The following is a 72,089-nucleotide window of genomic DNA, read 5'->3' as shown; positions in this document are numbered from 1 at the left end:
AAGCTTTGTGCTGCTTCCTGCGTCCGAGGCGGCGTAGTTAGATCAGAGCGGCCGCGTGCCTTTAGAGGGGTCCGCTACAGCTGGCCCACGGCTCCCAGCAGGGTGCTCAGGTACACCCCCGACAGACAGGAATTGGGGGAGACCGTGCCATGGTGCTGACTCCGGGGGACAGGACGTGACAGCTCGCCGCCGTTGTTCCCGCGGCAACTCAGAGGTTCCCGCAAATGACTCGGAGACGCTTTGGCTCGACGATGTCCAGGAAATCACGTCAACTTGTTTGTGTTTTCTCACGCACTTCAACTGACACCTGGATCAACATCCCAGAGCATCATTCTGTCATTATTATTAGCGTCATATTGCTAACTGTGACTATTTTCTGCCACCCGCTGATCCCCACCTGTCTCTGCTCGCATGATGACAACACCTCTTTGCCATAGACTGGCCTAGTGAACTTCAGCCACATAAATAAGCAGTCGAGCGAGGTGATGTAAAGATGAATTCCGTATTCCAGGCACGGACAGGCTGAGGGAAGAATGTACCGCTCATGGTTATCCTGTAAATCCGCCCCATGCTGCGACAGACTGGCTGACCTCTCAGCTAGCAGCCTTCACAAAATGTCCGCTAGTTTTTTACACATTTTAAAAATTCAGTACGCTGTATCTGGGTGTTCTTTCTCCTCGATCCACCCTCCGCTCCCTGTCTCTTCTGTCCCACTCCTTTCGTGGGCTCTGAGAACTCGCGGCCTCGTCTTGGCCCTCAGATGTGAGGCTTTCCCTTCATTTCAGCTGACAGGCCACGCCCATCATTGCGGGTGCTGACAGGCCACGCCCCATCATTGCGGGTGCTGACAGGCCACGCCCCATCATTGCGGGTGCTGACAGGCCACGCCCCATCATTGCGGGTGCTGACAGGCCACGCCCCATCATTGCGGGTGCTGACAGGCCACGCCCCATCATTGCGGGTGCTGACAGGCCACGCCCCATCATTGCGGGTGCTGACAGGCCACGCCCCATCATTGCGGGTGCTGACAGGCCACGCCCCGTCATCTACCCGCCAACAGGTAAAGGTGCTCACTGCCGCAGCTACTGGCTGTCATGGAACACCACGACCACAATTCCCTCTAGGCAGAAATCATAATCTTTTCTTTCCAATCTGGCATCTCCTTTCTCGTTCTGTCCAATTGTCTATTTAAAAAAAACACAATTATCAGCAGACTGATTGATGTGGCATGTGGCTACCATCGCAGTAATCTTTCCGGCTGGATTATTCCTACATTAGCCACGGCCCCATTGGCTTGATGCTGTCCTGGAATTGAATGATTAGCTGTACCGGATTTGGTGAGTGCTGGAATGCAGCCAACATTTCCCGTTAAATATTTTAAGTCACACCACGTGTGTTAAATAATTTGCTTCCAGAAGGCTTCGATGGCTTTGATGTTCCAGCTTCTTGGTCAGTTTTTGACTGACCGGTCCTCAATCCAAGATGACCTAAGCATTCCATTTGAAATGGAGGCGCTTGCTTGAGTGAAGATTTTTTTTTTGAGGTTTATTTGGAGTTGATTTTTACAGTTGAAATTCGAGTAGCCGGCCTTTAGGTAAAGAATGCCAACAACACCAGTCATCCATGCATCTTCAGACCGTACTGGTGAGGGTTGCAATAAACCAACAGTATTTAGATATGCTATCAATGCTATCAAATACTATCAAATGCTATCAAAGCTATCGAATGCTATCAAATGCTATCAAATACTATCAAATGCTATCAAATACTATCAAATGCTATCAAATGCTATCAAATTCTATCAATGCTATCAAATGCTATCAAAATGCTATAAAATGCTATCGAATGCTATCAAATGCTATCGGTGCTATCAAATGCTATCAATGCTATCATGCTATCCAAGTTTTCTTGTGGGTTGCACTTTTAGTTTCCAGGGTACTCAGTGATTCAGGCAGAATTTAGAATCATTACGAATGAATGATCAACATGAATAACAGGAGACTTTCTATCAGTGTTCTCCTGCCTAGATCCTCAAGGCAGCAGCCCCAATATTGCTGTCGCTTGATTCTAACGGCAATTACGGAATCATATTCGAGCTCTGATGCCCAGCAGACATTGAATCTGAAATGTAAGTTTTTCCATATATTTCTGTCTTTGGGGTGTAATAAGATCTACTCCATATTATGACTATAGGGGATGATTCACAGGAGGATAATTAGACGAATATCAGTTTCACTCATCCAGCTCTGCATCTCAGACATTTGCGGCGGCTCCATTATGAAACGTCCAGGTGGTGACTTCAGGAGGAATCTTAACAGAGAGCCTCTGGAGGTGGTCGAGGTGAACCTTTCATTCGACCGTTGTAGACAGAGGATATCCAAGAATAACAACAAAGTGTGAGCATGGGGGGACCGGCAGTCGGGTCAGAACCTCCGCTAAGAGTTCGTGGATCTCCAGTCGCGGGGCCGACAAACACGGAGTCATAGAAGCAAGATGGGAGATGAAAGGGGGGGGGGGCGTTTCTGTACGCCGTGTCTGTTTGATTGTCTGACAGGTAGACAGACAGGGATTCTGCGTATCTCCCCCACGGACATTAGTGGATGCAGTGGGGAGGCCATGATGCGCAGACCTCAGCTACCATAAAGCAAACGCAGGAGGTGACCTGCCGCTTTTCTTAGCGGGAGCCGTTCATTAAAGCCCAGCGCATGCTGCACTCGTTAATCTCCGCTTTCTGTCTGTGCTCGAGGGGGAAAAAAAGGGAAAACTACACAGCGAACAATTAAGGTCGACCTAATGAGCTTTCATTGAGTCACTTGTTCCACAGTGAGATGTAGCCATCAGGAGGTGCGCTGCGTTCGCGGGAGATGGGGGGGGGGGCGCTCGTCTTTAATGTCCCTGAAAGATGGTTCTGATGAAACAATGGATGGAAATGATGTGGAGAAGAAAGACAACGGGATGTGCGGGGGGGGGGGGGGCAAGGCAGCCCCCGTGAGGACAGACCCCGGACAGCAGCAGAATCCACAGCTAACCCTGCAGGCGAGTGACGTCCCCGGTCCAGATGACCACGCCGCTCACCCCCCATCCTCCTCCTCACCAGGATTTCGAATAGTTCAATATGAGTGAAAACACTCACGGCTCTTCTGATGTGGCCTCCAATCTCTGATCCATCGTTTTAGTCGCATCGATGTCTGAAACGGCAAAAAAAATAAAAATTGAAAGAATTATGATATGCAGATCACAACCAAACCTGGGACAAAACCCAGGAAAACACCAGGACAGTCCCTCTCTTTCCTGTTGAGCGTGAGATCAGGCGAGCTCAGTAACTCTTTTCACATGTACTTATGAAGGCTTCCTATCCATTGATGTCTTTTAACTGGGCTGGTCAGATGGGGGCGCCCCCTGGTGGCCTTTGGGCCCTAGGCAGCTGATCAGTTTGATTATACCTTGGACAGGGGTGGGTAGTTCAGGTCCAGAAAGTAAAAGTCCAGACCAAGATTTTGTTTCAGCCAACCAATTGAATACTCTGACTGTGATACTCCGTACTCAACTGGTTGGTTAAAACAAAATCTTGGCCTGGACTTTTATTCTCTGGACCTGAACTGTACGCCTCCAGCCTTGGGCCGGTCCTGTTTCTAGCTACCCCCCTGCATGACCAAACACCAGTTACAAGGACCTCTCCAAGTGGCTGTTCCGGAATGAATCATAAAAATGAGTATTCCATTATGCTGAGTATTACCATTAAAAATTCAATACCCCACTGACTATCAGTATTCCCCTGCAGGCTGTTTTTATCCTGGCTGTCTGCTGGGCCTACAGACACCCAGCCAACTTACAGGGAGGCCATCCAGCCTGCTTTCTATTAATATGCAAACTTCCAAGATAAAGAAGATACCTTTGTGCTGCTGGATTGGGAGACGAGCAGTGAAATTCAATAATACCACCTTAAATATTTCATTTTCAGTTTTTTCAATTACGCGTGACGATAAAATGACGTTTCCAAAGAGCTGCTCGAGTTCTGCCTCGTGTCTAACCCTTTTTCTCGATAACCTGGCGAATTCAATTTCTGCGGCAAACACGTGTCGGATAGAGGCTGCAAGCGCTGGCTTCCGCCCAGTTTGAAAAAGCTATAAATCGAACGATGGAAAAACAGATTCAACGCTGTTCACAAGCATGTCTCACTCTACCACAAGCCTCATTGTTTGTTAAAACAAAACTTGTCTGTGCAAACAAAAGTCTCAGAATCACTGGGTTCAGGAGAGAGTCTTTTAATTCAATCATCTGCGGAAAATCATTTAATGGTCCTGGCAGAAACAGCCTGTTTCCTTCATGCGCTAATCGGTCTCTCACATCTTTTATGAGGAATGTCTGCCCATTTTTGTTATAACTGTTCCAGAATGTTCTTTTTGGGCTGACATGTCTAGCCTTGGACTAGATACCCATATTCAGCAGGGCGCGGTCATTCTCTGTAAAATATTTAAATGCGTGTCAGTATTTATGGTTCTCAGTGATGGTCAGTGGTCCTACTCCATAGGAAGAAGTTTCTCAGAACACTGACATGTTGTACGGTGTTATTTTTTGCTACATATAGGATTTTTTGTTGCGAGCAAAAATATCGATCTTGGAACGTTTGTCAAGATGAATCTAGGTCGTCTTTTGGAAACCTAACATGAGTGACGACATCCTGATCTGAGCACAAAGGCTGCTTCCTGGCTACCCTGCCCTGCATCCCATTACTATGCAGCTTGTTTTGTGTCAGACATCAGCCGCATCCAGGGAGGCCTGCGGATCCTTGGATCTGCTCCTGGGCTCCTTTTGGACATCCTGAACGGTTTATCTTGCTCCTCTGCAGGATCGTTTTGAAGGACATCCATATCTGAGTAAAGACACTGCGATCCTACATTCTCCCCATTTGTCTTGTACTGTAGTCATTAATGACAAAACATTTTCATTATAGTTTGATGAACGTGGATTTTTATAACCCCCCCAAGGTATTCTGGGATCTCCATAAACTGTGACATGGTGTATTATACTACTATAAATAAAGTTTTTTTTTAACTCAATTATATACATCACTTCCTCTAAGCGATGCAAAATAAAACAAGCTTTGATTGACAAGGGGTTAACTGTAATTATGAAGTAGATATATCTAGATGTTCAGTAACCTCAAAGCAGCCCTCAAAATAAGGCTGGAGCCAGCAGCGATGATGGGGACTGGCAGTGTGTGCGTTTGTGCCATCTTGCTGAGAATATCACATGGTAAGAGAATCATGTGATCTCCCACTGTGCACCTCACTGAATATGGTGAATGTTCTGCGCATCATCGTGAGCTGATCTGTCTCTGCTCAGACCTTCTGCTAGATCCTCACTAGGACCTGGGTCTTATAAAACATCACCCACCATCAAAGGGGTGGCCTAATGACAGAGGTGGTTCACTGATCGCGTGTTAGAGTTACGGTAATGATCTGCTTACACCAGTCCGCTTGACCGGAGGTTAACAGCTGGTTAATTTTCTCAGTGGAGCTGATCCGTTCCGATGCCCGTTCCACAGATTGTCTACAAGTCAGCATCGTAGCACGAGGCCTAAGCATGGCGATGCCTGGGGTGCCATGGAAACGGGTAAACCTGCACTAGTGATGAGGGCGGTGCTGGGATAGAGCCGTACAGAGAAAATATGAAATGGCTTGATTTGTTTTAAACTGATCTCAATAGTCGGTCTAAGGAAAAAAAAACACAATTATAGGATCATGTGACCCCTGCGGTCGGCGGCCTGTGCGGTTTATGGCTTGGTGAGCTGCTCCATTTGCACCCAGTAATGTTAAATCTCTCACTCTGCCCCCGATTCTCACACGGTCCAAAGGGGGGGGGGGGCAGAGGCATGTGCCGGAGCTCACTGGCAGGGACCCGGGGAGCCGCATTAAATGGGATTGGGAGTGAGGAGCAGGAGGATGAGTCATGGGCAACTCGAAAGGGTCTGGTGGGGGGGGGGGGGGTGGCGAAGGAGTGGGGAGGGCTGACAGTGGGGAGCGTCAGAAGGAGTGCCAGGCAGCTCAGACCAGCATCAAAGTCTCTCCTCCTCCCAGCTCTCACGGAACAGCGGGCAGAGAAGCGGAGCCGGGAGATCCTCCCTCTTCCCAGAATCGGGAGCCGCGGACCCATAAACACAATGATCCCTTTGAGTGGGAGTGTCTGCATGTAGAGTGGAGAGAAAAGAGGGTGGGGACCTTGGAAGTGGACAGCGAGGAGGGGAAGGAAGAGGCTAACCTGCGGGATGGATGCGTAATTTCCTGACCACTGCGAAGAGGGCCGGCCGGCTGCATGCCTGTCTGGCAGGCCGGTCCGCGCTGTCGGGTGCCTCCTCACGTCAGAAACAGGATGTGCGGTACTGTGCAAAATCCTAGGCATTCTGAGACAATGTTTAAAGATATTTATCTGCGCAGTAAGTGTACATTTGCTCAGAAAAAAACACTACACTATTTGAAAATGAACAGTAAGAATAAACGGTAGCATTTTACATTAACTGCACCTTCGTAAAACTTTTATAATGCATTCATAGAACATTCATAATGTCATGACCTGCGCGTCCCGTCCTCGTGTGTGCCACGCCCCCTGACCATCCACGTTTGCTCCCCCGATCGTGCCCAGCTGTCTATCAGTCTGTGTATTTAGTCCGCGTCTGAGTCCATATTCCCCAGATCCCTCATTGATGTTGTGTGTCGTGTTCCCTTGCCTGCCCTTCAATAAACCCTCGTATCCTGAATCCTCGCCTGCCTGCCTCCTTCCCTGGTTCACCCGTCTGCCACCGAACGTAACACATAAGCAGTATCTAATTATACGTTAATGTCGTAACATACCTTAGAGCTTTAATATACATTAATACCAAATAACAACCATTTTAATCATTTAATTATATATCGTTTGTTATTAATGAATGTTAAAGCTGTTAAGGTATGTTAGGTTGTTAAAGTATACAGTACTTACATGCTGCTTATGATATTATAGCTAAATCTTGTTGGATGGCTGGATGATCACCGATTCAGTTCCCAAACATCTCAGGGGCACCTCAGCCATTCCATGTATTTGCTAAATTTCACCACCAGCCCAATTAACTTGCTTAAATAATGAAATGTCACCAAGAACATGAGTATACTGGATGCTTGCTGCAAGTACTGAAGCGACTTCAGCAGAGGTTTTGAAATGACTAAACTGAACCACTTTGACAAGCATAAAATCATAGTTTTATGCGAATATGCGGATGTCACTAAGCAGCCAGGCAGTGCAGGAAGACTGGGATGCAAAAGAGAAGAGGATATTTATTAAGCAACGCAAGAGGAAGACTAAGACGACTGAAGTAACAAAGTAGCCGCAGACACCACTCACAGCAAAGACAGCACTGGTCTCAGCACACAACAAACTCTCAACTTGCCCTACGCCCTGTCATTGACAGAGGAAAGGCCCTACGCCCTGCTATAGACAGAGGAAAGGCTCTACGCCCTGTCATAGACAGAGGAAAGGCCCTACGCCCTGCTATAGACAGAGGAAAGGCTCTACGCCCTGTCATAGACAGAGGAAAGGCCCTACGCCCTGCTATAGACAGAGGAAATGCTCTACGCCCTGCCATAGACAGAGGAAATGCTCTACGCCCTGCCATAGACAGAGGAAATGCTCTACGCCCTGCCATAGACAGAGGAAAGGCCCTACGCCCTGCCATAGACAGAGGAAATGCTCTACGCCCTGCCATAGACAGAGGAAAGACAGGGGCAGGATAAGTGGTAATTATTACACACAATAGGGTAACACACCAGGCAACACGCTATAAGTAGGCCTGACAGAAGGTCATTAAAGCATCATTGTCTTTGACTGCCTAAGACTGCCGCACAGCACTGTATGTCATGCGGCTCTGATGCAGTGCTGGGACTCACCACACCCAGGGTGAGCACAGCAAATGCACTTACACTCTATTTCATGATCATAAACGTGCATAATGGAGGGGTTCAAATCCTGAGTGAGTTATTACCCATCCATCCATATTGTACCCGCGTATCCTGTAGCCTGTCCCAGGCAGCACTGGGCAGATGGCTGGGGTACGCCTTGGATGGGACGTGCAGTGTGCTCATGTACCTTTAGGTGTGTGAGTCTGTGCAGTGTACTGGAGTGGAATCCCATCCAAGGTGCCCTCCCACCTGGTGCCTCGTGTTTCCTGGGTTTGGCTCCAGGGGCCAAATCTCTGAATAAGCCGTTTGGGATGAATGGATGGAAAAAGCCAGTTATGTCCCATTAGGTGATGGAAGAAAAATCCAATTTCTTTTGATACAGTGCATTTCCCAACGAACCACAGTGACACTGCAGTTTAGGGAGGGGAAACCAAACTCAGCGTGGGGTCAAAGGTCAACTGATTACTCAATCGCCATGGGTATGCTAAGAATAAGCCTTATAAATGACCGTAAGGGGACAGTCAGACATACTCAATCACTGCCTGATTCCCACTAGTTGCTGAACTCCTAATTATTGACCATTCTGACAAATACCACAAACGGGGTCGTCTGCAGTGAGGCACTGTTCTGTCATTGATAGCAGACTGTCATCCCCAACGTGAGGTATACTTTTCATCCCGTAAATGTAATCGGTTTGGTTAATGGCTGCCCTGCCTCAGGGCTCCCAGCTGGATGGTCTCACCTGAGCCAGGGGTCAGCTGGTACAGTCTTGGAGCCGCGCTCTGGAATTCATTAGAATTAATAGCGGATTTTCACCTCAAAATGCAGGTAGAAGGACAGGCTGTATAATAGCATCAATAAAATGGCCTGGGAGCGAATGGTGCCCAGGTGGCCAATGAAGCTCCTTAGTGATCCTCTTTGCCTTTAGATCGGAATCCTCAGCCTTCTGAGTCCTCAGGAACCCTGAGACAGTCCATGTTTTTGCTACCGGGAGCTGGGGGTCCCCGAGGACCGGGCTGAGAAATACTGCTCTAAGATTCAGACCCATCTGTCAGAGAAAAGACCCCGCCCCCCTCCCAGCTCCAAAACCTCTTGCTGGATCTCTGAGATCCCAGGGGAGAACGGTGCTTTGCGCTCTGAGATTCAACGGCCTGGTAGGACGAGGAAAAGGGCCGTCAGGCTTGGCATGGGGTGGGGCTGAAGGTGTCACGCATCCTCAGAGGGGAGAGGCATGTGATGCGTCTAGCAAAGATCCTTCAGCCGTTGCAGATCTCACATGATATTGAAGGAATAAAGAGTTACATTCACCTAGGCAACAGGAACACTATCCTACCATGCCCCGGAAAACAGTGGAGATGTCATGTGACTAAGATGGCTCCCAATCCTCTGATGGTCCTTGGGATAGAATAGTTAAGGAGACTGAGGTGGGCGGCATCAGCGGTAACCGTGGCGGCGATGAGGTACTGCAGGCTGATTGGGGTATTAAAATAACTGCATAGACACCTTAAGAGACTCACCTGTAGAGGTGAGTCATCGTCATGGAAACCATGGGACTGGCACCAGAGTCCATTTCGCCGCCCTCCGGCTTCACGAGCCAGACCCCATCCTGGTCCACTTGCAAACCATTTGACTTTTGCTCCGGCTCCATTTACATCCCTGCATCATTGGACAGGGAGGACAGGGATGGGGGTGGGGTGCGGGACTGGGGGGCTGTCAGCCAGTCCCGGTGGCGATGCCGGGTGCGAATCCCGCGCTGAACTCACTGCCGAGCTCCGCTGTCAGAGTGAGATGTCATAATCTGGGTGGGAGGCATGACATCACAGCATGGCTTTCTGACTGAGCATCCATTTTAATCACAGCAAAGGTGCAGTGATGCAGGATTTATTCCAGGTTTGCAGTACGGAGGGGTTCAGGATGCATCATTTTAATTTAATACAGTTTATTTTTTTAAATCACAGTATCTGTCGTATTCCATATAAGCACATTATACATTAGTCAGACTGCATTGTCAGGCAAAAAAAACATTAAAAATACCTTGGCATGTATACTATGTTATGCTCCTCTTTGTGATGATAAACTCTGGGGTAGAGTGGGTTCAGTTACCTAAGCCATGTTTACTGCACACGCCGCACACTCCCCCCTGGCATCGACACATCACCCAGCACACTCATTTCTCTACACAAACATTCATCTTGTGGCTTATTTTTTCATTTCAGGGGGTAATGCAACAAAAGCCTGCTTATAATAAAAAAAAAAACAAACAATCAACATATCAAAGGAAAAACGATCAATTTGCATTAAACTAGTTAACAACTGAATAAATTATCAACGCTAACGAAGGCTGCTGGGGGAATACTTCACGAAAAAACAATAAACCACAATAAATCTGCACAATAGTTGCACGACAGCGTGATGGGCTGTCAAGACTCATTTGAGCTGTTGACTTCGCTATCATACACTGGCCTGTGGGTTACCCCCCCCCACCCCCTTAGAACGAGCTGGTTATCTCTGTCACACAGAACAATGGACTGCCGGCTGTGTTTCCCATCTGTGGGGCGGCCTCCTCTCGTACCACCTCTCTCATCTATCCCTGCGCCGATAGCAGGTCCCAGCTCTGTGACCCTCGACCTTGGGCCTCCGACCTTGGGGGTCCTGGGCCCTCGTGGGAAAAGTAACTTTCACAAAAAATGGTCTGAGGGCAGAAAGAAAAATGATTGGTTCAAGGAGATAATCAGATTGTAGGGGAGGTGGAGCCGAGCAACTAGAGGGAGCTGGACCAAGTCATCTGATTGGTTAATCTTGCCTCCTGTAGTTGCTTGGATCCACCTCCTCTACAGCCTGACTAGATATCTCTCTGAACCAATCGTTTTTCATTCGGCCCTCAGAAGATGTTTGTGTAAGTAAAACTCCCATGAGTATCTGGGGCAGCCTCAGAGCTCAGGCAGGAGCGGGTGTTTGTTAAACTGAGCTGGGAGAGCCGTGCCGCGGTGGCCAGGATCAGCGTCTTGACGCCGGGAGTCGTGAGTGACCCCAAGGCTCTCCATCCGCACCTGTTCTTCATCACGTACGGCAATTTCCATCAGCTGTCTGCCACTGTTAATCACTGGTTGATCATCTACACTGAACAGCTTGTATCAAATACCACTAATTAATTATCCTATTTTAGATGTTTGTATTTTTCTGAACGCCCTACGGTCAAATGTAGAGCACGTAAACAAACATGAAAAACAAGGAAAAGACGGAGTGAAATATCATTTGTGCGTCATTATTGTTAAATCCCAGAACTACGTGACTTTCTAAAAAATTAACACGAGATGAAAAACAGATTTTTGATAAAAATGCCGTGGCTACTCCCACAATGCACCTGGGGTGATGAGCGCCATAAGAACTTCAGCTAGACCAATCGCAGCAGAACTCCTCTGTGTAGCCAATGTGCTTCAAGTCAGCCGAGACCGAGAGAGGAGGTGGGGTATGCAGAGGCCAGAGTACAGAGGAATCTGAGTAGGTGGGGGATGATGCTTCACACGGCAGCGCTTGCAGAAGGTGAATGAGATAATGACCATTAGCGAAAAACATTTAGGTTCGAGACTCAAGAACAAAATATATTTATGATGTGAGACCTAAACGCAGAGGAGCAGTCGGCTTGCTGTCGCATCACACAGGAGCATAACCGCGCACTATTCATCCGCAGAGCTCAGCGCTGCTCAGGATAGTGAGAGCGTAGCTTCTTAGCAGATGCCTCTTCCCCAAAACACTGCTATTCCTATCTTTCTCTCTGCCGAGGGGGTGCCGTAGAGAGCCTAGTTAAGCTCTGGGGGGTGTAATATTCCAGGGAGAGGCCCCCTAGTGGTGTCCAGCCCTCTACGCCATGCGAGATGTGTGCCGGGGGACAACATCGCGTGTTTGGGGGCTTGTCTGGTTTCAGCTCCCGCTCGGATGGAGCAGCCTATGTGTCGCCTAGGCGGTGGGGGGGTTTTACAAATCCATCTCCCTGGGGGGCCGCGAGAAGGGAAAAGCAAAGACACGGCTTCCGGATCACACTAACGCTGCGGGGGGTTATAGGGGCCATCCAAGTTGTCCCTCACCAGGATCCATTGCACTCATCTGCTAGGGGAGGGGGTGCTTTCACTGTTTAAGAGACTAGGCTCCCCCCTAGGAAAAACCAGCTTCCAGTTCTAGACGTTTCCAGAAGCAGGCAGCTTGGACACATGGCACCGGGTGTAGGCGTGGGGAGCCGATTCAGTGACGAGCCCATCAGGCGGTCGCCGCGGGAGACGGACGGCTGCTTCCGTGATGCATGAGAAGGGAAGGTGGGTGACAGACAGCTCCGGGTCGCGGTTCTGAGAGACAGGTGGACTGATGAGCGGCAAAGACGGAGCAGGCTGAGATGCAGCCGTCAGGGCTGCAGGCCGTGCTTTGTGTGTGTGTGTGTGTGTGTGTGTGTGTGTGTGTGTGTTACAGGCGCTGGAAAAGCCTACCGTAAACAAACAGTGTCAACCCCAACATGAGCCCCAGGACATAAACACGCCAATCGCACACATCAAAGCCGCAATGTTTGTCACATGTCTCTGTAATTAAATGGGTGTGATAATGACCAAGGGCACTTACTTCTCTCTAACAAGCAATTAGGTCATTTTCTTCAAAATGCCCCGACTGCTCCATGATCCAACAGCGGTCGGGCCCTCTTGGAGATCACCGACCGCCCACACAGGTCTGAGCGCATCCGCGAGGTTCCGATTGTGAGGAAATGACGTCTCTCTTTCCACGCTGTCTGGAGCACATTCCACACCAGTCGCTGAAATACCTGCAGGTTAATTTTGGGTCAAACTCAGTCATTATTGTTCCATAATGGAGAGTTTAGAAACAGCAGAATGTAGACCTGCCCTGGATAGTAACAGCTCTGCGGCGGATTGAGGCTCCTGGGGCCCCTGGAATTGGCTGAACTGTGACATTTCTTGCCGCTTTAATGAACTGCCTGGTGAGACAGGGACCTAGTTGTCCGCGTTATATATTTCTCTAATAAAAGAGGCATGATAACGACAGAGCTCATTAGACGGGCAAATTGTTACACTGCGAAATGCACACAAACAGCACAGAGAAATCAGACCACTGCACCTCATCGGGGAGGGAGCGTTGGGAGGCGTGGCTTACTGCCGGCCTATCACGAGCGTCACGTCCTCATCTGAGCGGCCGAGAGCGGCCCGTGTTTACCGACCAACATCCATACAGCATGTTGACGCGGGCAATCTGAAGGACAGCGAGAACCGAACTAATTTGATGCATTGTTCTACTCCATCCATTTGTCTTGGAAGATTGGAATGAATATTTAATGTGTTTACCAAACCTGAGGGCTCTGATTCATCCCACTGACATGGAGCTGCAACAGACCCAGTGTTTAAAGACAAATATTCGGGCTGCACGCCACGCAGGTATCCCTATCAAAATGCCCCCCTATAAACAGCACAGAAACATGTGCTGTCCTGAGACTCGACCCCGTCAAGATGCCGTCGAATGGGAGACTCCCCTGGCTTCATCGTGATTCCCGCCGGTAATAATAATTGACTTTCTGTGTTTTTCCAGAAATGCTGCATTAAGTCTTTCAAACTCCAGACGGCGTCTGGATGAATGCCACGTTCTGTGGTCAATATTCCGCAGGATGTCCATAATCCTGTTTGACAAAATCCCGTACGAGGTTCCCACAACATGAACGGACTTCACTTACGGGTACTGTTTTTGGATCTATGATGCAATTATTTGTAGAAGGAATCCTGGAGTCCTGGTGTACAATTTAAGTTAGATTATGCTGTGTATGAATTCCGGTAATGAAACATAGATGGATGTGCATTCGGGACTCCAGGAGTGTCTTAATAATTCACAAATGAAAATTTGTCAGGTCGGACTCGGGAAGTCGCATCTCGCTTTCAGTGGCTTCCCGCCACGAACAAACAATAAAACCAGACGGGGAATTTCCTCAAAGGGATCGGATCCCAAATCGGAGGGAAAGTCCTTCAAAGGATTCAGATTTCAGGGCTGAGAGACGGGAGGTCAGTGCATTCAAGAACAATGCATCATCACCCGCGGAACGCATGAGAAGAACAGCAGTCTGCAGTTTGAGGATGGTTTAAAGCCTGTCTGTGGCTCAGCCACTTTTGGTAGTCACGGCGATGGGGGGGGGGGGGGAGGCGGAGATGACAGCCATGTTTATATTGCCTGAGGGAAGCATCATGCTGCTGATAACTGGAGACAGACGTGAGCAGGAACATTTACTGGTCATTTCATTCCATCGCTGGCGGAAATTGCCCCCCCAAGCAGTGAACTTACCTTGAAATGTCTGCTTTTCATGTAGCTGGATCCAAGCCAAGTACCTTCCTAGCAGCATGATCCTAACAGAAGGACCTGCAACCTTAACATCAAGAAGACTGTCCCTGTAGCACCTGAGCACCTGCAGACAGCCCCATATGTAGACTGGGGGGCCCTAATCACGTAATCAGCCCAGCTGGGGGGTACCAGCCAGAGACGTGTTCACCACGCCCTTGTGTATTGTTTCGATTGTCGTTCAGCGCTCGTGACGAGCTTCTCCTCATTCGTGTACTTCACTGTGCAGAACCTTGCAACAAAAGGGGGTAGTTTATGTTCTGTCCTTCAAGCTGAAAGCACATAGGATGGGCTCTTGTTCAAACATCTGCTGGGACAATTACCATGGCCAAGGGACTTTTGACACATCTAGATGGTAATTATAAACCATTTTCGTTTCATTAAAAGTAATCCAGAAAACTCTGGCCCGTGAGATGATCACACTGACCTGCCGGTGGTTTGGATGCGATGCTGAGAGAAGTTCAGCTCCTTAGAGACCCGGGATCACAACTCTGTTTACCAGTGAACAAAGGTGCCAGTTTTAATAGTACCCATCCACTGCCTGGCATTTGGACCAGCAGAGTGTAGCAACACATCTTAAGGTCTCTGAATCATGCTGTCATCCATGGTCCAAAAAGACGTACTTTAAAGAACTCTGCTTTTCAGCTCTCTGACTGTCCTGTGATTATACAGTGCCATCGCCCAAACCCACAGGGAATTATAGAATTGCTGCTAACTGAAGTTTCCCTGGTTGCAGATAACCTGCAGTTCTTAGAAGGTCTAATAGTTTTTCTGGGCAAAATAAATGGTTTATCTCCAAAGGCAGTGTTTCCCAGTCCTTGGGGATCCACTGCCAGTCCATGTTTTTGCTCCTTCCCAGCTACCAGTGGCAGGGAGGGAGCAAAAACATGGACTGCTCCTGGTCCCCGAGGACCAGATTGGGAAATGCTGTCCTTCGAGGTAGAGCTCTTTCTGGAACCGGTTGAAGTCTGACTGGTTACACATTCTTCTGACTGACAGGACCGCAGACAACACTTGGTAGGTCACCATTTCTGGTAAGACCCACATTCTGGGTGCCAGCTGTGAGTTAGGAAGAAGTACTTTCTCTTGGACTGCTGGACATTTAGGCAACAGCAGTGACATAACGGGGCGAGGCCCAAATCACACAAGAAAGTACATTTTCACACTAATGTTTTCTTTCCAGTTGTTTATGTCACCACAGCCGATCCTGGTCGCGTTGAAATAAAAATGCCTCAGAGGGAGAAATGGCTCCCTCACGTGTGAATAATTGATAGATTGTTGACTGATGTTATCAGGCAGCTGGGGGGGGGGTGTGTATGTGATGTGTGTGGGGGGGGCCTCACAAAGCACCAGTCTGAGTTTGACCCACATAGCTACTTTCAACTCCTGGCAGGCCTGACGGACGGCCCAGTTTTCTGTCCTGGATTCTCAGGATACTTTTGGGGGGGGTGAGGGGGATTGACTGGATGCTGTTGAAAGCATACCCTGTCCTTGGGGGTGGATGGCATCTTTAGCTCAGTTGGGGTGGGGGGGGGGGGGTGCGGTTTCCAGGTGATGGAGCTGCCTTTAAGCTGTATATCAGGGGGCTGGTGCCACACTCAGTGTGACACAGTTTGCACGCCCCCCCCAGAACCTTTGGACCAGAGGAGCGTGTCCTGCCAGGGGCCCAACTCCCAGCCATGGTGGTTCTGACACTGCATGGTTTGGCCGTTATAACGATGAGCTGCGGACCTGATCTCCTGGTGATTCCTCCTGGTGCAATTCTGAGGTCCCGACTCGTGCAGTTCAGGAAAATGACCAAACCAATCAGCACACCCTTTAATGGCGGTCATTCCTTTTGGTACCGCTTTGATGGAATTTTCTAGACTTGGATTGTGCTTCTTGTACCATGGGAGCAACAGGCAACAGCCTCCTTCCCGCTCTCTGTCTCTCTCTGGGTTTCTTTTACCCCGGTATTGGCGTCTGCCAGCGTTTCCATCCCGACTTTCATCACTGGTCTCTAACAGGAAACACTCGAGTCGCAGACGAGCACAACCAGCCGGAGTCTGAGCGCAGGCGTGAGATGTCTACCATCACAGCGATGACGCTCAATCAGGTACCTTGTTCTTGCGGGTATTGTGTTTCCATGGCGATGCCACATAAGGGCATCCGGTGTTTGCACACATCTTTTAAATATTACGGTAAACCTGGTGACTACCATTAGCCATAGAACACACACCTAACAGAGTAATACCATGTGGCCCCTCCCCTAAATGAAGGTGCCAACCAATGAGAGCTCAGAGATTTATCATGTGGTGATGGCAGTGCATGTTTGAGACTTTCTGCGCTTCCTGTGGTGTATGGGTATTCACCTCACCCAGGGGACCCCCCCCTCAACCCACCGGTTACAAAACCCTCCAAAGATGTGACCAGTGACCCAAACCAAACACAGCACGCCTGCGGTCTTTTATGTGTTACCAACGCTTTATTAAATAATAACAATAATTATAATAATAATTAAAAAAGACATTTCTGTACAAAGTCTACAAACATCGACTGAGCATCTGACCAGTGCCGGAAGCTTCTTCCCATCCTTCCTTCCTTGCTTATTTTGTCCGTGCCCCCTGTCCCAGACAGAAGAGGTAATACTATCTCAGCTCAGTGGGAACCGAGTCAAGTGAAATCCAAGGCACTTGGAAAAGAGTCTGCTGAAACCAGCAGGGGGCAGAAGCACGACTCTATCCCCATCGCCCACCACGATCAGCCAATCACGGACGTGACCGTGTAGGTGCACCGAGGCCTACTTGCCTTGGTGATGGTGGACGGGTATGCGCTCTCCCCCGTGACGGACGCTGTCACAGGGCTGAACCGGCTGGTGTGGACAGGATGCGGCGGCATCTGCACGGCCAGCGGTAGTTTCCATTTTGTCTTTAATCCAGGATGTGGTGCTTCGTGATGGCTCTCCTCCAAACACAGTTAGCTTAAGGCTCCTAAGTGTGTCCAAAAAACTGGCTTTCATCCCTCCGCTGCCCTCATCTTCAAGGGGGGTGGTGACCAGAATTCTTGGGGGGTCGTAACCCGTCTCTTCCCTTGAGCCACTGGCGGCCACGCGGCCCACAATCCTCCTGGCATGTCCCGCCGTCAGCAATCCATAGGTTGCAATGAAGTAAACGTTGCCGGTACATGACGCATTTAAAAAAAAAAAAAAAACAGTCCTTTCTAGAAGGGACCCCCCCCCCCATAAGACAGTCCTTACGCTAAGCCTAACACACAGCCGGAGTGCTCCCCTTTAATAAGACAGAATCCCACCCCTCCCTCCCCCAACGGGCAACAATGTGGAACAAAAACATCACAAGCTGCAATAAGACCGAAACGTAAGAAAGCGAATTGGCCGCGGCGGTCGTCACAGAACAATTACGTCTCAAAGTGGCTCGGATAACAGGGAAAACGGAACGAAGAACATCGCCAAGACACGGGTCTAAAACAGGAGAGTGTCTAAAAACACGGAGCTGACCGAGATCCCACCCCTCCGCACAGGTTTCTAAGGTCATCCACCTGCTTAAAAAGTCAATCTTTAAAAATCTATATTTATATTTATATATATATATTTCTTTTTTGGATAGGCATTCAAAGTTGATATGTTTTGTATATTTTTTTCAGCATCCAAAGAGCGGGCTCCCCTCTGGGTCCTGTGGTTCTGATTCTGCACAGTCGGATCCATTTCAGTAGCAGGTGACTCAGAGCGACATGGTTTCCTTGTGACCACCCCCCCCCCCAGCCAACTGAGAATGGAAAAGAGGGGTGAGTTTCTGGTGAATGAACATGGTGGGGGGGGGCTGTGCAGGGACCGGCACTCCCCTCCCCCACGATGCCCCCACCCCTGTCCTCAGGCCTCGGAGCAGCATCTCTGCTGGTTGAGCTTGACCTTGTGCTTGATGCCGTCGTAGAGCTCGAAGTTGTAGTTCTCCAGCGTGGTGGAGCCGCGGGAGCCCAGGCCCCCGTAGGAGCAGGAGCAGTAGAGGAGGAGGCCGGCGCAGACGGCGCCCAGCAGCACGCCCAGCGAGCTCATCACGATGATGGTGAGCAGGATGGGGTCCAGCGTGTACAGCCAGGCGCTGTCCTTATCCAGGACGCGAGTCACCGGGGGCTCCAACGTGGGGCCCGGCGTGCTCCACCCCAGGAACAGGGGGTCTAGGTAGAGAGACGGGGAGTGGGCGGAGTTAATGCAGCAGGGCATCGTGGCAAAAATACCCAAGGTTCTAGAGCAGTCTTTCCCAATCCGGTGGTTCCCAATTTTGCTCCCTCTGAGCTCCCAACCAGACAGTCCACATTTTTGCACCCACTGTCAGGAGCTAGGAGGGAGCAAAAACGTGGACTGTCTGTGGGTCGCCAAGGACTGGATTGGGAAACACTGTTCTAGACAACCATAGATGGGATTCTCTGAAGCTCTTATTCTCTACTGCAGGGGTAGGAGATCCTGATCCTGGAGTGCCGGTATGTTTTCCGTCCTACCTGGTCTCTGATAAACTACAGCTGATCACAGCCAGAGAGTAACTCATCTGCTGGATACCGGCACTCCAGGATCAGGGTTCCCTAACCCTCATTTGTTGTATAAATCTACTGGAACAGAGATTAAATGTAAATCAGTAATAAGCTAAGTAACTATCTTACTTTCAACTTTTTCACCAGTGGGCCAAACAGAGAGACCAGATGTGGGAAAGGACCCCGCATAATGGCGACCGCAAATGCATTCACTGTTGCATAATGGGATTGTTCCTGGGTGCCCCTCGAACCCTCATCTCGCCTTGGAAAATCTCCACCCGCACTCTTAGTGGGAACCGTTTCACTTGTGTCTGCTTCCCTCCATTTTGGAGTTCGGTCAGAAAACAACAACCCCCCTCCCCTCAAACACCCCAGTCCCTGGTGCCGATGCGGCTCCAAACGGAGCGGATAAACGCGGACTCACTCGCGCAGACCGTATCTCCGTCTCCGGCGGAAGTGGCAGAGAGCTCCCGTCACCGACGGCTCGCCTGGGCCGCGCCGCCTTAAGCACATTTCTCGTTATCGGGCCCAAACTAATAAAAACGTCCCAGGCATCTGTTTATCGTTAATTTTGCTCTGGCAACTCATAATATATGTGTCATCCAGTGACGGGAAGCCAGCAGCAGCATTTCATTATTTTCTTAAAGAAAGAGTGTGTGCCAGGCGCAGTAATGAAAAGCCGGGTGATGAGCAGATTCAGCCTTCCTGCTGTAATGACTTTTTTCCATACATTCCCTTCATCCTCCGGACAAAGGTTTCCGTATGAGACGGCAGCGACCTCACAGGTGGGTGATTCTCGCATTTACCGTCTGAAAGAATCTAATACGGCAAAAGAAAAGGAGATCGCTCGCGAAGTGTAAGCACGTCTGCCCGGGCCCACCCCGTCGGAACGAATGGGAACCAGTACCGATCTGTGGCCCGTTACGCCACCCCGGGGAAAGGTGCAGGCCCCGAAACTCAGTGGTGGAATTGATCTCCAGGTTGAAGTCTCACAACAGGAGCGTCTGTCGTACCCTGAGCCATGCTAACCTTAGGAAATCTGACCTCAGCGACACACGGCGATTTGGGCGGAGCTTGGGGTGGAGGGGCGTCTCACCTGCTTCGGTGTGACCAATGACGAAAGGCCGCTCCTTCTCTATGTATACGGGCCTCCGACCTACAAGAAAGAAGAGAGGGGTGATGCTTTCAGTGTTTCAAAGCGGGGGGGACTTAAGCTCGCGCTCAGGACACACCCTGATATTTTTCTCTCTCGCCTCAAGCTGCTCCACTGCACGGGGTCCCCCGTTACCTAACGACCTTGAGCCGAAGCATAGCCGCGGAACACTCCGGAACGGCGCTCTGCATGAAGCCACATTACACACCATCAGACACGCTCATTCTGTCACTCGCCCCATGGCCCCGAGTCATTAGACCTCCGAAGGGTTTTAGCGTAATAATCACAAAGGAGGCATCGCAGACGTGCGTGGGAATGAGAGTGATATTGGGACTAATGGCCAGGGGTGCGTTACGCTCACGGACCGACAGCGAGCGCCATCTAAGATAAGGGGGGCGCCTGGCAGCACATGTTCAAAGGGAGAAATGAGCCTGTTCTCTCTGCATCAAAGGGAAGGGAACCACCGTCTTTAAACAGCTTTTAGACTCCTCTCATTTTCAGTCCCGGACCAACTTTAAAGACGTATCATCGACTGCAGGGTTATGGCAGGGATTAGTCTGTCTCATGCTGGAAGACAGAGCAGAGTGGAGGCAGACAGCACGGACACACACGCCAGCATTTGGAAAAATAGCGTTTTATTATTACATTCCACACAACGTTTCTCATAACATTGATTTCCACAGGCTAAAATACGTCTCATTAATTTTTCTGTCTTCTAAACGGGCAAAGTGGAGGTACACAGCATGAACGATGCATGCTCAAAGTGTCCGACGATCACAGTTGAAAATCCTACATTCACAAAAGAGGCAGAAAGTACATTTGGGAGAAACACGCATCTGCCATTCAGGTCTCAATCACGGCCAATCCGGATCCTGCCCTGATCCCACCCCAATCCCAAGCAAACAAATGCAGATCTACTGGACATTTTTCAAGTCAGGATCTCTGGATGAAAGAGGATAAGAAATAAATAAATAAAAAAAACAACCAGGAATTTATAGCTTTCTGTCTGAGTACTAAGTCTCCCCTGGGAGATGAACCACCATCCTCCACCTACCGACAAATGATGTCTCTAACGCGGGGTTTCCCAGTCCGGTCTTCAGGGACCCACAGACAGTCCACGCTTTTGCTCCCTCCCAGGGAGCAGAGATGGAGCAAAAATGTGTACTGTCTGGCAGGGAGCTCAGAGGGAGCAAAAATATGTGGCGACTGAGGGCCCCCGAGGACCGGATTGGGAAACGGTGCTCTAATGGGATCCAGCCCCCGCTTATTCTTTCTCCCACAGACCCTAGAACTGACAGTTGGGTGCGGGGGGGCGGGGGGAGGTTAGGGCGGGGGAGGGGGTGAGAGTACTGACTTGGCAGGGAGGCTTGATCCACTCTGCCGAGCTCAGGACCCTCTGAGTGCATTTTCTCATTAATATTTCCTTTGGGCACGGCAGCAAGGGGGGAGGAACCGGAGAAACCAGCTTACAGCAGGCTTAATAAATGTTATCTGCTCCATTAACTAATTAAAAAATATTAAGGGCTCAAGACTAATCAGCAGAGAGTGACAGAATGGCAGCACCTGATTTAAAAGTGGCTCGTCTGAGAATCTCAAACTTTATTTTTTCCCTAAATGCCTCCTTCCTGATGGGTGGTACTTAAGATACCTGGTGGACTGATCCCTCCCCCAAGTGGACATTAGGACATTATACTGGGCAACAGGTGCATATCTTTGGGGTGGGGGGGGAGCCTGGAGAGTAAATGCTGACCACAGCAGGATGGGATGTGTCTGAAAGACATAAAGCAAGGAGGGGACCGCCACCGATCGCCTGTTCTACGGAGGACAGGTGACATTAGCAAAGGCTAATTATGAGCCGGGCTTGACACATTACATATGCACAACACTCAACGGCCCAGCATAACGAGCAGATTTTATGGTGCCTGATGACTCTAAACTACAGAGGGTTCCGCATATGGGAACTGAGGGTTTGAAACCTCCATCAGCATCTACCCACAATGCAACAGGTGAAGCCTGTCAAGAAAGCTGGCTGGATTCTCCATGAGAGCAGGAGAGGTGGGGGTCTAATGCGGTTATGTGCAGTATATAAGATTAGGGAGAGTAAGGGGGAGAGGGATGGAGAACAGTGCAGAGAGAATGAGAGAGTGAAAAGGGGTGGGAGAGACAGGGGGAGAGAGAAAGCTGGGGAACGAGGGAGAAAGGGGTACAGAGGAGAGAGGGAGAGAGAAAACTAGAGAATGGGAAAGAGGGTGGGAAAGAATGGGGAGAGAGGAGAGAGGGGGAGAATAGGGAGAGAGTGAAGGGGAGAGAAGGAGAGAGGGAGAGAGTGAAGGGGGAGAGAGGGAGAGAGTGGGGGAGAGAGGAGAGAGGGAGAGAGTGGGGGTGAGAGAGAGAATGGGGAGAGAGTGAAGAGGGAGAGAAGGAGAGAGGGAGAGAGTGGGGCAGAGAGAAGGAGAGAGTGGAGGAGAGAGGAGAGAAGGAAAGAGTGGAGGAGAGAGGAGAGAATGGGGAGAGAGTGAAGGGGGAGAGAAGGATAGAGGGATAGAGAGCGGGGCAGAGAGAGGAGAGAGGGAGAGAGTGGGGAGAGAAAGAGAAGGGGGAGAGAAGGACAGAGGGAGAAAGTGGGGGAGAGAAGAAGAGAAGTAGAGAATGGGGGATGGAGAAGAAAAAAAGGAGAGAGAGGAAAGGGGAGGTACAGTGAGCTGTTGTGTGTTTTTGTGCTTCTGTCCTGCTCTTCAGAAAAGAAAGCGATTCTCAGTAAGTGACCAGCGGCTCGTCCTCACTGCACCCGCCAGGGAGTCTCAGAGCCATGCCAGAAAAAACAGCAGCAGGCTGGGAGGACACTGGAGTTCATGGAAACCTGACAGACTGCCGGCACTCCCAGAGCCCAGAGCAGACGGGCCGGGCCGGACCGGGCAGATCGCGGTCACCACTTCTCATGTGTGCAGTGTTTCCTTTAGTCTGAACCCCCAGTTGAAATGGGATCATTCAGAGTGAAGCAGATAATCTGGTCTGACGACCTTCTGGGAAAATGTAGCACGTCTTCCCTGCACTCAGAGGGAGATACATCAATCTACACAAAAGCCCCAGATGAAAGACACATTCAAATACTTGTTACAATCTCGAAACACACTTGAACTAATAAAGCAGTAATGGCAGATGACTGAACATTAATATATAAATGAGGCAAAATCCTGTCCACTATTCTGTGCATCGCATGGTGAACGTAGCAAATACAGTTCCTTTCCCCACAGTCCTGGCACTGCAGGTGCAGTTATGGGGGGAAATGAGTCTTAAAAAGTCATGGTGGGAGGGACTGCAGTGCACTGTCAATCACTATCGTAAACCAATGGGAGGCCAGTCAGTGAATGACAGCAGCCCCGCCCACTGTGGTTTCAGAGTTACAGCACTGCACTACTAAACCAAAACGCATACTGATAATCACGCAGTAATAACAAGGGACGGAGACTTCAAAACGTTACTTAGGCGTCTCAAACGGAAGCAGCTATTACACATTAACGTGAGTTAGTCATGGTATAACAGAACATTAATAAGTTTAAAGAAATAATCTTTAAAGAAAGCCTCCGTTGTCATGATTGTGGTGACCATAATAGGCCAAGCTGCTTTTTCCCTGTTTACACACGGTTGATGGCTGCCGATGAATCGCCCCCTACAGGCGAGGAATCATCCTACAGCCACGTCAGGCCTTGTCAGAAAGCACCACAAACCTCACCCGAGCAAATCCACACACTTCGGTAAATTCTGCCCTCCATTTTCCTGTGCAAAACGCAAGATAAGCAGGTGGCGGAAAGATTTAAAAACAAAATGACAGGCGCGGAGAATTCCCCCCTCCCTCCAAAATGGCGGGATAAGGCCAAAGTAACGTGAGGGCTCCCCGGCGGCCAGGCGTAATAAGGCAGGTTCGGACTTCCTTTGCATATCGGAGAACAAACACAGCCCCCCCGCAGGCATGCAGGGTCAGGCACGCGCCCCCAGATCTCCAGAAGTGACAGAGTCACGGGGCACACTGCCCCGGTGTCACATTGAGGAGGTGCAGGACAGCCAATCGCGGCAAAAGATTGATCTTAACCACAAGCTTGATCGGATACGCTCATTCTCTGCACCTCCCGCTCACCCCATCGCACGGGGATTCAAATGAAGTGAGAGATGGAGGGGGAGGACTGGATCAGGCTGGAACTGCACTCTGTTTATTCGGGAACCAAGACACGCACACACATGCACGCAGGCAGACACACAGGAGACCCGCTCATGTGGCGGCAGGCAGGGGGGGGGGGGGGGGGCGTAACCAGTCCTCCAAGCATCATGACAGCTCCTCCGGTCCGGTCCTGCTCTGCTCTTCTCGGACACTCCGTGCGGATCCGTGTGAAGCATTCCAGCCAATCGCAACGCCGACGGACAGTCCACCACGGCCAGCCTGGAGACGAGAACCACCATCGGGAGAGTCCCAGTGTCTCGCCGTCCGCTGGGAAATGGCACAAAGCTGTCTGGCACCGAAATGGGGGGGGCAGGGTGCCATTTGGTAAACAACCTTCCTCCATCCAGACTTTCCTGCGAAATCATCCAGAGGCCAAATCCGCGGCCGTGAGCTTCTTTCACATAGTTCTCAGTTTTTTTTTGCTGTTTGTTTGTTTGTTTGTTTTCGGACGTGGCATCCAGAAGTTCCCCCCCGCAGAGAGTCTGAGAAGCGGCGCGCTTTCTGTGCCCAGGGCCGAGCGTCCTGCATACCCGCTGGCCACTAGGAGCAGCGATCTGCCTTCTCTAGCCTAACGGTGAGCGTGGGCTCCAGCACCGGCCCGGGGGCCCGGCCGCCGGCGAACTGGGAGCTGTGATAGGCCACCGAGTGCTGGGTCTTCTTGGCCGCGACGCGGGTAGCGGTGACAGCACAGCGCCAAGACCAGGGCGGCCGAGCCCAGCAGGAGCAGGGCGGCACCGCCGGCCATTACGTAATACCAGTAGGTGGGAATGGGCTGGACAGACACCGTGTCTACTGTGGGGTCACTGCCGCCGGCAAGGGGGCCCTCTGGTGGAGAGACACAGAAGAATCGGCTTGGGTATGGAGGCATGCAGGCTGGAATGGAGCACTTCGCCGTGGCATCCAGACAGGACAGACAATCGCAGGACAGACAATCGCAGACGTACAGGCATGCTGGCACCCTGAGGCTGCCTCGCTGCATCAGTCAGCAACTATGTAGGTCTGATCGCACACACGTATAATTACGTATTGGGTCTTATGCAAGCATGAGGGGCTGTTGTTCACACCAAAATTGGATGGTGAAGTGGGGGTGAGGGGGGGGCAGTCATTTTTCCTGGTGGTCATGTGATCCAACGCCAGCTGCACTAGGACCCTCTTTTGTTGACTTTTCATTTTGGCGGTTAAGCTTGGTGTGAAAAACATGCCCGTTTCTGCCAGAGGGTGGTAGTGGGGAGGGGTCTCTATGGCAGCAGAACCTGGGCACAGTGTTAGGAACAGCGAGCATCGCAGTGGGGAGCGCGACCCGCAGCCTTCTGGGTAGCCAGTAGCCCTGCACATCCCCCACGTACTCTGCAGAGTGGGTGGAGCGCGGGGCGAAGACTGACGAGCCCCAAAGACCCCCGAGTGGACAGGTGAGTCCCTACAGCCCGGCACCTTGGTAACAGCTGATGCTGCGACTCTCTGCCTGCCTTCACAGCCCCAAGCCAGATTCTTCCTCGGATTCCGAGCTCCAAAGGAAGCCAGTCGGACCTAGAGACCCGGCACGCCCAGCCCACGGTTGCGGACCAGCGCGCAGAACCTCAAAGACCTCCGAAGGACCACCACAGCATCTCATCTGCTGGACTCTCTGGGACTCTGCCAGCACCCTGATACCCAGCCCTGGGGGAGCGGTTAGGTTATTTATTTTTTTGTGAGCTTCTTCCAAGCCCACGTTGGCTGAAGAGCGGCGACCGTGGGTTGGACCGGGTCCAATTTCCCTTTTTAATTCTGGCGGCGTGAGGCAGCTCTGGACAGCTCCGCAAGGGGCTGAGCTGAGCTGGCAGGCATGACTGCACATGCTGCCCCACCCGCCTCACTAATTGCTGTGTGCTGCTGACGGGCAGCCCTCCCCCCCTCGGGTGGTTGCTAGATGCGGCGGTGTGGGGAAAGTGGCAGAGACAGATCGCAGGGTCTGGGGGGGGGGGGGGGGGGGGGTTGACGTTCTCGCAATACTGCTGCACATGACAAACGTAGCATGCTAGTAGCGACTCTCTGAGAAACGACAGCGGCAGGCTCAGGACCCCCATGCTGAGGAGCCCGTCGTCATGCCTGTTTATAAATACGACAGCAACATGGAGTACGGCAACAGGCTGGGTGAAGGGCATGCTGGCAGCGAGCATGACGCCCAAACGGTGCATCTGGTTGCCCGTGTCCCGTCACCCGAGTCCCGTTGTGTCCATGAGGCGCCAAGCACCAGGCAGTGGGGCTCAGGGTGAGGGGGGGTCAGGGCAGGGCGTGGGGCTGCCCCCGCCAGGGTAGCGCAAGCCGTGCCACACAAAGCAGAAACATTCAGACGTGTGAGACTCACCGGGCACATCAGCGGGGAAGGCCTCGAACGGCTCTGAAAGAGAGCAGAGGGGCTTAGGGTTAGAGTCAGACTGGCGGGGGCAGCGGCGAGACCTCTGAGGGTCTTTGGTCACATTAAGGGCTGCGGCCAACATCTCCTTTCTGTTTCTGTCAAGGAAGAACATTAAGTGTTATTGTCTACTCTGCCTTTGCTGGTGTCGGAACTCGCTGTGTGTGTGTGTGTGTGTGTGTAAGTGTGTGTGTGCTCCAACTATACATTACATTGTAGGGACCAAATGTCTCCACAATGTAAAAAAGGGGCCCCACAAGGGGAAATTCAATTTTATAAAAATCGGTGACTGCAATAAAAAAAAAAAACTAAGGTTAGAGTTGGGTTAGGGGTCAAGATCGTCATTGTTGGGATTGGAACTTAGAACCCATAGAAATGAATGAAGAGTCCCCATAAGGACAGGAATTCTTGGACTGTACGTATGTGTGTGTGTGTGTATGTGTGTGTGTGCGTCTGCGTGCGCACACTGAGGGTGCGGACAGGCCCACTTACGGCTGCACTCGTCCAGGGGCGTGCCGGAGCTCATGTGGATGTTATCAATCCAGATGTGCCCCCTGTTTGCGTAGTCTAGGGCTCCCTCCATGATGACCTAGGAAGAGGATCATTTACATCAATATTCAGTCGCTCACACAGCTGATAACTGCCCTGTGCTCACAGCTGGGAATGAACCCTTTCCCCAGTGTACAGTAGGGCCCCATCAAGGCCCTGAGCCCGCTGACTCTGCTACCTGCACTCCCACGCCTGCGCAGGGCAGCCTGAATGATCGTCGATAGCCTCCCCTCCCGCACCATCACCCATGGGATGGTGTATCCTAGCACTCGAGGCTAAATGGACCGAACCCGTCCCTCCCTCCTAGTGCATAATCCGGAACGCAGAGGGGCGTGGCTGCAAACGGAGCCAGTAAGCGTCACGCCGGCTCTCCCCACGACCGCGAACGGCCGCCCTTCACGCGGGAAACGACTCCCGCGATTATCGCCAATGCCTTTAATGAACTCACAGCCTCATTAGTCAGTTCTGGCTGCTTGCTACGGCTGTGCAAGAATATCAATTAGGCGTAATCGCCTGTTGGTTGGGGTGTTTCCTGGTTAATCACAGGTGTCTGGATCTCGACACCGGTCGCGGTGCTTATTTTTGATCGTTTTTGCTTAGTTGAGGAGGGGGGTCATCCTATACAGAACAACCATCTAGCCCCCCGCCATGATCTACAGCGCCGCCCCCTGCTGACTGTACCTGGTATTGCCTGGGCGAGCGGGGCAGGGTGACTCTGCCTTGTTTCCAAGCGTGCCCCTGGTCTCCCTGCAGCACCCACAGCTGCGTCTCGTCGCCATCGGCGGCACGGAGCAGCACGCGCAGGCTGCCCACGCCCTCCCCTTGCAGCTGATAGGAGAAGAGCAGGCAGAAGGGGCCACGCTCGGGCCCCACTTCGGGACTCTGCAGTCGGGCCCGCTGGCCTGCTGTCTTGGGGCTGGCCTCCACGGACAGGTAACTCCCAGATTCTGTGTGAGGTGTGGAACAGAAGCAAGTGTCAGAGGGGACAGAGAACCACAGAAATGATACTGATTCCCTGGCTATCTGGGATGCTAGTGCCAAGCTACTAAGGGGCCCCCTATGGGGGCCAGATTGAATCACTAATCATGTGCCATGTGTGACTTTGACAGCACGGTCACCCTCATGGTTGGATCATTACACCCTCCTCCCAGAATGCTCTGCTCTGTGGCTTGTGGAACCCAAATCGCACCGCAGTGACACAAATGGCTTTTATAGCTAATAAAAGTGATCTCATAAACGGGCCCGGTTATATGCGAGCCCCCCTAACTGCCCTGAGGGTAATTATAAACTTCTGTTTATAGTCCTTCTACTGCGTTTGTTAAGGAAGTACGTTGACAGTATGTTCAGTTTTTAAAAAATCCTTTCATCACACAGGTTTTTGAGCACAGATATTTGCTGTCATGATTTTCCAGACCATGCCCCCTGAAACATGAAACTGTCTGGCCTCTTTGGAACCTTCTTAGCTGCTTCATGTTGCTTTGAAATCTCATATCAAAGTGCTGATTGTTGAGCCTCTTTTAAGGGCAACACGAACACTGCTGATTGGTATTCAGCCTAATGAATCACCTTGGTAGCTGTTTGCAGCTGTGATTTAGTTACTTTGAAGTCAAAGTACTTTTTCAAGTGATCTTTCTATGATTTTGTTCACTCACCATGCATTCCATAATAAATAACATTTAAATGGTGGTTATTAACCTGAACATTGTGTTAGAGGTGAATGATTTGCATTTCTGTGGCATCCACAGGCAAAGAACTTTTAAATGGTCTGGGGGGCAGAAAGTAGCCATCACCACCCTCGCCGATATCAAGGCCTAACCAGTTACCCCTTCCAGTACGTTGGCTTTCAGGAGAGAGTCGGACAGCTGACCCTCTCATGCTCCATCTCAGCCTATGTCATGTCTGGAACGATTCGTAAAATTCACTGAAAAAGGGCTACAAACCCTTAAAGAAATCTCACCAAAGGCCTCTAAATGCTAACTGCTAACTCGCTAACAAAGCAAATTTTTATCTCCGGTTTTTATACCATATAACGTTAAAGATTTGGGTCACTCAGCTAAGGGGCACCCCCTGAAATTCTGTGTGTGAGGGAAGGGGGTAAAGGGTCTTGTTTGCACCCCCCAGGGGTTAATGCCTGCCGCTTTTAAGGCTGTGGACACTGCATTTCCTGTGAAGAGCTCAGAATGCCCCCAGTCCTACGGCATGAAGTAAACCATGCAACGTCCCTCCAGTGCAAAGCTGGATGTTGCCTTGGAAAATGCTAGACTGATGGGCCAAGGCACTCCTACCGTCAGAGCCTGCAAGGTGATCCCTGCCTCCGGTACCACGCTGGGACCAGTTCAGGCCAGACGATGGGTCGTGAGTCCAGCCGCACAGACCTCTCTCGAAGTTACACACGTCACCCAGTGAGGAGGGGGTAGTGGTCGGAGCTGGGGGGTGGGTAATAAGGGGCATGAGATCAGTCACTGAAAGCCTTATTATCAAACATGGAATGCAGGGCAGGTCTCACTGGGCCAGACTCCCTGCAGAACCTCTGAACCGTCGCATGTGGCCTTCAGGGACCACCCAGCTAGTGTGTGAGTGTGTGTGTATGTGTCAACATGTGTGTGTGTGTCAGGGAGGGTAGCCACTGGAATATGTGAATCACTCCTAGTGCAGCCTGATTCGTACCAAACCCCATGATGACAGAAACCTCTACTGGACCATACTCATACTGGGAGCACTGGATTCCTCTGGAAAAACATGACCATCAGCTCAGCTTATAAGTATTACTTTAACTATAACATGTTGGCAACAGTGCCAGGTTCTCTGCTGTTATTTATCGAATTAGTTTGACAGATTTGGTAGTTGAGATCTTGTTTTATGTTCATATTAAGCTCATGAGTATAGGCATTTAGTGGAGTTCTTATCCCTAGATGGTGATTATGGATAGTGGTGTTATCCTCTCTCGTCAGGGCTTATTGGTAGTGGCATTATCCTGTCTTGTCAGGGCGTATGGGTAGTGGAGTTCTCTTCTCTCATCAGAGCTTATGGGTAGTGGAGTTCTCTTCTCTCATCTGAGCTTATGGGTAGTGGAGTTCTCTTCTCTCATCTGAGCTTATGGGTAGTGGAGTTCTCTTCTCTCATCTGAGCTTATGGGTAGTGGAGTTCTCTTCTCTTGTCAAGGCTTATGGGCAGCCCAGAGGCCATGACTCACCAGACACCACTCTCTGTGTCGTGCCACTCTCTGCAGGAACGGGTGATGTGGGCGTAATACTGCTGGCCAGTGAAGTGGTTTCTGTGGAGAAACAAGAACGGAGGTTAGTGAGGGCTTGTCCCTGGAGCTCAGGTGGTCTGTGAGCCACTGAAGAATTGGCATCCTGCCGTTTGAGAGCGGAGTTAAACCCCCCTCAGCCAGGCGGGGATTCTCCGGTTTCAGGAGGTTACGCATACAGAAAGGAAGACCTGCGTTTAAGCATTACGGGGTTTTACAGGGTTGCTGGGCTCCTGCTGAGTGGCCGTGTGTTTATGTCAGCGTCTGTCTGCCTTCGCAGTCACAGGTCAGCTGTTCCGGGCTCTTCTCAGACATATTGGTGTGATCCATCAGGCCTGCCGTGACCTAATCTGGCCCCTGTTGTGAGGGGATCCTGACACACTGTGTGAGCATCGCTCTCCATATCAGCGGGGGCTATTAGTGAAAAAGCTGCATGGGAATTATTCCTCCCCCCGCCCTCTCCAAGGGACAACAATAAACAGCCATCAAATGCATATGGGAACACGCACTCATGTGCCATCAGCCCAGTGCTGATGTGCCCCCGCTCTCCCCCCGGGAGAGCACACTGGGCCCGGGAAGGCCAGTGTCACAGTGCCCTGAGACACAGCACACTGGGCCCGGGAAGGCCAGTGTCACAGTGCCCTGAGACACAGCACACTGGGCCCGGGAAGGCCAGTGTCACAGTGCCCTGAGACACAGCACACTGGGCCCGGGAAGGCCAGTGTCACAGTGCCCTGAGACACAGCACACTGAGCCCTGGAAGGCCAGTGTCACAGTGCCCTGAGACACAGCACACTGGGCCCGGGAAGGCCAGTGTCACAGTGCCCTGAGACACAGCACACTGGGCCCGGGAAGGCCAGTGTCACAGTGCCCTGAGACACAGCACACTGAGCCCGGGAAGGCCAGTGTCACAGTGCCCTGAGACACAGCACACTGAGCCCTGGAAGGCCAGTGTCACAGTGCCCTGAGACACAGCACACTGGGCCCGGGAAGGCCAGTGTCACAGTGCCCTGAGACACAGCACACTGGGCCCGGGAAGGCCAGTGTCACAGTGCCCTGAGACACAGCACACTGAGCCCTGGAAGGCCAGTGTCACAGTGCCCTGAGACACAGCACACTGAGCCCGGGAAGGCCAGTGTCACAGTGCCCTGAGACACAGCACACTGAGCCCGGGAAGGCCAGTGTCACAGTGCCCTGAGACACAGCACACTGGGCCCGGGAAGGCCAGTGTCACAGTGCCCTGAGACACAGCACACTGGGCCCGGGAAGGCCAGTGTCACAGTGCCCTGAGACACAGCACACTGGGCCCGAGAAGGCCAGTGTCACAGTGCCCTGAGACACAGCACACTGGGCCAGGGAAGGCCAGTGTCACAGTGCCCTGAGACACAGCACACTGGGCCCGAGAAGGCCAGTGTCACAGTGCCCTGAGACACAGCACACTGGGCCAGGGAAGGCCAGTGTCACAGTGCCCTGAGACACAGCACACTGGGCCCGGGAAGGCCAGTGTCACAGTGCCCTGAGACACAGCACACTGGGCCAGGGAAGGCCAGTGTCACAGTGCCCTGAGACACAGCACACTGGGCCAGGGAAGGCCAGTGTCACAGTGCCCTGAGACACAGCACACTGGGCCCGGGAAGGCCAGTGTCACAGTGCCCTGAGACACAGCACACTGGGCCAGGGAAGGCCAGTGTCACAGTGCCCTGAGACACAGCACACTGAGCCCTGGAAGGCCAGTGTCACAGTGCCCTGAGACACAGCACACTGGGCCCGGGAAGGCCAGTGTCACAGTGCCCTGAGACACAGCACACTGGGCCCGGGAAGGCCAGTGTCACAGTGCCCTGAGACACAGCACACTGGGCCCGGGAAGGCCAGTGTCACAGTGCCCTGAGACACAGCACACTGAGCCCTGGAAGGCCAGTGTCACAGTGCCCTGAGACACAGCACACTGAGCCCGGGAAGGCCAGTGTCACAGTGCCCTGAGACACAGCACACTGGGCCCGGGAAGGCCAGTGTCACAGTGCCCTGAGACACAGCACACTGGGCCCGGGAAGGCCAGTGTCACAGTGCCCTGAGACACAGCACACTGGGCCCGGGAAGGCCAGTGTCACAGTGCCCTGAGACACAGCACACTGAGCCCTGGAAGGCCCTGTCCCTCTCTCTTTGTGTCTGTCTCCCCCCTGCCACCTTGCACTTCCCCGCTTCATGGTCCCTCTCTCCCTCCCCCACTCTCAGTCTCCCTCTCCTTCTTATGCCCCCCCAGTCTGCAAAATTAGCATTAGTGGGAAGCTCCTTGTTACACACAGCTCCGTTAAGATTTCTGTGCGGTGTATTTAAAGGTCAGGCCCTGACACAGTGTAAACAGCGTGACCTTTCCATGGCACACCAGCTGTCAGAGGTGACATGGGGACTTGCACATGTGCGTCTGTCTGCATGGGATCATAGTGCTCTCCGGCAGTCACCCTGTCAAGGCTAATTCCAGAGCGCCACCCAGAGTACGGGGGGGGCTCCAGTTTCCCTGCCTGGAAGCCGCTGAAAGGCGGTCCAGGCGGAGAGCCTGCCACGGCGATAGGACGGCCCCCAGCGTCGCTCAGCCCGGCCCGGTGCTCCCCAAGCCAACGGCCCTGACGCAGCACTTTCTCGGTGACATGACATTAAAAACAGCTTCAATTATGCAGAAAGCTTTCCTGTAAATCTCACCCTGGCAGAGGGGTTGTGCCACGTCGATGTCTGCCAACAGCTGCGGGGGGGCGGGGGGGCTGGCACCGTGACATGGTCGCTAAGGATTAGGGGCGTGGAGGGTCGACCAGAGCAGGAGCCCGCACACACACATACACACACACTCTCATATTCACACGGGGTCTCTCTCATATACACACACAAACTGCCTTACACACACCCACATACACCCCCTTACATTCACATGAGGTCTCTCTCTCTCTCTCTCTCTCTCTCTCTCACACACACACACAGACACACACCGCCTTACTCTCTCACACCCACATACACCCTCTCACATTCACCCGGGGTCTCTCTCTCACACACACATACATGCTCTCTATAAATTTCTCTGTCTCACGCCGTCTTACACTCTCTCGCATCGTCTCCACACTCCCCACTCCAGAGAGCCGAGCCGAGCCTCCGTCGAGGGGATTAATATACCCTCAGCATCTTATTAAAACACGTGCCGTAATGCTCTTCAGGAGAGCAGAACAAAGCTTAGTTTTAAGCAAACCCTTTACCCGCAATAGCCTTTGTTTTTAATTAATCCGGAAAGAAGGTGTAATTACACGGCTAGCAGACTCTCCACGGCGGATCTGTGTGATCTGCTCCGTCTCTGGCCTGTCGTACCCCCCCTCTCAGAAACCAAAAGCCCAGAAACCTTTCAGCTTATGCCTGTGTGTCTGCGTCTGTGTGTGCGTATGACGGCTGGCAGGTGACCAACAATTAACCAACAAATGAGTGCAATAATCCACACTTGCCTGTATGAAGACCTACATGACCATCTGAATACAGGTCGGGAGAATGTTACAAAGACAGGATCGAAAAAAAGATAAGCAGGGAAGGAGGTGTGGAGGAGGCTGACCCCCCCATGGGAAAGGAGGATGGAGAAGCATAGCTGAGATGTTTACTCTGTGAAGAAGGGAGCAGAGCTGCACAGCCTCAGAGAGCGAGCGTGGATCAGTCATTGGGACTGTCAGTGCTTGGGGGGGAAGGGCTGAGGCAAGGGGGGGGCCAAAACTGAAGCATGTAGATACGCTGACACCCCCCTGTGCTCCTGAACACGAACAAACGTGCAGAAAGAAGACAGCTCTGAGGTATGGTGTGTCTGTCTGAGTGTATGGGGTGGGGGGGGGGTGGTATCTGTCTGAATGTGCAGGGTGGGAGGGGAGTGTCTGTCTGACTGACTAGGCGGGGTGGGGTCTGTCTGTCTGTCTGAGTGTGTGTTGAGGGGGCTCACCTTGCAGCTCGCAGCCCAGCACCTCCATCCTCATCCCGATACCCGCCGGGGACCATTTCTCAGGGTAGATGCGGACAAATTGGGCAGGAATCTCCTCAAAGCGGCGCACTTCTGGGGCGTCGTAGTGGGTGTTCCCTTCGAAGATCTGTGGGGGGACACACATGGGGAGGGGCATGTAAAGACTTGTTTCAGAACTGCACATTCTGCCCCCCCCCCCGAAAGCACCACCTCCCAGTCAACATTGAAGCATCCATCCATCCATCCATCCAGCCATCCATCCATCATCTTCTAACCACTAATCCTAGACAGGGTGACTTGTTCCATCCCATTCTGCAGCACGCCCCCTGCTGGGTGCACATGGTCCTGCAGGCCACCTTCACCCTGAAGCTCACCTTGGGCTGGCTGGTCTTGGTGTCCATGACGAAGGTCCAGTCCCTGCCGGTCAGGCTATGAGCTACCCGGTACTTCCGCACGAAGGCTCGGTTCTCTGCACTGGAGCCGCCGTCGCCGCCACGCGCCCCCTGCGTGATGATGCCGTGCACCCTACGGGGGGAGCCCAGGTCCACCTGCAGCCACTCCTGTCCCGCTGGCGGCTGGGTGGAGCTCGGGAACCAGCCGGAACGGCTGCCCACCAGCCGGGCCTCACCGGGGTTCCAGTGGAGGTCCCGTGTGGAGGAGGCGGAGATCTGGGCCTCGGGGAGCAGGCCGGAGAGCATGCCCTGCATCTCCGAGCAGGGGGCGTCTGTCATGGAGGGGGAATCAGTCAGGGCGGGTAGAGTCTCAGTTAAAGGAAACTGACGTTTTATGGTGGCTGGGATGAGGGGCTCAGGGTGACTGCAGGGGATGAAGCGTGTGGGGGGCAGTTAACCCCAGACGCAACAGAACCCCACCTACATCCAAGCCCCCAACGGGTTAATACAAGTCGACCCTCGGAAGGAGAGCAAATGAGCCGAGTCACGCTGCTGAGAGTCTGCCAGGCTGATGGAGAGGGACCATGAGGCGAGACAGCTGACGGCCGCAGGAGGCTGTACCGGACACAGGGGGGCGCTAATCACCCAGAGCTGACAACAGCCATTTCACACGCATGTGTCTTGGTGGGCGTTAGGGGCCGGTATCGAGAGAAACAGAGCTGCAGGCCAGATTGTGGGCCACCTGCCCCCCCCCCCCCCCCCCCCCCCCCCCCCCCCACTGTTCTACCCAGACTGGGCCGCCGAGCGTGACCCATGGGGCCCCCAGTCTGCTAATGAGGGCCATTTCAGGCCTTTCATCTGTGCTGGTTGCAGTGGGCGGACCCCCCTCCCCGGACAAAAGGGGGTCGCGTAACGTAATATCGATGGAGTGTGAAGGACCCGCCAATGGCGTCAGCGCTCTAGATCACCATTTGGGCCGTCTGCTTGGGGCAGACAAACAGAATTACAGCCCCCCAGGTAACCACAGGCAGGCTAAGAATAGACCAAAGCGAATTAGTCCTCCCTAAGCGGGCCCGATGAGTGGCATAACGTCGGGCGGCCCATCAGGACAGCGGCGGGCGGCACGTACCTGTGATCTGGCAGCCGTAGAGCTCGAAGCGTAGTGCGATCCCATTCTGCCAGCTCTGTGGCCGGATGCGGACAAATCGAGCCAAGACGGGCTGTGGGATGCGGTTCAGGACCACCTCTGTGGGGTCCGTGTTGGCGTGAAAGATCTGCAAGGAGACGCATGGAAGGGTCACATGACGGCGTGACGACGAACCTAGAGGAGGCCTCCCACCAGCAGGGGGCAGTAGGCTGAGAGAAGGCTAAGGGGCGGGGCTCTTGTGGTGAGGAAAGGGGCGTGGCCAGGGCCTTCCTGAAGGGTGAACGGTGTGAACAGGTGCTGATTAGATGTGTCCCCATGACCCACGTGACCCCTGTGCTCAGGTCATGGAGGGGGGGGGTTCTCTCTGCTCCCATCACTGAGCAACATGTGATCGCTCAGTTTAGCCCCTCTCCCACAGCACATGACCATTTATTAATTTATTCAACGAAAAGAAACATGATGGACAGGTGTCACCCCGGTCACCTGAGGTGGGGGGGGCATGTTACCCGTGTCACATTCGGGCATGTGGCCCCCGTGGCCGTCCAAGGTGTTGGGGTGGTCTTCAAAACTTTCTGTACAGTGGGCAGAATGAGGAGCAGAGGAGCATCACGTGACTAAGGGTACGGTTTCTGGGGGGGGGGGGGGTACATTCAGAGCAGGCCAGGCGCGAGTCACAGCCTTTTCGAGATGGGGGGGCTCTCATTCTGACAGAGCCACTTCGCTGAGATCGTCTGTTAGCTGGAGCAGTATGTCCTTGCCCCTAATGTAGTGCAGCTTGTGAGGGGGGGGGTATGGGGGAGTGGCATTACCAAGACTGAATATGACATTAGAACTGACCCAGGGGGGGGTCTGGGTGAGGCATGCAAGGTCTGTTTACATATGACTCCTGAACCATCTGTCCCAGAGCCACCCATCAGCATGTGTCCCCATGCCAAACACGATGAGACAACCCCCCCCCCCGAGCTAGACGGACTGGTGGGGCGGGGAGTAGGAAGCAGGAAGGGAGGCCTTCCTTCTTGGGAGTTTTTCCTTGCCACTGTCGCCTATGACTTACTCACTGGGGGCTTTGGGTGCGGATGCTGTAAAGTGCTTTGAGACAATGTAATGTTGTGATACCCCACTATACAAAAATACATTTGTTTGTTTGTTGTTATGCTGACAGGGCAAACTCAGGCTCAGGTCCTTTAGGGAGCCTAGGGGGTGACACCCGACCCAGGGAGGGGTGAGTCTGCCCTGACTAACCGCTCTTCCCCGTAACGTCTCTGCTCAGGGCATGTGTGCCGCAGCCTGCATCTGGGGTTTCCTGATATCGCAGGAGCCATTTCACGGCCCTCTGCTTCCCGGCTCTTGTCAAGGGTTGGCTCTAGTTACAATTCTGCTACCCTCCAGCAGGGGGAAGCGAAGGACTAATTGGCCAGGGGGATGCGGAGTTGCTTTGCTGAGCTGGCAGGTGCCTGTGAGAGATTTCCCCAGTGACCCTTCTGCCAGGCTCCGGAACAGCGATGGGGAGGGACATGGGAAGGACAGCAGGAGCACGGGAATCAGCCCCAGGAATGCAGCGAGGGGGGAGATGGGTTGGGTATCATGGGAGGATGGAGCAGAGTGTCACGGTGACCCCCCCCATGCAAAGCGCTGATGGGAGGCTGTGTGCACTGATGCAGAATGAGAAGTCCCCCCGTACTGTCAGAGTAGTAGGATCGCGGTCTGGCAAAGACCCAGGCTGCTGACCCTATCTTTGAAATCTCTCTAAGGGTGTATGTGTGTGGGTTGCGGGGGGGTTTGCTGGCACAGAGCCATCAGGCCTCACTCTGCCTGAAGCTAATGACCCCAGGGGAGATGGCGTCAGCAGGAAGAGTCCCACTTGACACCTCACTGACTCTCTGGATGAAGATGCTGTAGGAGCTGGGCCCGTAGGGAGTATGGTGGTAGCTAGGGGGCGCTCATCCAGATTTCTTTCTCCACTTTTTGCCCTGTGCGTGGTAACGACATGTGGTCTGAAAGATGTGCTTCTGTTTCCCAGCATGCAAGGCCTGAGAATGTCTCACACCTCCACAGCACTGCTGTAGAGGGGGCGGGGCCTCGGGAGACCCACCTTTATGGGAAGAGCCAATGGGGATCCAGAGAGCATGTAGGCGGAGTTTAGCAATACAAAACATTTAATTCCCTTGACTGGAGTACTGAATGCGTGTTAAGCAGCATGTTCATCCTACACTCTACACATGCATTCACGCAGTGTGGATTTCACCAACACACAACTTGCATTTCAGAAACTGATGAATATGACTGTTATTCACATAATGCTCGACAGAAACTGTAATAAGTCACTGCTGGTAGCATTTTTCTTTTACATACGGCAGGAAAAAATGACGTTGAGGAAATTGCCGCGTCGAACGAAATTTGTAAACTGAAGACCCATCATGGTGGGAAAAAAATGTGACACGAGGGACTGCTGTCAGAAGCTGGCCAATAAGATGAGAGATGCACTGTGACATCACAGGGACGTCCAGGCTGAAATAAACACGGCGCCTTATTATGACATCACAGCGACTCAGGAGTCTATGATGATTCTGGATCAGGGTGTTTTGCACAGCACAGCCCGACGGACTGGTCCGATTCCCCTCTCTGTATGGCAGGAAACGTCAGACAAGCGACGGACATTGTCACATGCATGACATCCCAGCCGGGTGAACCGTCACCAGAGCCAATCAGGCATGGATCAGTGCCGCCAAAGGCCACAAGCATTATTCCGGTACCTCCCTCCACCTTGGACTGCAGGAGGTGGCAGTTACGGATTCTTAACCAGGTCACAACAAAAACAGGTCACCCTGCCACATCTCACCGGCCATGACATGGAAGATGTGGCAGCAGAGCTGAATGAGGTTTACGGAGGAGATCTACCCCTGAAACAAACCATGTATGCCCGTGAATCACATTCATTTTGACCACCCCCTGGGTGGTGTGGTTGGAAGCAAAAGGGACCCCCTCCCTTGGAAGATAGTGAAGATGCAGGACGTCTCTTGGCAGGGCACTGTTCACGAGTGACCGGAGGGGTGTCCGGCTTGAACTCCGGTCCAAGAGAAACGGGAAGTGGTGCGGAATCGCACGAAAAACACGAGCGTGGTGCAACACACACACAAGCATGTGTGAGGGGGGCTCAAAGCCATCGCTCACGATTCACAAAAGACCCCCCGGCAAGGTGAGCCGAGCAGAGGCAGCGTCACGTCTCAAACACTGGGATGCCGACATTTCCCTTGAGACAGCCTGCGCCGCCGTGGGGCCGCTGTCACTCTGCCGGCCTGCCGTGGGGCCGCCGTCACTCTGCCGGCCTGCCGTGGGGCCGCCGTCACTATGCCGGCCTGCACTCCAGCTGCCGGCATCCTGCTCTAAACAGGATTTCCAGCTCTTCTCGGTAATAAAGAAAACAGATTAGAGGTCCGTGACACCGGCAGGCTGCTTTGAAGGCCACTCTTCCCTCAGCGTGCTGTTGATTCAGCATCTCTAATTTATTTCTCCCTTTCCTGTCCCTTCCCCGGTCTGCTAGCGGCTATTCTCTCCCCTGCTCTGTCAGCAGCCCTGCCTCTTTGACCCTGATACTGCCATTGAAGAGGACGCTCATGGGAAATGTAGTCATCCCACCCCAAGGTTGCCGCTCACCCCCAAAGGCTTCATCTCTGCTAAATGTTTCCTCTGCTCCCCCCCACCCGCTCCTGCGCTACTCTTCACCCCGGGACAGTTGGGTGCAGCAATGGCAGGACATGCACCGGACCACGCGATGATCTACCTGCCGCTGCCCTTCCTGATATAGTCAACGAGTAAAACTTTGATGGAAAAAGCAGAGGACAGCAACTGCACCATCAGCATTTCCAGACCCCCCCCCCCCCATATACACACACTGCCCCCCCCCCCACTCAGTTTGGTTACCCACCACAAAATGCCCTTAAGCATAAGCACCCTGACAGCTTTGCGCGAATGATAAATAGTGGGGTTGTATATGCAGCAGAGCCGTTGACCCCCCCCCCCCCCCCGGTCCCCGCACCCAGGGGCCCACCTTGTGGTTTTTCCCGTGGCGATACATCATCCAGTCCTCGCCGTTGGTGCTGACCTCCAGCTTGAAGGTGGTAACAAAGTAGGAGGTCTGCGTTTGCTTGGAGATGGCGCCCTGGCTGGCGATGCCGGTCAGCACTTTCAGGAAATTCAGGTCCACCTGGGCAGGGCGATGAGGATGATGAGGGGAGAGGAAGAAGGAGGGAAGGCCACGGTTAATGTAGCCACCTCCCTGGAAGGGAGGGAGCCTTGGGGTGCTCCCCTGGGCTGCCGATCGATGGGGATGGGACTCTAGGCCGATGTTTTCTCTGTGGCGGCTGCGGTGATAATTACCGCCAGATTCTGCGCGATAGGTGTGATTTTTCACTAAGAGCGAGTTGCGCGTCCGGTGTTGTGCCCGGCGTGCTTCCAGCGAGGCTCCCTGAGCGTGTGCAGAGCAGCACGGACGGCTCGTTATCCGTCAGGGGGACAGGTGTGGTGTTCGACCAATGCCTCCCTACCTACTCCCCTCAATCTGAGCCACAGCCGAGGGAAGACAAACGCACTCGGACACAAAAATCGATAGCCCTGAGGATTCCCGCTAAGTGTTTATTCCGTGGAAAGGACCCTCATCAGTCAGGGAACAGTTACCAGCAGAGCGCGGGAAAGGCAGCGATGGCTAGCATCTTCTAGCCGAGCAAAACCGAAGAAAGTTCTAGAACACAAGCTCCAGCATCGATGTGTGCTGGACGTCTGCTCTGGACATTCAAAGCGTCCCTCTTGGCTAACCGAGAGCCAGACAGACCCCCACCCCCACCCCCGATGGTGTGAGAATAAACGGGACACCAGCTGGAGCTGCTTCTAACACCTCGCCGCCGCTGGACCCTTATCAGTCATCGCTCGCTGTTCTATCATTAGATGCTCCCCCTGACACCTGCCTCCTTACATTAACTGTTTCATTGTCCTAGGTGTCCTGTTCCTGGCTGTTGACTAGTGGCTTGAAGTTCTCGTGTTCCTCTCCACTGGCTGTGTGGGGAGTGGGGGGCTGGCAGGCATTTGGGGGTGGGCCCACCTGGATGTACTCTTTGTTGCTGTCTTCGCTGGGCGTCCAGGCATTGTCATCATTGTTGAGACGCGCCTGGCGGGGTGACCAGCGCCCATCCATGTAGGACGAAGAGGCGGTTATCTGCTCGTCCGAGATCTTCTTGGACTCCATGCCGAAAGGAGTGCTGCAGTGGAAACCTGGGACAAGGGGGGGGGGGTCAATGTGACAGAGCAGCCCAGGATGGATGGATGCCGTGTAACAGGGAGGAGACACTCACTGTTGCTGATTTGCTTTTGCGTCATGTTGTATCGAGCCGAGAAGCCATCCTTCGCTACCGCCATGTCCGTGTGGAAGGTGAGCGACAGCAGGCCCGTGGATGAGTGGATCTCGGGTGGGGGCTTGGTGCCACAGTAACGTCCGATCATTGGCCCCACTGCCAACACACAGAGCCGTCAAGACACTGAACGGGCTGAGCCCTTCTCTATCACACAGGAGACCCATCTGCTCCTCCCCCCAGCTCCCCTTAGCTCCACCCAGCTCCCCTTAGCTCCACCCAGCTCCCCTTAGCTCCACCCAGCTCCCCTTAGCTCCACCCAGTTCCCAGATGCCACCTAATGGATGCTTCTGCTATTTATCTAGTTTATCAGACATGTTTTTTCCTCCATCTAGGCCACGTGAAGAGCATAGTGACAGGGAGGGGTGAGGTGCCCCTCCCCCGCCACTCTGTAATAAATGCCCCAGTGGCCCACAGCCCCGCCGAGATTCGGAGGGATGGCCGCCGTTAAAGGAGGCCCGAAACAAGCGTCGATCGATGCAGGGCATTGATTTTCCTTTTAGGGAGAGTGGGCACTTCAAAGGGCCTCTTGAACAAATGGTGGAAAAAAACAAACAATCTGACCCATCAACAAGATGGAACCATGGTACCTAATTGAGCCCCCCCCCTCCCCCCCATCAACCAACACGTTCCTCCAATCTGCCTTCCCTTTTTTGAGTTTATGCTGAGAGAGGCCCTTCCTCTGAGGAAGACGAGGTAGAGAGACAGGTGGGGGGCCATGGTGACACATCAGGAAACAGGAAAGCCCCCCCTCCCCCCAGCCCCCGCTTGTTTTACTCCGGTGGCTCTGCTGTCCCAGCTCTCCCTTGCTTGCCAAGTTCTCTCATTTTGGGAGGGTGTTACATCCTGCACTCTCAGCCTGATAAAAATAAAATATCCTGATATCTGTGTCCGATTAAACATTAGCACAGCTGCAATTCCCACCCTTGACAAATACCCTAAATAACGGACATAATGGCTTTCTGGCCGGCCTGGTGTAAACCCGGAACTCTGGACTCTGTTCTTGGCCACAGGCTGCAAAATGCCGCATGCCAGGGCGCATATAAGCCGTTGCTGCCATTGATGTGGGGGGGGCATAATACCCCACGTGTCGTAGCATTTAGTCGATTACACATGGTGGCACGTGGCCCCGCCCCCCATCTGTTTATTGACCTCCCTGATCTGGCACCAGCCACGCCCCCACAACCTGCTGGAATGCTGGCGACTCGTCATGTCGGGACTCACCTTGTGGCAGGCCGTCCCACAACTCCAGCCAGTCATACTTGCAGTCCGACTCGCCGATTATCAGGGGATCGTTTTCCAGGTCAAAGGTCAGGAAGGTGAGGATTATGTCCATGCGCGGAGGGGCAATGATTATGAAGTTGCACTCCAGGTTGTGGGGGGTACTTGTCGGGGAACCCTGGCGATTCAATCACGCCGGACTGGCTGGTGAAGTTCCGAGAGCAGAAGTCTGAACCTGGAAAGATTCATGACACACGTGGCATTGGTGAAGTGGGCAGGGCTCGGTGGCCATTTGAAAAACAGCTGCGATCCAGGAAAGATAACGAACAGCAGGAGGACAGGCAGAGGACAGAGAGAACATGAGAGGCCAATACGCATGTTGAGAGGATACAGCCCTTCAGAGGCAAGAAAAACCCTCCGGTTCTGCTCTAAGACCAAACTGGAAGGGCGTCTGGCTGTTTTGTTCAGCTGGAATTCACTGCAGACCCCCCTTATGCCCCCACCCTCTTCCTGGTTCCTGCCACAGAGGTTACAGGGCACTGCAGAACCTCATTAATGTACATACAGGATGTGAGTGTAGGTGACTACAGGGTCCTGTTTCCCCGTCTTACTAAAGGTTATGATTTGACGAGTTTATGTTGTGGCAGCCTGACTGACACCCAAAAGCAGCTTGCAAATTTTTACCCATTTGTACAAGTCCGGGTTAAGTGCCATCCTGAAGGGTACCGCGGCAAATGGAACGGAAGGCGTGCTTTTACCTCATAGCGCAAGCTAACAGACCCGAACGAAATCGCTAAAGGACCGCCGACATGCAGAGTCAGCGAAAGCGTGCCTTGCGACCCGATGCCCCTCAACGAGGTCTGCCCGACACGCCTCAGCTCGGATTTTACACCCCGTCGGTTTGGCTGTCAAAATCTTAGGAGCTAAACTGAAGTAAAACTGGGACACGGAGTAAATTCGTAGGGAAAATGCAGAGTGGAAAAGCAAACGAGCACAGAAGCAGACAAACAAACACATACAGAAACAGACTAACAAGTAAAGACAAACAAACACATACAGAAACAGACTAACGATAGACAAAAATAGAAAAACAAACCACCACATAAAAAAGCTAACAAGCAAACAAAAACAAAAAAAAGACAAACACAAGAACAGACAGACAGATGAAAATCAAATTCAAGCAGGCTGATATTCATAAATAAACTTTAAAGAGATATTTAGCATTCTCAGGAAGGAGGAGATCAGACCTCACTTAGACTGCTATTCCAACCCAAACAGAGAGTGTATAAAGTTACACACAGCACTCTGGGCTTGTGTTTATGATTCCCTAATGGAAAAGCATCAACCACAGCTAGGTGTGATTCCAATCAGTGGCCAAAAATAATGCACGATTATTTTCTCAGGCATTCCAGTTACCCAATGCGGGGGATGCCACCCGGTTAAACTTCCACCTATAGGAGAGGAGTCATATATCACCTAGAAACGCGAGTCATCACACGGCAGGAAGGACAAACCGCGGACGTAACGGTACTCCACTAAACGAACGGAGTGCAGATATAGACGCAGGACAGGGGAGTGACACACGCTCCCAGATGCTCCAGCTCTCCTCAGGACTCCTCGCTGCAGCACATGCGACTCTGATGCGGCGCATGGCTGACACACGTGCAGGGGGACACGTGGACAAGCGCACATGCATGGGTGGCATCTGACAGGTAATGGACGGCTTCATTTTCACATTCCGGGGATAGGGGCAGCGGGGCTACAGACATCCTCCGAAATAGGTGCCGTGGGACTGGTGGGCCGGCGTGGGGCAGCCGGCCGGGACAGGCGGCCAATCAGGTGGCGGCGGGCGGCTCGGCAGCCGGGTGACTGCAATTCCGGGCCTATTTATACACAGCCTCATCTGCTGCGACCTTGGCTGAGGCCAGGCGAGGTCGGCCATGGAAGGGAAGGACGCCACCTGCTCCGGAGGACGAGCGCACGCTCAGCACCTCCGCTTCGCTATTCCTCCTGCCCTATCGGTCAGTGGAGATGGTGCCCGGAACCTATGGGGCTCTACAGAGGTTAAGGGGGACCCGACTGAGAATCCCAAATGGAACCCCCTCCGCACTGCTGTTACTCTTGGCTTGGGACAGGTGACAGGAGTAAGCCGACAGTGACGTGATGGAGAAACGGCGGCTCCTCTTCACACACATGCCGTCACAAATAATGATGCACGCATGTCTTGGTTGTGGTCCGCACAGCCTAAACTGCTGTCACTGAAGCCATGGCACTAGTGCCTCCTGGGGGCCAATCAGAGAATGCACAGGTATATCCAGTGAGCCTTTGCAGTGTCGGCGCAGTGCTGTGACCGGCGTGCACCTGCAGGTGGTGTGAACACGAATTCACATACGGGTGTCAGATCTGTATGTGCGTGTACATGTCTATGCGTGACGAAAGCCACCGCTGAAAGCATTCCGCCCCTTCCAATTGGTTCCTTCCATGCGATGGCCCCGCCCCCCCCAATCTGCGATCGCAGCACGCTGGAACTGGCGAGATGCGTTCTCTCAGGGATAGCTGGCCGGCTGGGTTAATGGGTGTTACAGTCATTTTCAGGGTAGAAACAGAGTCTAGCTGGCTTCATGAGGAAGCAACCTGCCATTGGCCAGCCTACACCAACAGCTGCCCAGCTACGGGCTTGCTGAGGCGACAGCTATGTTTTCACAGGAATGCACTGAGATCGGCGGCACATCAACATTGTGCGGCACGTCTGCGGGAGACACCTGGTGTTGGCCGGCCGTCAATCACAGACAGCGATGCTTCCTCCCAACCCAAGAGGACCGGGGGCGGGGGGGGGGGGTGAAGAGGGGCTCCAAATGATGGCCTCTGTTGGGCTGAGACAAGAGGGTGACATGGGAGAAGTGGAATAGGCAGAAAGGAATGGAGAGGTATCTGCATAGGGGCGACAACAACGATGGTGGTACATCAGAGGTTTGGTGGGGGCGCTTCAGAAACACCACCCCCCAGTGAGAAGCTGCCCTGCTGTAAATGCAGAGACTGCATCCAAGTCACAGCCAGCTAAAAGTTAAATGGTGCTGATCTATTAAAGTCCATATGTGCCGGGAAAAAAACGTGTGGTTTTTGGGGGTTTTTTTTTGGGTCCTCTTAATCATTCTCCTCCCAATTCACAAAAAGGCCCCTCCCTGAGGAGAGACATATTTTTAGGCTTCTGGCGGAGTCCTGTTCTACATGGCAGGTCTTTGGAACATAGTGAAAAATCATCCATTCAATAACTTACAGGACAAAGTGTTCTGGCTGAGGGCAACCCGGCCAAATCCCAGAGACACCCAGAGGTACATTGCTGCGGGAGAAAGGCTTGATTTCCTGTCAGACTGAGACTCCCAGCTGTGGGGGGGGGGGGGTGTTCCTCTATGTTACATATTCCTGTGTATCACTTAGAGGGAGTCCCCCTACTCCACACACACACACACACACACACACGGACAGACAGACAAACAGACAGACAGACACACATGGATGGACAGACACACACACACAAAGCACTGCCACGGGGGGCGCCTTACTTGTCCTCTGCATTTTCTTTCCTTTCCCGATTTAATGAGTACACAGTGTTTTTGGATAACATGCCAGAGGCCTGGGATGTTAAGCTAATGTAGTGGCTGGGACAGCGTAAGTACGTGCTGCGTTTCAACACCGTCTGTCTCTGTCATACTCACAGACACACACATAGGTACTCACAGGCAAACACGCTCACAGACAAAACCCACTCACAGCAAATATACTCACAGGCAAAACCCACTCACAGCAAATGCGCTCACAGGCAAACACACTCACAGCAAATACGCTCACAGGCAAACACGCTCACAGGCAAATGTGCTCACAAGGAAATTCACTCACAGCAAATGCGGTCACAAGAACACTCACAGGCAAACATGCTCGCAGACAAAAATGCTAACACGCAAACATGCTTTTAAGTGGCACTTACACACAAATGCCTTCACAGGCAAATGTGCTCACAGACGAACACATTCACAGCAAACATACTCACAGCAAACATGCTCACAGCTAATGCACTCACAGGCAAACGCACTCACAAGCAAACGGCAAATACACCCTCCATAGACCCATGCCAGTAGGGGTTTCTGTCATTCCCATTTCACTGTCATTACCTCTAACCCCAAATATGATAAAAAGCACTTCAACTTCTTCTCGTACTTCTTTTAAAAAGGAGATGAAGTTCTTAAAAAGGCATTTATCTTCCTATCAAGCCTGAAGAACCTGTCCCCATGCACACGTTACCTCCCACTCACACCGGCAGCTCAGGGACAACACTCACATTCCGCTCTGAATGACAATTTACGTCTCACTCTGGGTGACAGCCTCCTCCTACAGAGATGGAACATGCCGCTCACACCTGCCACTAGTCCTTGGGGGTGGAGGGTGGTCCCAAAATGGTGTCCGTTTTCAGCTGTGAGCTGTTTAAAGCCTCGCTTCCCCTCAGCCTATGCTCCCGAACCACAGATTATTCGAACGATGCTGGTGGCTGTACCTCCTGTCCCTGGCAGCCAGCAAGAGGCCGCCCCGGTGCCGACTCAGGGCAGAACGTGGACCAGTGTTGTGTTTGTAACATCACCCGCCCACCCCGCACCCCCCAGGGAGAAGAGATCAAAACTCAATTAGGCAGGCATTTCAGGAATGGTCTCTGAACAGCGACACCTGTGAATGTGCCCCTCCCCCATAACAACAGGATGCCTAGGGCCCTAACAGAGAACATGGCATCATAGTATTCCTCCGGCTTTCAATATGCCCCCCCCCAGTCCATGCTGCTGGTATGAGGACAGACCCCACACGGTACCTAGACGACAGGAAGAAACATATTGAAGCTGCTTCCTGTTTTGATCAAACTTCCAGTGCTGATCACTGCCACTTTTATTATTACTCTTTTGCATAACAGATATCGGCATCCTGGATACTGGTAACGACTTCCCTCTTCACAATTGAATGCTTTCCCATAATTATATAGCTGGATATTTACTGAGGGGCGGCATGGTGGTGCAGTGGTTAGCACTGTTGCCTCACACCTCTGGGACCCAGGATCAAGTCTCCACCTGGGTTACATGTGTGTGGAGTTTGCATGTTCTCCCCATGTCATTGTGGGGTTTCCTCCGGGTACTCCGGTTTCCCCCCACAGTCCAAAAACATGCTGAGGTTAATTGGACTTGCTAAATTGCCCATAGGTGTGCGTGTAAGAGTGAATGGTGTGTGAGTGTGCCCTGCGATGGGCTGGCCCCCCATCCTGGGTTGTTCCCTGCCTTGTGCCCATTGCTTCCGGGATAGGCTCTGGACCCCCTGCGACCGAGTAGGATAAGCGGTTTGTAAAATGGATGGATGGATGGATACTTACTGAAGCAATTCGAGCCCCTGAAGTAATGCAGAGCCTTTCCTTACTGAGACTGCAACGAGCTCTTCGAGAACAAGGACCTGTTGCCTAAGAACCACTTATCTACTCAGGAAGGGTCCTGCATCTCGATGACTTAAGCAGGTGTGACTGTAAAATCACAAGCTGCTTCGCATAAAGGGGTCAGTGAAGTACAAGACATCACTGCAGGAGGCAACACAACACTGACCACCACAATGGTAGTCCATGGACGAGTGGAGGCGAGGGCACTGACCTGTGCGCAGGATCTCGTAGCGCAGCGAGAAGCCCGCCCCCTGGTGGGCGTAGTCGGAGACGAACTTGATGTGCAGCACGGGCCCAGAGGATACGATGGGGGGCGGGGCGATGTTGCTACAGTGCTTCCCCAGCAGGTCAGCAGACTCCGAATTCCCATCACGTATCTCAATGAAGTCGTACCTGAGGAGATGGGAGGGGTCAGCAGGAAATCCTTTGAAGATGCTCAGAACTGCGGGCCCATTACCGCCTGGTCCAGGACCCCTCTGACCCTCGACCAGAATTTCAAAAGTTACCGTCTGCCCTGGACAAGTGCAGGGAGGGGGACTACAGAACCAACACCAGAGCCCAAAATCAGGGTAACAGGCAGGGGTGGCGCTAGACATTTTGGACTCCAAGAAAGCACATCATACTGGGCCCCCAACCCAACCCAATGTTCTAAATATTGTAGTGCCCTTTGGAATAGTCCTAACTTTCCCCCCTCTTTACAGTACCCATGGTAACAAGAACAGAACTGTTCCAGGCCCAAACATCGTTCTGTCCCGATAAAGCCCCTGTCCTGAGGCCCTGACCTTTCTGGGGATCCAATCCCCCCCTGCCCCCCCCCCCTGCCCCCACCCCTGCCGCCGCCGCCCCAAGCGAGTCCAATCTCATTTAGCTGTGATGCATACAAATCAGTTATCACAGCGAAGGCTTCGCACCTCCGAGCGGAAACGGACTCTCACAGCAGAAGGAGCAGTGATGGCTGGCATCATAACGACCCGGCGACGCAGAAAAAACAGCAGCCAGCCTCCTATTCAAGGCCTAAATTATTCTTGTCACTTCAGCGACTAAAAGTCAGGCCCTAAAACCTTCCGCAGTAAACAAATAAAGAAGATAACAGGCTACTGGCCCAGTGGGGCAAGACAATGGGGACCAAAGTGATGGCAGAACCGGCCCGGCTGGCTAATAAGGCTTTGCTCACTCGGCGTGAAACGGACGTCAACCTTGCAAGGACGGGCCTGGGCTGAGTCGCGGAGCAGGCAGGTCTGGCCTCCAGGCTTCGGATCCAGGTCTCCAGCCCAGGGTGCCACACCCAGCTGATAGTAGGATAGTGCCCCCCCCCCCCCGAGTCCTTTGGGAAAAGCATCTGTCACCAGGCTGTGCAGGACGCCTTAGACGGAGCCTTTAACAAGCCAAGTGAGACCATGTTACCCCAGGGGCGGAATGTGGGGCCCTGCAAATGTCGTTTACGACTCTGATGTCCCTAGAGGGCCACCATCCCGGCCAGAGTCCTCGCAGAGTCGTGGGGGTCACGCCGTTCACCACGCGTCCGTGTACGCATGACGCCATTGGCTGGTGAGCACAATATCAAAGATAAATTGCTCAGCTCTGTGGGGGGTGAGAGTCATCTGCCACGGGTCATGTGACTAGCATTATTGTGCCGAGGTAGTGGGTGTTGGTGGGGGGCAAATAGGCACTCGACCCTGTGTAATGGAATCCATCAAGTGTCCCGCCGTGCCTCCCTAACTTCCAGCCCCTGCTACAAGGACCCAAAATAGCCTCCCAACCCCCCCGCCCACCCATGCCTTGCCCGTCCATCTGTGTCCTTCCCTTGTTCACCCGGGTCACAGTCCTTCTCGCTCCATCACCTGCCAATCCTATCACGGGAAACTGTTCACAGATATCCTACCCCAGGGCAGAAATGGGCCCTCAGCACGAGTAGCTTGGGGGGGGGGGGGGGTGTTTGGGGTGCCTTTCTCTGGGTGAAGTATGAGTTAGTTTTCAATAGGCCGGTTACAGTACAGACTGAGGCTCCACTGTCCAATCAGGGCTGAGGCACTCAATATTTATGAGTGACGTCGCCTGGTCCACCATTTTCCAGAGATATGGGCTTACAATAATGCCGGTGGTATTTACTTAACTGATGTGGTCCCTGTAGAGCCGGTGGAGGGGTTCAGTGCAGCAGGGTTTGTCCATTTGGCCGTTTGCTCTGTTACCGTCAAACAAGCCGTGGCATAATCCAGTGAGTGAAGACCTCTCAGCCTCCATTCGTGATGAGGTCTACTAGAATCTGAAAATCGCACCCTAGGCCCTGAGCCACTCACCCACCCTCCACGCCTCCAAATTAGTCCCGTCAAGGCAACAGCGCCTACGCTGATGTTCTCGCCGTATGTGCGTGGGGGCATCTTTAGGCCTCTCCTTATTTCCAGTGATGGTGGCTCTAGTCTACTGGCATTGGTGGGCCGGACATGTCCATATAAATGACAGCTACAGAACCGGGGATGGGGCTTTCTGGTGGGTACAGTCCCATTCAGGTGAGAAGGTACCTCCCTACTCAGGTTCCCCACCCTTCTCCACCATAACAAACACTGCAGCTCCCATGGGCCTGTCTCACGCCACACCAGTGAGGGACAGCTTGTTTACCAAGCCCTCCCCAATCCCAAGCCACTCTTTCCGCCATCAGCCGTTAATTGTCTTTAGCACATTTGCTGCCTCTCAGCCTGGGAGCTAGTTTCACACCTATACGGTGTGCCCCCACCCCCGGCACACAAAGCAGTGGTACCACCCGGTCCCCCCCCTCGCCCTGTTCATGGTCTGGCCCACTTCTTGAGTGCGCCAGGCCTCAACCCAGATTACCGAAAGCATATGAAGTCTGCGTTTTGTCACGGAGACCCAATGTCCTGTGAAAAGTGACAGCAAGGAGCAGGAGAATGTGAAGCCCAACCAGAGAGTGCTTATTGTTGTCCGTGCCGCTTTGGAGTGTGTACTCCACTGGAGGGAAGGCTGCCGAGTGCAAAACTGATGGAAAACGCTCGATGAACTTTAGTGAGCTAAACACTGATCCTCTTCAGAAGCACCGACCAATCTGAGATCTCCGAGGAATACAGAGAGTCAAGGCTCTTTTACTTCAGAACTGACATCAAGAACCTCATCTGGTCACTGTGGAACAGATAAAATGGGGAATTTTTCAGCACAAGCTGCAGTGAGGGATCAGAGTGAGCGTGCAGCCAAGTATCAACACCAGAAGAATATTCAGGTCAACGCTTGGATGTTTGATATCCAAAGAGCGACAAGCCTGACTTATGAAACTCTTATGATGTTCCTGCTGAGAGCCCTGCAGAATCAAGTGGGTGATGGAGTGGGCTTCCAGGGGAGTTCCTCCTTGTGGACAAAGAGTCTGATCGTTCACCTGAGTGGTGGGGTCTCTGAACCACAGCACCAAGAGAGATGGGTATTAACACCACAGGAGCCAGGTTTTGAGTGGCAAGGTGAGGAACCGCCTGGGACACAATGTGGTGAAACCCTCTGAAAGCCAGTCCTGGCTTTATGCCACAGGGGATGTGAGAGGTAGGTCTCCACATGGCTGGTGCGTGTGCTTCCTAGCAGGAGTAGGGAAAAGACCGTCCTGGTCCTGCCACACTGACCCGGTTTCTGTTAAGGACCCAGGTAGCCATGCGTGACAGCCATCTTAGCGTGAACCTGCACCAGTACCAGAATACCTGCGGATTTTCCTGAGTAAGACAAATGCTTTGGACGTTTGAAGGTCACGTCTAAGCCGATATGGGTACGCAGGAGAAAGTTGGCTGTTTAACCCTTTCATGGATTCATCTAGCAAGACTGCATATAACTGGCCACCGCTAGCCAGTCGCAGAGCTCAAAGGAATATACCTCTTTAGCTCTGCTAAAATCCTGCTCGTTAATGGCTACACCGTGTACCTAACATCAGCAACAACAAGGATTACAGTAGCCAACACTAATGAAAGGCAGACTTGATGTAACTACCCCCAGCAGGAGGCAGAGGTGACCTCCCTAGCCTGCGTCTCCACCCCTGAGGCCCACCAGGTCCTCATTAGGAGCCAGCAATCGCCGGTGGCCTCCCTCCATGTTCTCGAACCATACAGATCATTAATTCCTTGATAAAAATGAAAACCAAAACAAGAAGTCGTGTGGGAATGCTGGGAAGGCTTCTCGCGTCTGCCTGGCAACAGAAATTAGGAATGGCGTATTTCTTGGGCAACGAGACACAACCTGGGGCGACCAGCAGGCGTAAAGCCCACATTCCATTACTCTGCTCTAGGTCCTCGTACCAGGAAACATTCAAACATCCACAAGGATAATCGCTGCCCTAATCTCCGGGGTGAAATTCACCTACCTCTCTGTTAGAGAGACACAAATGAAGCCGAAAATGCAAAATTCGGTGCTGGGCCAGCAAAACATACCAGAGGATGGCAACACAAATAATCCACAGTGTGGAGATGCTACCATTCTGACAGATTCGGGGCGAACTGCCTGCTCGCATATCAACAACATCGGGAAATTGGGTGGGGGGGGGGGAGCCTTTGCAGGAACCTATCAATAAATAAAAACTATTTCACCGTGGATAATATCAGACCCGGATTAACTGGCTCTCCACCCCTTCTTTTGTGGAGATGCAATTTACTTGGCCTACGGAGAGCGGGCTAAGGAAATCGCGCTGTGAGTAATAAGGCCGTCCCCACGTTTCCATCGGTGGGGTGATAAAGAAAGGGAGAGCGAGAAAAGAAAGAACAGGCTGGAGATGTAGATCGCCCCGGCGATACATCTTGATGCATCATCCACCTTTCGTTACATTCATAGAGCATCAATCAGTTCATATCCTAGAGGCAGGTGGCATTTTGTGCTGGGCGTATATCTTCCGTAAATTAAATTGTGAATGATAATAATATTCTGGGACCTTTAGCAGCTGGGAAAATGCAAGGAATATCCTAAGGCCCAATGGTTGCCATGGAGGTTTGAACAGAATCGACGTCCTGCGTGGAGAGAGCTCAGGGATAAATGGGAATAAATCCAACACAACTCATAGACCGATGGGAATAATCTCAATATGACTCATAGACCGATGGGAATAAACTCAATATGACTCATAGACCAAGATCAATGAGCTAGAAGAGTATATTGCAGTTGGTCTGTATATAGTCAACATAGCTCACAGACCAACAGGACTGAGATCAACAGCATACAGACTAACAACAATAAACTGAACACAGCTCACAGACTAACAGGACTGAGATCAAAACTGCAAACAGACTAACAGCTTTAAACTCAACACAGCTCTTAGGAATAAACTCAAACCAACATACGGATCAATGATGAGAAATCCTTTAACACACTGAGATATTCACAACCACAATTTTTTCTATCACATGTGACATGTAGCAGAGAACTCTACTTAATTTGGACATTTGTAGGCAATTCGATGGGCTTGTCACCATCATGGGGTAAGAGAGGTCGATGTGGATGTTTGTCTCCTCTGATTCAGCTTCTGAAGTAGGGCTGCACTGACAACCAAGCTTTCTCTTGGCCTTCCTCAGGAGCACCGATGGATCAAACTGCCTTCTGAACTCTCTTCAGTCTGGATTACTCGAATTAAAGAGAATCATAAGGAAATGTGTGTTTCGGCTCCATGGTGTCACTAGCCTTCTGCCAGCCTTCTGGTGTAAAACCCCTCTTCACATTTCAATGACAACAATACACACTGCAGAAGTCTTATCTGGAGGAGATGGGAGTGCTTACTCTTAGCCTGAAGGTGGTTGACAGATGCTTATATGCTGCTGTTGTGGGATAAGTGGTCCAGCACAGTGGGTGAGGGGTGACATAGTTTAGAGTCCTTCCACTCCTTATGGGCTAAAACCTCGTCTTGGGGTGAAGTCTCCAGGTTAGTCTTTCAAACAATAGTGCCCTTAATTCAAGAACAACCCCCCACCAACCTTCACCCTTGCCCTTTGACCTGATCCCATCTCTGTTACTTGATCTAAGAGCCACAAAGGCGGCGTGTCTATCACTGAGTCACCCACAGAGCTTGTCCTGTTCCCCACACAAAGACGGGCCTGTCATCTTCGGCGCTCCATCAGAATTTGCTGTCTCAAGGCTGATGAATGAGAGCAGCACGGAAGTCTGCGGGTGGCATTGGTAAACATGGTGTGCTGGCACCCTGACATCAAGACAACTGGTGCACTGTTCTGTTGACGTCATCTACCTAGAAATCACTTCTCATTCTAAATTAATATCTCCTCTGCTGACTTTGCCCAATTACCGGCCTTCCCGCCGGAATTGCCGGGCTCGACGCCACACAGGGTTTCAATAAGTTACCATCTCTCCATCGTGTCTTGCCATCAGCAGCACGGCTCCCACAGGCCATCAGAATCGCCGAGGACCAGCCCCCCGAGAAGGCAAAAGCTGACTCAGAGCCCAGCATCTCCTATAGAGTTCAGAAGCCCCCCCAGAAGTGTCTGTATTGATGAATAAATAAAAACATCACAGTCAGATTCTGTTTCTGGCAGGTCTATAAAACGGGCCTGTTCTCTGAGTGATCCTTGGCATGGAAGCATGTCGGGTGCAGTTGCAGGGTCTACAGGTGTATGTTGAGAAACACATCATGGGGGGGGGTTTGTAAGAAGATCTACCATGATCGAGATCTAATGCTCAGATCAACAGGGACCAAGTCACCGCAGTTCAATGAAGGCAGTTCAGACAGCAAAATATTTATACTGTCAAATCAATAAGAAATCACTGAGGGGGAGAATCTGAAGAACTGATATATTTGTATATAACTACTTAATACAAAGAAACCTCAAGCAAAGCGCAGGTGAGATGAGAAGCTTGATTCTCTTCCCTCTGACAGCTCAATAGGACCAGTGTCAGCGAGGACATTGGAGTCTGTAGTCTCCGGCAGATACTCCACATTACGTCAGCCTTCCAAAAATACACGTATACACACATGAACACCTGGGCCAGCGACTGTAAGCAAACCGCACGCATTCCAAACGCTCCATCGCCGTTCCCGAAAAGGACAGAAACCAGAAGACTTCCACAGCTCTACATGCCCACCAGCTCAGAACATGAAGGACAATAATCGCCCAAGGCAGGTAGCCTGTCTGAAGATTTTATCTACCCTCATTTCCAAACTCTGTGGCTCTCTGGGACTGATAGTAAGTAAGTAAGGAGGTGCCATTCAACCTATCTGAGCATTGGGTGAAGGCCACCGGGAAGCTGAGATGCGATCTAATGTGGTTTCCTGGTAATAAGTGGTGGAGCTTCTGGATTGGGAAGCACTTCCTTCTTGTACTTGATCTTAGCGACTGGTATCTTTGTCATCACACTGCAGTATGGCTCAGGCCGTGTTTCACTTGGTCACCCCTACTGAGTCCTGAGATGTAGTTCTCACACTGACCAGCAGAGGGTAGTAAAAACAATACTTGCAAAATGTAAAAATATGGTCTGAAATTTTACTTCCCCCAATATGGAATTCTGTTTCTGCACATCTACAGCTTATTACTGGAGTAATGTAAACTAAAACCAAATGTATCCAAATGTTGCTTATTAGCTGAAAAACAACAGGAATCAGCATATCATTCCCAAAATTAGACTTAGATGCAAAATGCACTACATCACCAACAGATGGACAGCAGCGTTTCAGACTTGGAAAATTCAGCATTACAGAGAGGAAATCGGAGCGAAAACTCGGAGCTTGCCTTGTCCACCTCTGCCTTATCCAATGTCCAGCAGCTGTGCTTAACTAATTAGAAAAATCCACAACTCCCTCCCTGCAAATGCGTGACGCGGATCCAGTTACCTGATTCCCTGCCCCTCCCTTCACCCCCCAACCTCTCTCCTGGGCTCGGCCACCTCACCTGCAGTCCAGCTTCTCCAGCTCAAAGTGGGGGTTGAAGTTGAGAACGATCCGCTGTGAGGGCTCAGGGGCTGTGATCACCCAGAGGCAGTTCTGGTGGGCCGGGTACTCGAGGGGGTAGCCGGGGGATGTGATGTAGCCGGCATCGCTAGCATCCAGCTGACCGCCACATCCACCACCTGGGGAGATAGGAAGTATCCTGTGAATGAACGTATCACCTACGTCCCGTGTCCTCCCACACACACACACACACACACACACACACACACACACACAGACCCTTAGGATGGCTTCACATACACACATTTTCAAACCCCTTGTCTAGCACAGGTTTGCTGGAGCCCATCCCAGGAAGCGCAGAGCACAAACCGGGGGGGGGCACCCAGGACGGGACGTCAGCCCACCATGGGGGCGCAGACACACCATCACACACCCCCAATCTTCCAGCCATTTCCCGGTACATGGCAGCAGGACACGGCCACACAGGAAGGGCCATTTAGGGACACCAGTTAAACTAGTTACATGTCTTTGAACTGTGGCAGGAAACTGGAGCATCGGGGAGAAACTCGGGCTACTGAAGGGGGCAGAGAACTCCACACACACAGAGGGGTTTGGACCTCAGACCCTGAAGGTGTGAGCTGACCCAATAATCATCCTCTTTACCATCATCGTCTTTACTTGCAGAACAAGGCAAGATCCACAGAAGAAGTACTGCTGTAATCTCTTTTTTAGAAATGCATGGAACAAAAACCTGTAAAAACAAGCCAATGGTATATTTAGTGAAAGCACCTCCCAACAGCTGAGATGTTTAATGAAAAGGCAGTCTCTGGCTTTCCTTCTGCCCTCTGGGATAGCCAGCAGGCCCTTATCTGAAGGTCTAGGAGGACTTAAGGAGACAAACTCGAGTGCCATGGTTGTTTAAACCTATGTCTTTGACCTGCGATACGTGGTCTAATTTCCGACACCCAGTCACTCAGTTCCACTCTCCTTTTCAATGGCAGATGCAAGCTGATCACTTCTGTTACTCTGCTCAAAAATAACCAGGGGGGTGTTCAGCATTCTCCAGTGTCTATCCAGGGTCCTGGCCAACACTTCAAATATTGGGATGGAATTTTGCGATCCCCTCTCCCTGTGGAACGAGGCTTCCCATTGGACAGGACATCTCAGCCAGTAAGTGAAGGTCACCGGAAGTTGCAGATATATAATCTCTAACCGGGAGCTGGTCCTGACAAGGTCCGAAACTATGTACTGGCACCGCTCTTAAACTGCACAAGGACACACGCCAACACACAGTGATAGATGGAAGGAGGTAGCTAAATCTCTCGCCGCTCATTTTCTGCAGAGGTATGTTACAAAGTTAAGGCTGAAGGTTCTTTTACATTTTGCAAAGCTTAGCCCAAAGCACAGACGGCACGACCCTCTCCGAAAAGCGTTGCGTGATACAGGATCTGAAGTATTTTAGTGACACCTTCCTGCAAATGTGTCCAAATGTAAACTCTTCATCACACACCCAGCCTGCTCCGGAGACTAACACGAACAAAAATATTTGTGGTGACCTGTAATTAAAAATGTCTAACCCCAAGCCACAAGAAACACATAAAAACTGAACTCTTATTTTTAAAATAAGCAAATGAAGGGCATTTAGTAGAGCAAGGTCCCTCCAAGTCCACATCTTCCTGATGTAGCCAAACATGTTCAAGCAAGCTCTACTAAAATGACGGGAGTGGCCCAGTGTTGCATTATGGGGAGGGTCTGACGGGAAGTGAGGTCACATGACCGAGGGCATGGCACTTAGCATCTGCGAGGAAGGCAGTGAGTAATTAGGGGAGGCCATGGCAGATGTATCTGCAGGACCTTACTGAACCCCCAGAGGCACATTCACCCGCTACAATTTCAGCTCCTGATTTTCTGAGCCGTTCCCCAGGCCGCCTACGGGGGGGGGGGGGGGGGGGGGGGGTGGTCCCTGTCATGAAGAGTGCCTGTCCTTTGAAGGTCTGCCTCCATCCAGATGGAAAAAAGCCAAAAATGTTCTAAATGCGATAGATTTGCAAATGGTGACATTTCAGAAAGTTATTACTGTCTTTTTCCACGTACCTTTCAGTTATTGCGGCATTTCAATAGACAGCCTACTGCTCTGTGCAAGACCCCCAAGAAGGATTCTGGTGCTCACACACACAGACGCACATACACACGCACGCACGCACACACAGACGCACAAACACACACACACGCTGGGTAAGCATATCCTTATGGGGCCCGCTCATTCATTTCTACGGGAAAAATGTTAATGCTAACTATGACAACCTTAACCCCTACCCAGCCCTAACCATAACCATAAGTAGCCAAACATAATATGAGAGTTTTTGCATTTCCAGTGAAAGATTTTTATTAAATTGAGTTTAAAGCAAGTTTAAAATTCAGTTTAAAAATGGGTATTCATCACGTTGTTGGGACATTGTGTCCCCATAAGGTAAGGTATATCCTCTCTCTCTCTCTCTCTCTCTCTCTCTCACACACACACACACACACACACATGTGCGTGATGCAGGAGTCATGTACCCCCTCCCTCTTCAAAGTCGAGGTCTTCACACAGACACCCCCACCAGCCCCTTTAAACTTCGGGGGAGGGGGGCTAAATTTATGAAGACATGTTACAAAGGTGATGGAGAGCCCTGCAAGCGAGATGGTTTCCCAGAACCCGGACAGGATGTTGAGCGAATGTGGCCACGAGCGAGAGACGACAGGAAGAGAAAGAGTGGAAAAATCCCGCAGGAAGCGACAGCGAGAGACGAAACGCAACAGGTATGCAAACATTTTCAGCAGAAAAAGGTGCCCCCCCCCCGTCACCTGAACCAGCTACACCCCATTACACAGATCAATGTGGAAGCTTTTATGGGCCGGTGGGGGGGGCTATATGCCCTTTCCACACAAAAGTTAAGTGATTCTTGCTGATTTCGCCAATTAAATCAGAGGAATGAACAATCAATAAATGGATTCACATGCAGATGTATTAAAGCCCCCATCTCTGCCAGCCATCCTTTTGGGGGGGGGGGTCTCTACTGATCTCCAGCCCCAGGTTTATAGAGGAGCGGAGGAGGAAATACTGATTTGTTCCATCGGGGATCTCAGCCGGCCTTCCTGTGGGTTTCTAACACCAGAACCGCCAGACCCGGCCCGACCTCCCCTCTCCATTCGGGTCACGTATGTCGCTGGTTGCGGTCTTGTGCATTCTGCCGGCGACCGCAGAGGCACCCCACCCCACCCCACCCACCCCATCATAAATAACCCTAAACGGTGCTAAGCTGTGGAGAGAGAAATGAGAATTCAGCTGCATTATTGATGGTCTTAGAGCACCTTCTGAATCTCTTCCCGATAGCACTGTTTCAGCACTTTTCACAACCCCCACCCCCAAACCAACGCCTCTCGAGATTAAACTAGTCCTGTGCTAGCCTCGAATGCAAATGGCCGACCTTGATTCCCAAGATTTACAGATTAATTTCCCACAGAGCTGGGAGAGACTTACTGAATCGCGCCGTGGGAAGGAAAGTAGACTAGGAGTGCCACACGGAGGCCTGTGGTTTACATGCCGCACACGCCAACCGCACACGCCAACCGCACACGCCAACCGCACACGCTCAGCCGCACACACTCAGCCGCACACACTCAGCCGCACACACTGAACCGCGTCTCAGTCCAAGGCTTTCCAGCATGTTCCGCTTGGGCCGCTCTAGTTCGAAGCCTGCTTATAAGGCGAGGCATGACTTTCCCGATTAGTAGGGTGAGGTGCCGAACACACACGGCATGTAAATCTGACATCCCCCCCCCCCTGCCAACTCCATTTGGGCCCTCAGTAGTCTTGACCTCTCTGCTAGCTGCCTGATGACCAGTAGCTCTTCAGGGACATCTGACTGGGCCTACTGACCCCCCACACACACACACACACACACACGTGCACACCGCAGCCAGTGAAGCTCTCCCCTATCCCACCACCGGCCTGAGAGAAAGTGGAACATGAAGTACTCTGGCAGGCTGGATGCGAGGGGCTGAAGAACTGCCAAAGACTCACATCTGCCTCTCATCAGTGAGCCGGGTGTCAGCTGAGAGTCCAGCCTCGCCAAGCCCCAGAGATGGCTTTGTGTGTGTGTGTGTGTGTGTGTGTGTGTGTGTGTGTGTGGGGGGGGGGGGGGGTCCACCAGGTGACATATTAAAACAGAGTGGAAAAATTAAACAACAGGGGCATAAAGACGGAAAACTAGACAAAGGAGGCGTCTTCTGAAAACCACAAACAAGCAAAACGTCTCTGGAAAAATAACTAAGTGATAGATGGAAGGAGATGGAATCTTAGCCAGTCAGACACTGTGTGTAGACGAGTGTTAAGGGAAATGTTACTAAAAAAACACCTTAGAGTGATGTAATGTAATGTAAATATCTGAGAGAGATGAGAGACAGCGCTACTGCTGGTAAGATTACCCGTAACGGAGAAACGTACCCCTGACCTGTCCCCAATCTCTCAGCCCAGACGGAGCGCTACCTGCGACGCAGCCACTGAGAGCCCCGACGACAGCAGCGATCCGGGGGACCTGAAGTGTTTCGGCTCTCCGGCTCCTACCTGTAACTCGCACCGGCTTCCTGCGAGGAACAGGTGGCCCTCGGCGCCTCGAGTCAAAGCGGCAAGCTGGAACCCCAAGGGTTTCGTTGACACAGACGGGTCCTCTAACAGTGCAAATCATATGTCAGGTGTTCAAACCAATCGGAATGACCTACTAAAATATATGTATGTATATATATATACCCGCTATGAGCTCCCCCGCATCAAAGGCGCTTAGAGACGGATATCCGAGCTCGCACGGCGGAGCCGTAAACACCTCCCTCGTTCTTCAGCACCACCTGTGACTGCACACATAAAACGTGCTGCATTTATAAGTATTTAAAAATATATATTCCGTCAGCATCATAATTCACATGCAACAATGTCCTATTATTCTAATGCTGGAAATAGTCCGTAAATAAATACTTCTGTGCATGTAGTTTTAGGCTATAAAGTCCAAAAAGGTTGAGGTAGGTGCCAGTTAGCGATTGCCAGGCTGCTTTTTAATCAAAGCAATCGAGTAGAAAGCCCCGCTTTCGGCTGGGTGTAAGAGCCTGTTTACGTCCCTAATGACATGGAAATGCGACGTGCATATGGTTCAGGAATAAAAGACTCTACTTTCAAATGTAAACGAGTTTATCCAGTAATTAACACAGGTATTACTCGGTAACAATGCTGCAGCATTCGCCTCGGCTACAGCCTGTATAATGAGCTGCTTTGCTTTAATTGAAGTAGCTTATTGACAATTTGTTTCAAACATATAAACGCCGCCTAATTAAAGCATTTCTGGTCCCACGTCCAATTTATATATGTGACCAGATGTTTTCGGATTTTTCACTCGTCCTCACTTGGCGGAGTGTGTCTTATTTCAAAGTGCAATTCACATTGACAACACACTATTTCTCAGGAAAGCTCAAAACGGCATATATTTAAATTACCCGGACCGAATGAGAAAGGAGAAATGACCAAGGGAGCGCGATTCCATCTGGGTTACACCCCTAGGGTGGCTCGCCGCCGTAAACTTCCTTCGCAATAATACGATTAAAATTAGGCGACATTTAGCCAGAGGTCAGGCAAAGCGTATCTGTGCAATCCATAAACCATTTAAGACCACTAAGTTCATTTTATGTCCATTATAATCAAACACATATTAGTTTAGTTTGCCGGCACACCAGTGCGTCTATAAGAAGTCCAACTAAATACGAAGATCGCTCTATCCGTAGAAACCAACGGACTAAAATCTAAGAGTCATACTAAAGAAACGAGGCCATTTCAGTTTCCTGGGCTTTGCCTCGTGTTTTGTGAAACGAAAACGACAGATCGCATTCTGATGAGATGAGACACGTACGTTTTCGTCTCCGGAAGACATAGGGGACATATAATCACCAGGTGAAAGTTTTACAGCGCGAGTTCGATTTATTTAAATAATCGTTTTAAATGACATTTATACAGTTTGCGGATGCGCGCTGGTTTTCAGACTCGGCACTGAAAGAGCAGGATACTGTAAGTACAGACTTTCACCAACCACAGCTTACCTGGTAGACTAGTGTCGAGGTTAATATAGCATCAGGCTAATAAATTAATAACACTTTGCACTGCATTGTACTGCTACAGATATGGGGATATGCGCGGCTGTACGACTTATAGAAATATTTCTACTAACTATAAAATGATAATAATATTTATAATACGAAAATATCTAAACACCAATAAGCAACGGCTGAAGTTGAAACCATTCCTTCATCTGAACAGAAAAAAAATAATTCTAAGACGTCATGTAGCAAGTTAATATATTAACACTCGATGACAACCATCTGGAAATCAAAATTAGATATGCTTCCCCAGTCCAGGTGCACTATTAAAATTACAGTAAATATCCATTTAATGGAAGCAGTTCAGAAATGAACCATTATAGAATAAAATTAATGAACACGAGGGCGTGATTGTATATGTTCGGCGCAGGCCAAATTATATATTATTAATAATTCTAATAATTCTAAATAGCAATGTGGTACAGCACGCTCGTAGAAGAGACCGCCTATCACTTTGTGTCTAGAATATAAATTACAACTGTACTGGTCCAACTTCAAATATGTGTCTGCCCAGCTATCTAGAAATTATTATTTTTTTTTTAATCAAGGGACGTAATTCCAGTCATTGGTAAGATATTTAGAAACAACGTTTTTTTTTTTGTAATAAAAAAATGAATGTGTTGATACTGGAAAAGGAACCCCCATCCTTCAGAAATGAAACCCAATACAGAGAACAGAAAATAGTTCTTTTTTTTCCCCGGCAGATGACTGTTAACGTTCCTGTATAATGAATTGCGAAACGCCAGTTGCCGCTAAACAGCCTTCGGCCGCCGCGCTCGGCCAGCAGACTGGCGGCGGCCGCAGCCCTTCGCGGATCCGCGGCTCATCATCCGGAGGACCGGAGAACAAGCCACCAAACAGTCAAACGTACCCGAAAAACTGGGGACACACACCGTGCTCGTGGCAACATTATTCAAAGACCAGATCACTTAAATGTCGTATCCCAATGAGTCATTAAACAGACAAAAACAGCGAAAATAATATTTTTTTAAAGAAAGTGGGACAAAAGAGGTCACACGGTCGAGATATGAAGTTCCTGATTCACAGAGATGTATGTTTTCAGCTGAAACAAAAATTGTTTGCAGTTACGACTGACAAGGAGGCCCGGATTATTGTATTCTTTCATAAACGTAAGCGTGGAAAACAACTCAAAGGAAAACTTACCTTCATTTCCCTGCGCTGTAGACATTAAAGACAGAAGTAATAGAAATCCAGCCCGTGTGGTATATAGATCCATCTTTGCTGGGGATCCTCACCCTTTCCTTCTCCTGTCTCCTAGTGGCACTAAAACAGATGTTTTCCTTTCCGATCGGCTCACTTATCCTCCAAAAAAGACCTCGATCAGCCCCGGGCTCTCAGCGCACACCAGTCCGCTCTCTCACTCTCTCACCTTTATCTTCACTTCTGTAGACGCATCTGAATGCGCTTCTATTTCAGTCCAGCTTTCTTTTTCTTAATCCACGTGAAACACTAGTGACTAGTGAATCGCCGAGTTGCTGAAAATCACCAGCAGAGATGGGAGTGAAGCTCCGTTTTCTATTCACGCGTAACCGAAGCGCTTTGAAAACGCCGCAGATCCGTGCGGCTCCGCAGCGCTGGCGGTGTCGCTCCTCTGATGCCTGAATCGTGCGTTTTGGTTACTTCTGAATCCACTGACATGCGATGTTTCCGCGTCTCCTCTCTCTCTCTCTCTCTCCCCTGCTTTTCAAGTCGCTCCGATTTATGTGCAACAAAATGACAAGCTAAGAGGCGGCCGTGCGGAACCGCTGCACGCCGATCCTCCGTGGGCTGAATGTGGCTTCAAGTTCGCCCGGCGTCAGGCACCAGCCGTGGGGCATGCGTGCTCTGCGGATCACAGCGTCTCCGGCACGCTGTCCTCCTGCTCCGGCTCTGCGCGCAGCGCTGCAGCGGCGTGTGTGTGTATGGGTGTGTGTGTGTGTGCGTGTGTGTACCAGATTTCAGAGCGGAGCTGCTATCACATTACAGGCTGCACCTCGGCCCGCCCCCCAGCCAGAGTCCGCTAGCGCTTCTAACTTAAAAGTTATTCGAAAACGAGAGTAGGTGAGACGTACAAACGCACACGGAATCTTTCAATACTTTAAATACTTCTGGCTACTCGGGGAAGGTTGGAGATTTTGAGATTCAGTCAGGAACGATTAAGATATACGATGCTAATATCAATAGTGGAAAAGGGTGACGACGGCAATGAAAAAAAAGACTATCGGCTCCAGGTTGAACGGGATCAACAGTGATAAAAAGATTAGGTTCGTCAGCGATTCAGTAGCACGAAGTAAACAATGACAGAAATGAGAATCATCATGACCAGACCCTGCCTGGTTTGTTTTGCAGGCTGCAGGAGCTGTGTTTGCACCCCCCCCCCCCCAACGCAGATCGCCAGCTCCTCTGGGGTGAGGGGGGGGGGGAGGGCGTTTGGACTCAGCTGAGAGAAGCAGGCAGATGGGAAGACAGCGCTGTGGAGATAGAGATGGCTACTTCCACCAAACGCCTTATCAGAGCCGGACACCAGCGAAGAAGCCCCCCTCGAGCTAATGTCATCTGAACCCACCCTGAACCCACTGAGCCCGGCCCAAGACCCGGCCTGCAATCAGCCTGTCCTAACTACAGAGACTGAGGATTTAATGACACAGCAACTCCCAGCAGCTCCCAAAATATGTATCCTGGGAATGACTTTACTGGGCGACGCCCACACTTACAGTACAGTATTTATACTACATCTTGTGCAAGATCGGCTGGTTTGCGGGCGCTTATGACAACGGCAATCAGAGGAGCTTTGCGTTTGATGTATGGGTGACTAAGCGCTGGTGACGCAGTCACCCTCATCGGCGCCGCGATCGCAAACGATTCGCATCCCACAATGCAATGCTGGCCGGGGTCCATGGGAGCATGGCGCCGCTCTTCGTTGTGGCACACTCTCCAAAGCGTCTCGAACCTGGCGCTCTGAAACCCACTTGCTGTCTGACCAGGTGCTTGCTGCCCTTGGCAGGGTGTAGACCCCAACCCTGGGGTCAGCACCCTCCTGAGGGTGGTAGTCTCTCTGGTCTGCACTATGGCGTCTCACCAACATTCCAGTGTCCCTCTTCTGGGGCTCATTTCCAGTCACACCCGCAATTTGCAGAACGGGACCCTTCTATGTGCCGCCCCAAATACGCCCATGCCGTGCCCTCAAAAACAGAGACGGATAAAATTCCTGCATGTCTGTTACATTTTCCATGATCAGTGTTTGGTTCCAGGTACCAGATTGGACCTTCTGCATCACACTCCCCAGGCACGTTTGTGTAGCAGTCCAGCCCCGTCCTCAGTTCCCCCCTGCCTATCACTATTCCTGGCCCACAGAGCTGTTTGGCCGGACGGCGGTGTTGCACGCGGAGGCCGCCATCTGCGCACGCATGGATGGTTCACACGCGCACACCCTCAGATGTGTTTGGGTCCGAGTTCTCAGGAGAGACTGTTCGCATATAGAGTTGCGGAGTATGGAGAGTTTCCTGTGGAACATTGGTTTAGGACTGACTGACTGGGAGCCATTTTGTGAGAACATGTATGATCTCTGGGCACCTACTTCATCTTCGGAAGGAACATGACAGCGTGACACAAAGTACCCACACCAAGACTACCTGGTACACACACCGAAAGGGCTTCACCTATTTCAAGTTATCATATGCAAAAATATGTACCAGAATGACATAAACTCCCCCCACATACAAACTGCAGTGAATTGGTGCTCTTTTGAAACCCCCTAATTTACATCACTGAAACATACCTAGATACTCAAATGCTCACATTTTAATCCTTTCGTTCACTTAGCAATTCAAGTGGAATTTCTAATACTGGTTATTATAGCGGACTGATCCCCCCACACCCCCCCCTCCCCCACGCGATCAGTACTTCAGGTAAATGGATCACCTGTGGGTCCTCTTGTAGCCTCCCCCCCCCCCCGCGTCGGATATCTTGTGCTGACACGAGCAATTTACTCCTCACAGTCAGCTACATAAGCTTACAATCTGGGGAAAATGGCCGGTCAGCTTCACACAGAGGCGGGAGGGAAGGTGGGCAACTTGTCAGGGAGCCGGAAAATACCCCTTAGAGTTAACCCCATCCCGCGTCAGAACACAGATGCTGTCCTGTTATTAATAATCTTGTATAATCATGTGATTTTACATTTTATGTAGTGTCACGCGAGTTGCACATCCATATATTTGAAAGATGCACCCATTTAGGTCGATTAATTGGCAATTCCAGGGTTACTATCTCACCGTCTGCTCGGCTCACCAGCTATATGTCCAGACATGTACTTCAGAGCGGTCTGTAGGAGAGCTTCAGGTGGGCGAGGAGCGGCGCGACGCAAAATTACCGCAAGAGGGCGCGTTTTCGCCGAAAACAACCGCCGCGCGAACATTCTAATAATAGTCTAATAAACAGGACATTTAAGTAGCCAAGAAAAATAAACAAAGTTGTTTAAAGTATTTTTGTATTAGATGCCAGACGAATGTGCGCGTGAGAAGTACATTTTATTTGCCTAACGAATTTATAAACTCGTCAAGGATTGTAGTCAGTTAAGTCATCTTGCGAGCAGATAGCGGCGATCCAGTACTTCAGAGCACTGTTTCAAAGGAAGGGCGACTTAAATGCGCTCAGTTGTCGGATATTAAAAAGCTAGGAGGAATTAAGATAGTGTTACAGTTGGCATAACGAAAGTTTTCTATGATCAGCTCACCCATAGACGAGGATGAAAGAACCATCAACTGTTGATCTTTATTTTGTAATTTAATTACTGTGTTTAAATATATGACTTAACAAACGCTATTACCTCATATAATCTTACCGGAACCAAAGCATTTTAAAAGGCCAGTGTATAATCGATCAAAGGAAGTCATTGATGAAAGTGGTAATGATAAGACTATCGAGTTTTTTTATTCCATGACAGAAGTACGAGTTGGTTTTCACTGTAAATACTATTTAAGTAATGCATTTGCTAGTCGAAGACTGGTAAACTGATTAGGGATATAATTGCTCCAATTTCTCCAACGATCTAATTTTCAATAACGGTCTCATAGATCAACGTAACGACGGGCTAAATTGGACTTCTCAGAAGTAGCTCATAAACAGTTATATATCTTAATTTTTAAAATGTAGTCGTGAAGTGCTGTCGTGATACTTAAACTTTGGGTTTAAGGCCCCTGTTGCTTAGGGCGACAGACACGGATCCCCCCCATTCTGTGATCCCTCCTTTCACCACTGGCTGTGATCAGTGATAAGGCCGGAGTCGGGGGCTAACACAAATAAAGGAGTCCCCAGGCACCTATAGTGCCCCTCTCCCTGACAGAGCCACCATTGATTAAGATCAGAGTGCACGTGGCAGGACATTGGGGGGTGACAGGGCTATGATCAAACACCTGGAGGGCCTCCTCTAACACTCCCCCACCATTCAAGGTGACCCCCCCCAGGCCTATCCGTGTCCCGCCACAATGTCCAGGTCTTCTTCCTATATCAATGTCACTCCTTTGCCTGATTAATTACTGTAATCCCCCCCCACCCCCCATGACCCAGGGGACTAGCTTTGTCCATCTCCTGGTAAAGCCCCCCCCCCAACAGGAAGTGGTACCATCACCTGAAAGCAGATACTGGGCTTCATCAACAGTTAGTCACTCGAGAACGGCAGCTTATCCAAGCGAGGTGAGTCAGTGGGTGTCTGGGGGTACCTGCTCGCATCACGCTGTGTCATGTTCCAAAGAGAAATGGTCATCGGTAGTGGGGTGAGTGGGGGGTAGTGAGAGCTGTTTACCACGAACCACCAAGCTGGGTGCTGCAGTCAACCCCATGTGGAACACTAGTGTGCACTCAATACTGGAACCTCCCTCAATACCACCACCACCACACTACAAAATCACCAGCACCATAAAGCACCCCCCCCCCAACTCCGCAGTCTCACCAAAGGTGGGGGGACGGGGGTATTAACGCCGCACAATGGCCTCCATTCACATAAAAATGATAAGTGATAAATCCTTATTTGCCATTTGCACAAGTACTGATACACTGGAATGCTTCACTATTCTGACTCCATCTTGCTCTTCATAGCTCGGCCTTCACAGCTCAGGGTCAGCCAACATGTGGCACCCCCAGAGCAGGGGGTTAAGGGCCTCGCTCAAGGGGCCACGGACACGCGGCGGTTCTGCCGAGGCCGGGGGTCCAACCTTGATGGGGGGGCTACAAAGAGCGCTTTGCGTGAAGGCACTCAGAGGCCGAGAAACGGGATTACAAAACCCGCGTGCTCTTACACGTGTGTCTCTGCAAGTGCACGACTGCGTGGGTCTGGAGACGTTTTGTAGTTACGCACAGGGTTTGAGGGATTTGATGAAGTAATATTCCACTATACATGAAGTACACACTGATAATGCATTTAAATGTCTTTCATATTACAAGAGAATGTGAGTATTCACTCTGAAGTCAATCAAAACAGTCAGAGAATCTGAAGGCTGTGCGTACCAGCCATACCACAGCTCTGGAGTGGAAATTAAATCATGCAGTTTAATACAGGGGATTGAGGACCCCCCCCCCCCCCCCCACCCACCGCCTTTTATGCTCTGTCCTCCGTCACAGTCCCCTTTCTATGCTAAATCAGTCCTCAGCAAACTGTGAGGAGATAACAAGCACCTGTTAACGTCTCTAGAAAGAGAACAAATCAGCAGATACCTTTGTTTAAGCTTAAGGACGACTGATTGCTTTGTGTGCTTGGGAAGGAGATGAAGAGGATGTAGAGGGGATGGGCAGGCCTGGACCTTTTCTTATAAAAAGTGACCTTTGGGTGAGTTCTGCTTATGTCAGCGGTCCGGGAGAGATAGGAATACTTGGACAGACATGGGGGGGGGGGGGGGGGGGGGGGGGGGCTTTGGAATTCGGGGCTGAGGACCACAAGGCTGGGATTCTGAGCTGGGCGAGGATGAGGTGGCCGTCACTGGGATCTATGCCTCCACAACATTTGGAAATGAAAGGGGCTCCAGCAGCCACATGACCACAGGAAGCTACTCTGAGGAGCAGAAGCAGGAGTCTGTGTGCAGGAGTGTGAGATGAGGACCGGGTGGAGAGCAGATCCAATCAGAGAAAAAGTACCAATTTGTACCATTAAGGGTACAAATGTCACTGGGGCTGTACCCTCAAGGGTCTGCCAGCTGTACCCTCAAGGTCTGTCAGCTGTACCCTCAAGGGTCTGCCAGCTGTACATTTACATTTACAGGATTTGGCAGACGCCCTTTGCCAGAGCGACTTACATAAGTTGTACCCTCAAGGGTCTGTCAGCTGTACCCTCAAGGGTCTGCCAGCTGTACCCTAGCTACAGGTAAATCACAGCCATAAACTATGGGGGAGATGGGGGAGTTGTAACCCCCCAGTAATCAAAACCAGCTAATACACCCCCTGGACTCACTTAAATGGGTGGAGATGTCAACCCCCCTCCCCATTGCTCAACACAAAGTTATGCCCTTGAGGGAAATGTACCTCGTAAGGTATAGATATTGACTCTGAGGAACATTTTTGTATCATTGGGGAAGTAAGCAAATTAATGCACCATGGGACAGAACCCCCCCCCGGGCCAATACCCCCGCGCCCTTCTGCCAAAATCCATCACGGCTTGGCGAGGATGGTGGGGGGTCACAAAGATCCAGAGGCTTGACAAGACTCACCACACCCCTCACATTCCCATCTCCAACCCCCCCATCAAGAGGAAGAGCGCCGGCTGTCCTTCCTGGTGACTGGCACAGCAGAGGGGATGAGCACTGCCTGTGCAGTGATGCAAAAAGCCCCCCCTCCCCCCATTTCCCTCACCCCAACGAGCTCGTCGGCTGCAGGGAGGCGCGCTGATGAGCTATAATATTATTTCTGTCAGAAATAGAATATTATTACATGGAGGCAGAAGAGATTACCACTGTCACTCAGAGCGGCAGAGTGCCAGGGGAATCGACGCGGCACAGAGCCCCCCCCTGCCCGTCCGGCTCCGCATTTCATGGCCCCATGTCTGTCTCTTAAATTCTATTTGCCTTGAGGAGGTCAGAAACAAACAAGTAATTAATAATCATTGGCTGAGGAGGGGGCCACGCAGTGGGGGATGGGCGTGGCTTATTCGAGTAAAACACCTAGATGGCCGGGATTGTCGTGACAACATGAGCGTCTGCCAAGCGGGATTATGGGATTCCTTGACACAATAGCCACCCCCCCTAGCTCCCTCTTGGGGTGCCTCCCCAGACCACATCTACCTATTTGCTCCACAAAGGCTGAAATCTCCACGAGCGGCACTGTCTGCCTCCCAGACAGATCCCCGATACTGCACTGCCTAATCCTCGGCTTAATTTGCCCCCTCTCTGTTAGTCTAATAGCAAACTGCAGAAGTGCTGTTTTGGGCGAGAGGTTGGGGGAGGCTCGTGATTGCTGTCACCATGACAACGGGTATCACAATAAAGGCTGTGTTCCACGCCTGTCCGCGTGCGGCTTGGCTCTCTCCGTTGGTTCCCTTCCTTTGCGGAATAAATGGTTTTAAAAGTGCCCCTGCGGTGACAGGTAGGCTATACCTGTGTTACTTCAATCAAGGGGGGGGGGGGGCGGACATTTTCTCAGAACGCCATGCTCTTCTTTGGACCGGGCCTTTTCAGTTTGTTCCCAGGGCATTATGGGTAAGCGTTCGTTCCCACGGTTAACCAGACACCAGCGTCTCCTTAATGAAATCCTCCCCTCCTTAATCCGCGCTGCTAGATAAGCAAAATGCGATATCGCATCATTCACGAAAATGAAATTAATTTGCTGATGGATGGCCTCGGCCTGCCGTTCCCTGCAGAGCGGCCTAAGTAAGCGTAGGGAGGCTGATGAGGCCCAGCGTACTGAAGTGCGGCAGGCTCACCACAGAACTGCCCAGCCTGCACGCCATACTGCATGGCTTATGGTGTCATTTAAGATGTAGACAAAGGCTGTTTGGCCTGCGCCGCGGTCGTTAGAGACGCAAAGATCCCAGCTAAGAAGCTGGCTGCAAGGGAGGAGGCATGACTACACCCCCAAGGGAACACAGGCCGGCTTGCCGCTACACCTCTGCTTAGCGTCGGTCCGTTAGCGACCAGGTACGTGGAACCCCTAGGATCGGCACGGCAACGGCTGGTTTGCAAGCAGTCGGCTGCGGTAGAAAAACGAGGGGGAGGGGATTGTGTCTGAAGGGAAACACGAGCCAAACATTCGGAGTCGCCCCCTACTCTGGTTTTGTGGGTAAAAAAAAACAAGTCAGAGTCTTATCAGCAATCAGCCAGATAAGCTGCCCCCCTCCCCATTCCTCGCAGTAATTGGAGAAAGTAACACCATCCGCACCAGCCCCCACTGCAAAAACACTAGCCGCATGCCGACAGCTCGAGGACAATGTGGGGGGAGCGTCTGGGGGCCAGGAGGGGCTGCCAGAGACAGCGATCAGATCGGCATGCATTTCGGTATCAAGTGAAGGCCGGTGTGCCGTCTTAGTGCGGGCTCATGTTCATCGTCTAACTTATATATATTTTTAAAGAGCTCTGACCTTTGACCTCTGGTCCACTCCTTGGAATCTGAGTTGTCTATCACACACACGCACACACACACACACAGGTTTGTATTCATATCTATGTGGGGATTCTTCATTCATTTCTACTGGAAAAACCCTAATCCCAACAATGACGACCTTAACCCCCACCCAGCTTTAACCTTAACCATAAGTGAACAAGCAAAGACTGCTGGCATTTCTAGTTTTTTTACTGCAGTCGCAGATTGTAATAAAACTGAGTTTCCCCTTGTGGGGATCGAAAAAATGGTCCCCATCAGGTCAAAATAACAGGTTTTTTTATGTCATTGTGGGGGACATTTGGTCCCCCTCATATACAAACACACACCCACACACACACAGACATGCACCCATCCTGTGTCTGTTATGGGCCTTGTGTGCTGATTCTAAAAGGCCCTTAATTGATGCGTGCAATCCTTTTGTTTAATAATTTAAAAGCCCCATGTCATTACTCTGCCATTCTGAGTTGTGAGTACATTTTAAGT

The 72,089-nt window shown here is 51.5% G+C and overlaps 1 protein-coding gene and 1 long non-coding RNA gene across 2 annotated transcripts; one reads left to right on the top strand and one right to left on the bottom strand.

Moving 5' to 3' along the window:
• The first annotated feature begins 15,123 nt into the window (after positions 1 to 15,123).
• LOC125725179 (uncharacterized) lies at positions 15,124 to 20,964 on the top strand. The gene is made up of 5 exons (XR_007387368.1): positions 15,124 to 15,323; positions 16,313 to 16,401; positions 17,946 to 18,086; positions 18,233 to 18,364; positions 18,975 to 20,964. It is a non-coding gene; the product is annotated as an uncharacterized LOC125725179 (long non-coding RNA).
• Positions 16,751 to 64,129, bottom strand: LOC125725178 (neuropilin-2-like). Its single transcript, XM_049001887.1, is given in 18 exon segments — positions 16,751 to 18,476; positions 19,924 to 19,983; positions 26,541 to 26,573; positions 27,081 to 27,177; positions 27,819 to 28,084; positions 29,423 to 29,563; positions 30,331 to 30,411; positions 34,346 to 34,490; positions 34,738 to 35,087; positions 35,885 to 36,029; positions 39,951 to 40,106; positions 40,998 to 41,167; positions 41,248 to 41,403; positions 42,529 to 42,685; positions 42,687 to 42,760; positions 48,198 to 48,379; positions 55,849 to 56,026; positions 63,192 to 64,129. Coding segments are annotated over 18 exon segments (2,769 nt in total). The 5' UTR covers positions 63,265 to 64,129; the 3' UTR covers positions 16,751 to 18,171.
• Positions 64,130 to 72,089: the final 7,960 nt, after the last annotated feature.

This window comes from Brienomyrus brachyistius, unplaced genomic scaffold (assembly GCF_023856365.1).
Source record: "Brienomyrus brachyistius isolate T26 unplaced genomic scaffold, BBRACH_0.4 scaffold62, whole genome shotgun sequence".
NCBI lineage: Eukaryota > Metazoa > Chordata > Actinopteri > Osteoglossiformes > Mormyridae > Brienomyrus > Brienomyrus brachyistius.
This window is presented reverse-complemented; position numbering and strand designations above follow the sequence as displayed.